This window comes from Triticum dicoccoides, chromosome 3A (genome assembly GCF_002162155.2).
Source record: "Triticum dicoccoides isolate Atlit2015 ecotype Zavitan chromosome 3A, WEW_v2.0, whole genome shotgun sequence".
Taxonomy (NCBI): Eukaryota; Viridiplantae; Streptophyta; class Magnoliopsida; order Poales; family Poaceae; genus Triticum; species Triticum dicoccoides.
The window spans coordinates 623,355,613-623,427,701 of record NC_041384.1 but is presented as its reverse complement, the minus strand read 5'-3'; the positions used below and the strand labels follow the sequence as shown (position 1 = coordinate 623,427,701).

The 72,089-nt window shown below is 45.5% G+C and overlaps 4 protein-coding genes and 1 non-coding gene across 5 annotated transcripts; all 5 read right to left on the bottom strand.

Annotated features, from left to right (window-relative positions):
• Window positions 1-30,191: 30,191 nt before the first annotated feature.
• On the bottom strand, window positions 30,192-31,085 carry LOC119272344 (acidic endochitinase SE2-like). Its single transcript, XM_037553852.1, has one exon. The coding sequence runs from the start codon at window positions 31,083-31,085 to the stop codon at window positions 30,192-30,194; it is 894 nt and encodes a 297-aa protein (XP_037409749.1).
• A 4,207-nt stretch (window positions 31,086-35,292) lies between these two features.
• LOC119272342 (acidic endochitinase-like) lies at window positions 35,293-36,186 on the bottom strand. The gene has a single exon (XM_037553849.1). It carries the CDS (start codon window positions 36,184-36,186, stop codon window positions 35,293-35,295), a length of 894 nt encoding a protein of 297 aa, XP_037409746.1.
• Window positions 36,187-41,528: 5,342 nt separating this feature from the next.
• LOC119272341 (acidic endochitinase-like) lies at window positions 41,529-42,586 on the bottom strand. Its single transcript, XM_037553848.1, has one exon. It carries the CDS (start codon window positions 42,572-42,574, stop codon window positions 41,693-41,695), a length of 882 nt encoding a protein of 293 aa, XP_037409745.1. The 5' UTR covers window positions 42,575-42,586; the 3' UTR covers window positions 41,529-41,692.
• Window positions 42,587-42,995: 409 nt separating this feature from the next.
• Window positions 42,996-46,179, bottom strand: LOC119269663 (60S ribosomal protein L10a-like). Its single transcript, XM_037551558.1, has 6 exons — window positions 46,105-46,179; window positions 45,969-45,998; window positions 44,897-45,116; window positions 44,400-44,565; window positions 43,333-43,538; window positions 42,996-43,218 (listed from the first exon to the last, which is right to left on the bottom strand). Exons 2-6 carry the CDS (start codon window positions 45,971-45,973, stop codon window positions 43,165-43,167), a joined length of 651 nt encoding a protein of 216 aa, XP_037407455.1. The 5' UTR covers window positions 45,974-45,998; window positions 46,105-46,179; the 3' UTR covers window positions 42,996-43,164.
• Window positions 43,924-44,019, bottom strand: LOC119273911. Its single transcript, XR_005135041.1, has one exon. It is a non-coding gene; the product is annotated as a small nucleolar RNA snoR26 (small nucleolar RNA).
• Window positions 46,180-72,089: the final 25,910 nt, after the last annotated feature.

The window sequence follows — 72,089 nt, the reverse complement described above, 5'->3', positions numbered from 1 at the left end:
GGCATGCTACCTCTACATCTACCTTCGGGATTCGTTTTAGACCTAAATAATTGTTATTTGGTGCCAGCGTTGAGCATGAACATTATATCTGGATCTTGTCTGATACGAGACGGTTATTCATTTAAATCAGAGAATAATGGTTGTTCTATTTATATGAGTAATATCTTTTATGGTCATGCACCCTTGATGAGTGGTCTATTTTTACTAAATCTTGATAGTAGTGATACACATGTTCATAGTATTGAAGCCAAAAGATGCAGAGTTGATAATGATAGTGCAACTTATTTGTGGCACTGCCATTTAGGTCATATTGGTATAAAGCGCATGAAGAAACTACATTCTGATGGACTTCTGGAATCACTTGACTATGAATCACTTGGTACTTGCGAACCATGCCTCATGGGCAAGATGACTAAAACTCCGTTCTCCTAAACAATGGAACGAGCAACAGAGTTATTGGAAATCATACATACTGATGTATATGGTCCAATGAACATTGAAGCTCGTGGCGGATATCGTTATTTTCTCACCTTCACAAATGATTTAAGCAGATATGGGCATATCTACTTAATGAAACATAAGTCTGAAACATTTGAAAAGTTCAAAGAATTTCAGAGTAAAGTGGAAAAGCATCATAACAAGAAAATAAAGTTTCTACGACCTGATCATGGAGGAGAATATTTGAGTTACGAGTTTGGTCTTCATCTGAAACAATGCAGAATAGTTTCGCAACTCACGCCACCTAGAACAGCACAACACAATGGTGTGTATGAACGTCGTAACCGCACTTTATTAGATATGGTGCGATCTATGATGTCTCTCACTGATTTACGGCTATTGTTTTGGGGTTATGCTTTAGAGACGACTACATTCACATTAAATAGGGCACCATCTAAATCCGTTGAGACGACACCTTATGAACTATGGTTTGGCAAGAAACCCAAGTTGTCGTTTCTTAAAGTTTGGGGCTGCGATGCTTATGTGAAAAAGCTTCAACCTGATAAGCTCGAACCCAAATCGGAGAAATGTGTCTTCATAAGATACCCAAAGGAGACTGTTGGGTACACCTTCTATCACAGATCCGAAGGCAAGATATTCGTTGCTAAGAATGGATCCTTTCTGGAGAAGGAGTTTCTCTCGAAAGAAGTGAGTGGGAAGAAAGGGGAACTTGACGAGGTAATTGTACCTTCTCCCTTATTGGAAAGTAGTTCATCACTAAAATCAGTTCCAGTGATTACTACACCAGTAAGTGAGGAAGTTTTTGATGATGATCATGAAACTTCTGATCAAGTTACTACCGAACCTCGTAGGTCAACCAGAGTAAGATCCGCAAAAGAGTGGTAAGGTAATCCTGTTCTGGAAGTCATGTTACTTGACCATGACGAACCTACGAACTATGAGGAAGCGATGATCAGCCTAGATTCCGCAAAATGGCTTGAGGGCATGAAATCTGAGATGGGATCCATGTATGAGAACAAAGTGTGGACTTTGGTTGACTTGCCCGATGATCGGCAGGCCATAGAGAATAAATGGATCTTCAATAAGAAGACTGACACTGATGGTAATATTACTGTCTACAAAGCTCGACTTGTTGCAAAAGGTTTTTGACAAGTTTGAGGAGTTGGCTGCGATGAGACCTTCTCACCCGTAGCGATGCTTAAGTCCGTCCGAATCATGTTAGCAATTGCTGCATTTTATGATTATGAAATTTGGCAAATTGATGTCAAAATGCATTCCTTAATGGATATCTAAAAGAAGAGTTGTATATGACGCAACCAGAAGGTTTTGTCGATCCAAAAGGTGCTAACAAAGTGTGTAAGCTCTAGTGATTCATTTATGGACTGATGCAAGCCTCTCAGAGTTGGAATATACGCTTTGATAGTGTGATCAAAGCATATGGTTTTATACAGACTTTTGGAGAAGCCTGTATTTACAAAAAAGTGAGTGGGAGCTCCGTAGCATTTCTGATATTATATGTAGATGACATATTGTTGATCGAAAACGATACTGAATTTCTGAATAGCATAAAAGGATACTTGAATAAGAATTTTTCAATGAAAGACCTCGGTGAAGCTGCTTATATATTGGGTGTCAAAATCTATAGAGATAGATCAAGACGCTTAATTGGACTTTCACAAAGCACATACCTTGATAAAGTTTTGAAGAAGTTCAAAATGGATCAGGCAAAGAAAGGGTTCTTGCCTGTATTACAAGGTGTGAAGTTGAGTCAGACTCAATGCCCGACCACCGCAGAAGATAGAGAGAAAATGAAAGGTGTTCCCTATGCTTCAGCCATAGGCTCTATCATGTATGCAATGCTGTGTACCAGACCTGATGTGTGCCTTGCTATCAGTTTAGCAGGGAGGTACCAAAGTAATCCAGGAGTGGATCACTCAACAGCGGTCAAGAATATCCTGAAATACCTGAAAAGGACTATGATATGTTTCTCGTATATGGAGGTGACAAAGAGCTCGTCGTAAACGGTTACGTCGATGCAAGCTTTGACACTGATCCGGATGACTCTAAGTCACAAACCAGATACGTATTTTTATTAAATAGTGGAGCTGTCAGTTGGTGCAGTTCCAAGTAGAGCGTCGTGGCGGGATCTACGTGTGAAGCGGAATACATAGTTGCTTCGGAAGCAGCAAATGAAGGAGTCTGGATGAAGGAGTTCATATCCGATCTAGATGTCATACCTAGTGCATCGGGTCTAATGAAAATCTTTTGTGACAATACTGGTGCAATTGCCTTGGCAAAGGAATCCAGATTTCACAAGAGAACCAAGCACATCAAGAGACGCTTCAATTCCATCCGCGATCAATTCAAGGAGGGAGACATAGAGATTTGCAAGATACATACGGATCTGAATATTGCAGACCCGTTGACTAAGCCTCTCTCACGAGCAAAACATGATCAGCACCAAGATTCCATGGGTGTTAGAATCATTACAATGTAATCTAGATTATTGACTCTAGTGCAAGTGGGAGACTGAAGGAAATATGCCCTAGAGGCAATAATAAAGTTGTTATTTATATTTCCTTATATCATGATAAATGTTTATTATTTATGCTAGAATTGTATTAACCGGAAACTTATTACATGTGTGAATATGTAGACAAATAGAGTGTCACTAGTTTGCCTCTACTTGACTAGCTCGTTGAATCAATGATGGTTATGTTTCCTAACCATAGAAATGAGTTGTCATTTGATTAACAGGATCACATCATTAGAGAATGATGTGATTGACTTGACCCATCCATTAGCTTAGCACGATGATCGTTTAGTTTGTTGATATTGCTTTCTCCATAACTTATACATGTTCCTATGACTATGAGATCATGCAACTCCCGAATACCGGAGGAACACTTTGTGTACTACCAAACGTCACAACGTAACTGGGTGATTATAAAGGTCCTCTACACGTGTCTCCGATGGTGTTTGTTGAGTTGGCATAGATCAAGATTAGGATTTGTCACTCCGATTGCCGGAGAGGTATCTCTGGGCACTCTCGGTAATGCACATCAATATAAGCCTTGCAAGCAATGTAGCTAATGAGTTAGTTACGGGATGTAGCATTATAGAACGAGTAAAGAGACTTGCCGGTAACGAGATTGAACTAGGTATTAAGATACCTACGAGCGAATATCGGGCAAGTAACATACCGATGACAAAGGGAACAATGTATGTTGTTATGCAGTTTGACCGATAAAGATCTTCATAGAATATGTAGGAACCAATAGGAGCATCCAGGTTTCGCTATTGGTTATTGACCAGAGACATGTCTCTGTCATGTATACATAGTTCTCGAACCCGTAGGGTCCGCACGCTTAACGTTCGGTGATGATCGGTATTATGAGTATATGTGTTTTGATGTACTGAAGGTAGTTCGGAGTCCAGAATATGATCACGTACATGACGAGGAGTCTCGAAATGGTCGAGACATAAAGATCGATATATTGGATAACTATATTCGGACATCGGAATGGTTCCGGGTGATTTCAGGCATATCCTGGAGCACCGGGAGGTTACCGGAACCCCCGGGAGGTATTGTTGGAAATATGCCCTAGAGGCAATAATAAAATGATTATTATTATATTTCCTTGTTCATGATAATTGTCTATTATTCATGCTATAATTTTATTATCCGGAAATCGTAATACATGTGTGAATACATAGACCACAATGTGTCCCTAGTGAGCCTCTAGTTGACTAGCTCGTTGATCAACAGATAGTCATGGTTTCCTGGCTATGGACATGGGGATGTCATTCATAACGGGATCACATCATTAGGAGAATGATGTGATGGACAAGACCCAATCCTAAACATAGCACAAGATCGTATAGTTCGTTTGCTAGAGTTTTTCCAATGTCAAGTATCTTTTCCTTAGACCATGAGATCGTGTAACTCCCGGATACCGTAGGAGTGCTTTGGGTGTACCAAACGTCACAACGTAACTGGGTGACTATAAAGGTATACTGCGGGTATCTCCGAAAGTGTCTTTTGGGTTGACACGGATCAAGACTGGGATTTGTCACTCCGTATGACGGAGAGGTATCTCTGGGCCCACTCGTTAATGCATCATCACAATGAGCTCAAAGTGACCAAGTGTCTGGTCACGGGATCATGCATTACGGTACGAGTAAAGTGACTTGCCGGTAACGAGATTGAACGAGGTATTGGGATACCGACGATCGAATCCCGGGCAAGTAACGTACCGATTGACAGAGGGAATTGTATACAGGTTTGCTTGAATCCTTGACATCGTGGTTCATCCGATGAGATCATCGAGGAGCATGTGGGAGCCAACATGGGTATCCAGATCCCGCTGTTGGTTATTGACCGGAGAGCCATCTCGGTCATGTCTACATGTCTCCCGAACCCGTAGGGTCTACACACTTAAGGTTCGGTGACACTAGGGTTGTAGAGATATGAATATGGAGTAACCCGAAAGTTGTTCGGAGTCCCGGATGAGATCCTGGACGTCACGAGGAGTTCCAAAATGGTCCGGAGGTGAAGAATTATATATAGGAAGTGCAGTTTCGGCCATCGGGAGAGTTTCGGGGGTCATCGGTATTGTACCGGGACCACCGGAAGGGTCCCAGGGGTCCACCGGGTGGGGCCACCCATCCCGGAGGGCCCCATGGGCCAAAGTGGGGAGGGGAACCAGCCCATAGTGGGCTGGTGCGCCCCCCTTGGCCCACCCCATGCGCCTAGGGTTGGGAACCCTAGGGTGGGGGGCGCCCCACCTGGCTTGGGGGGCACTCCACCCCTTGGCCTCCGCCCCCCTTAGGAGATCCCATCTCCTAGGGCCGGCGCACCCCCTAGGGGGGCTATATAAAGGGGGGGAGGAAGGGGGCATCCGCACCCTTGAGTCTTGGCGCCTCCCTCTCCCCTGCAACACCTCTCCCTCTCGTAGTAGAACGGCGAAGCCCTGCTGCGGTGACCCCTGCATCCACCACCACGCCGTCGTGCTGATGGATCTTCATCGACCTCTCCTTCCCCCTTGCTGGATCAAGAAGGAGGAGACGTCACGCTGACCGTATGTGTGTTGAACGCGGAGGTGCCGTCCGTTTGGCGCTAGGATCTCCAGTGATTTGTATCACGTCGAGTACGACTTCCTCATCCCCGTTCTTTGAACGCTTCCGCGCGTGATCTACAAAGGTATGTAGATGCAATCCGATCACTCGTTGCTAGATGAACTCATAGATGGATCTTGGTGAAACCGTAGAATTTTTTTTGTTTTCTGCAACGTTCCCCAACAGTGGTATCAGAGCTAGGTCTATGCGTAGTTCTCTTTGCACGAGTAAAACACAATTTGTTGTGGGCGTAGATGTTGTCAACTTTCTTGCCGCTACTAGTCTTATTTTGCTTCAGCAGTATTGTGGGATGAAGTGGCCCGGACCGACCTTACACGTACGCTTACGTGAGACTGGTTCCACCGACTGACATGCACTAGTTGCATAAGGTGGCTAGCGGGTGTCTGTCTCTCCCACTTTAGTTGGAGCGGATTCGATGAAAAGGGTCCTTATGAAGGGTAAATAGAAGTTGACAAATCACGTTGTGGCTTTCACGTAGGTAAGAAAACGTTCTTGCTAGAACCCTTTTGCAGCCACGTAAAACTTGCAACAACAATTAGAGGACGTCTAACTTGTTTTTGCAGCAAGTGCTTTGTGACGTGATATGGCCAAAGTTGTGATGAATGATGAATGATATATATGTGATGTATGAGATCATGTTCTTGTAATAGGAATCACGACTTGCATGTCGATGAGTATGACAACCGGCAGGAGCCATAGGAGTTGTCTTTATTTTTTGTATGACCTGCGTGTCATTGAGAAACGCCATGTAAATTACTTTACTTTATTGCTAAACGTGTTAGCCATAGTAGTAGAAGTAATAGTTGGCGAGCAACTTCATGGAGACACGATGATGGAGATCATGATGATGGAGATCATGGTGTCATGCCGGTGACAAGATGATCATGGAGCCCCAAGATGGAGATCAAAGGAGCTATGTGATATTGGCCATATCATGTCACTATTATTATTTGATTGCATGTGATGTTTATCATGTTTTTGCATCTTGTTTACTTAGAATGACGGTAGTAAATAAGATGATCCCTCATAATAATTTCAAGAAAGTGTTTCCCCTAACTGTGCACCGTTGCGACAGTTCGTTGTTTCGAAGCACCACGTGATGATCGGGTGTGATAGATTCCAACGTTCACATACAACGGGTGTAAGACAGATTTACACATGCAAACATTTAGGTTGACTTGGCGAGCCTAGCATGTACAGACATGGCCTCGGAACACAAAAGACCGAAAGGTCGAGCATGAGTCGTATAGAAGATACGATCAACATGAAGATGTTCACCGATGTTGACTAGTCCGTCTCACGTGATGATCGGACACGGCCTAGTTAACTCGGATCATGTTATACTTAGATGACGGGAGGGATGTCTATCTGAGTGGGAGTTCATTATATAATTTGATTAGATGAACTTAATTATCATGAACTTAGTCTAAAATCTTTACAATATGTCTTGTAGATCAAATGGCCCACGTTGTCCTCAACTTCAACGCGTTCCTAGAGAAAACCAAGCTGAAAGACGATGGCAGCAATTATACGGACTGGGTCCGGAACCTGAGGACCATCCTCATAGCTGCCAAGAAAGATTATGTCCTAGAAGCACCGCTAGGTGACGCACCCATCCCACAGAACCGAGATGTTATGAACGCTTGGCAGACACGTGCTGATGACTACTCCCTCGTTCAGTGCGGCATGCTTTACAGCTTAGAACCGGGGCTCCAAAAGTGTTTTGAGAGACACGGAGCATATGAGATGTTCGAAGAGCTGAAAATGGTTTTTCAAGCTCATGCCCGGGTCGAGAGATATGAAGTCTCCGACAAGTTCTTCAGCTGTAAGATGGAGGAAAATAGTTCTGTCAGTGAGCACATACTCACTATGTCTGGATTACATAACCGCTTAACTCAGCTGGGAGTTAATCTCCCGGATGACGCGGTCATTGATAGAATCCTTCAGTCGCTTCCACCGAGCTACAAGAGCTTTGTGATGAACTTCAATATGCAGGGGATGGAAAAGACCATTCCTGAGGTATTTTCAATGCTGAAATCAGCAGAGGTAGAAGACAAAAAGGAACATCAAGTGTTGATGGTCAATAAAACCACCAAGTTCAAGAAAGGCAAGGGTAAAAAGAACTTCAAGAAGGACGGCAAGGGAGTTGCCGTGCCCGGTAAGGAAGCTGCCGGGAAGAAGCCAAAGAATGGACCCAAGCCCGAGACTGAGTGCTTTTATTGCAAGGGAAGTGGTCACTGGAAGCGGAACTGCCCCAAATACTTAGCGGACAAGAAGGCCGGCAACACAAAAGGTATATGTGATATACATGTAATTGATGTGTACCTTACCAGTATTCGTAGTAGCTCCTGGGTATTTGATACCGGTGCGGTTGCTCACATTTGTAACTCAAAGCAGGAGCTGCGGAATAAACGGAGACTGGCGAAGAACAAGGTGACGATGCGCGTCATGAATGGTTCCAAGGTCGATGTGATCGCCGTTGGCATGCTACCTCTACATTTACCCACGGGATTAGTTTTAAACCTCAATAATTGTTATTTAGTACCAGCTTTGAGAATGAACATTGTATCAGGATCTTGTTTAATTCGAGATGGCTACTCATTTAAATCCGAGAATAATGGTTGTTCTATTTATATGAGAGATATGTTTTATGGTCACGCTCCTATGGTGAATGGTTTATTCTTAATGAATCTCGAGCGTAATGCTACACATATTCATAGTGTGAATACCAAAAGATGTAAGGTTGATAATGATAGTCCCACATACTTGTGGCACTACCGCCTTGGTCACATAGGTGTCAAACGCATGAAGAAGCTCCATGCAGATGGACTTTTAGAGTCTCTTGATTACGAATCATTTGATACGTGCGAACCATGCCTCATGGGTAAGATGACCAAGACTCCGTTCTCTGGAACAATGGAGCGAGCAACCAACCTATTGGAAATCATACATACTGATGTGTGCGGTCCAATGAGTGTTGAGGCTCGTGGTGGCTATCGTTATGTTCTCACCCTCACTGATGACTTGAGTAGATATGGGTATGTCTACTTAATGAAACACAAGTCTGAAACCTTTGAAAAGTTCAAGGAATTTCAGAGTGAGGTTGAAAATCAACGTGACAGAAAAATCAACTTTTTGCGATCAGATCATGGAGGAGAATACTTGAGTCACGAATTTGGCACACACTTAAGAAGATGTGGAATAGTTTCACAACTCACGCCGCCTGGAACACCTCAGCGTAATGGTGTGTCCGAACATCGTAATCGCACTCTATTGGATATGGTGCGATCTATGATGTCTCTTACCGATTTACCGCTGTCATTTTGTGGCTATGCTTTAGAGACTGCCGCATTCACTTTAAATAGGGCTCCGTCGAAATCTGTTGAGACGACATCATATGAATTATGGTTTGGGAACAAGCCTAAGCTGTTGTTTCTAAAAGTTTGGGGATGCGATGCTTATGTCAAGAAACTTCAACCTGAAAAGCTCGAACCCAAGTTGGAAAAATGCGTCTTCATAGGATACCTTAAAGAAACTATCGGGTATACCTTCTACCTCAGATCCGAAGGCAAGATCTTTGTTGCCAAGAATGGATCCTTTCTAGAGAAAGAGTTTCTCTCGAAAGAAGTAAGTGGGAGGAAAGTAGAGCTTGATGAAATACTGCCTCTTGAAGTAGAGAGTAGCGCAGCTCAGGAAAATGTTCCTGTGGTGCCTGCACCAATTAGAAAGGAAGTTAATGATGATGATCAAGATATTTCTGATCAAGCTCCTACTGAACTTCGAAGGTCCACAAGGACACGTTCCGCACCAGAGTGGTACAACAACCCTGTCTTGGAAATCATGTTGTTAGACAACGGTGAACCTTCGAACTATGAAGAAGCAATGGCGGGCCCGGATTCCGACAAATGGATGGAAGCCATGAAATCCGAGATAGGATCTATGTATGAAAACGAAGTATGGACTTTGACTGACTTGCCCGATGATCGGCGAGCCATAGAAAATAAATGGATCTTTAAGAAGAAGACAGACGCGGATGGTAATGTGACCATCTATAAAGCTAGGCTTGTCGCTAAGGGTTATCGACAAGTTCAAGGGGTTGACTACGATGAGACATTCTCTCCCGTGGCAAAGCTGAAGTCCGTCCGAATCATGTTAGCAATTGCCGCATACTATGATTATGAGATATGGCAAATGGACGTCAAAACGGCATTCCTTAACAGTTATCTTAAGGAAGAACTGTATATGATGCAGCCGGAAGGTTTTGTCGATCCTAAGAATGCTGACAAGGTGTGCAAGCTCCAACGCTCGATTTATGGGCTGGTGCAAGCATCTCGGAGTTGGAACATTCGCTTTGATGAGATGATCAAAGCGTTTGGGTTTATGCAGACTTATGGAGAAGCCTGCGTTTACAAGAAAGTGAGTGGGAGCTCTGTAGCATTTCTCATATTATATGTAGATGACATACTGTTGATGGGAAATGATATAGAACTTTTGGACAGCATTAAGCCTACTTGAATAAGAGTTTTTCAATGAAGGACCTTGGAGAAGCTGCTTATATATTAGGCATCAAGATCTATAGAGATAGATCAAGACGCCTCATAGGTCTTTCACAAAGCACATACCTTGATAAGATATTGAAGAAGTTCAATATGGATCAGTCTAAGAAGGGGTTCTTGCCTGTGTTGCAAGGTGTGAAATTGAGCTCAGCTCAATGTCCGACCACGGCAGAAGATATAGAAGAGATGAGTGTCATCCCCTATGCCTCAGCCATAGGTTCTATTATGTATGCCATGCTGTGTACCAGACCTGATGTAAACCTTGCCGTAAGTTTGGTAGGTAGGTACCAAAGTAATCCCGGCAAGGAACACTGGACAACGGTCAAGAATATCCTGAAGTACCTGAAAAGGACTAAGGAAATGTTTCTCGTTTATGGAGGTGATGAAGAGCTCGTTGTAAAGGGTTACGTCGACGCTAGCTTCGACACAGATCTGGATGACTCTAAGTCACAAACCGGATACGTGTATATTTTGAATGGTGGGGCAGTAAGCTGGTGCAGTTGCAAGCAAAGCGTTGTGGCGGGATCTACATGTGAAGCGGAGTACATGGCAGCCTTGGAGGCAGCACACGAAGCATTATGGGTGAAGGAGTTCATTACCGACCTAGGAGTCATACCCAATGCGTCGGGCCCGATGACTCTCTTCTGTGACAACACTGGAGCTATTGCCCTTGCCAAGGAGCCCAGGTTTCACAGGAAGATCAGGCATATCAAGCGTCGCTTCAACTCCATTCGTGAAAGTGTTCAAAATGGAGACATAGAGATTTGTAAAGTACATACGGACCTGAATGTAGCAGATCCGTTGACTAAACCTCTCCCTAGAGCAAAACATGATCAACACCAGAATTCCATGGGTGTTCAATTCATCACAGTGTAACTAGATTATTGACTCTAGTGCAAGTAGGAGACTGTTGGAAATATGCCCTAGAGGCAATAATAAAAGGATTATTATTATATTTCCTTGTTCATGATAATTGTCTATCATTCATGCTATAATTTTATTATCCGGAAATCGTAATACATGTGTGAATACATAGACCACAATGTGTCCCTAGTGAGCCTCTAGTTGACTAGCTCGTTGATCAACAGATAGTCATGGTTTCCTGGCTATGGACATGGGGATGTCATTCATAACGGGATCACATCATTAGGAGAATGATGTGATGGACAAGACCCAATCCTAAACATAGCACAAGATCGTATAGTTCGTTTGCTAGAGTTTTTCCAATGTCAAGTATCTTTTCCTTAGACCATGAGATCGTGTAACTCCCGGTTACCGTAGGAGTGCTTTGGGTGTACCAAACGTCACAACGTAACTGGGTGACTATAAAGGTATACTGCGGGTATCTCCGAAAGTGTCTATTGGGTTGACACGGATCAAGACTGGGATTTGTCACTCCGTATGACGGAGAGGTATCTCTGGGCCCACTCGGTAATGCATCATCACAATGAGCTCAAAGTGACCAAGTGTCTGGTCACGGGATCATGCATTACGGTACGAGTAAAGTGACTTGTCGGTAACGAGATTGAACGAGGTATTGGGATACCGACGATCGAATCTCGGGCAAGTAACGTACCGATTGACAAAGGGAATTGTATACGGGGTTGCTTGAATCCTCGACATCGTGGTTCATCCGATGAGATCATCGAGGAGCATGTGGGAGCCAACATGGGTATCCAGATCCCGCTGTTGGTTATTGACCGGAGAGCCATCTCGGTCATGTCTACATGTCTCCCAAACCCGTAGGGTCTACACACTTAAGGTTCGGTGACGCTAGGGTTGTAGAGATATGAATATGCAGTAACCCGAAAGTTGTTCGGAGTCCCGGATGAGATCCTGGACGTCACGAGGAGTTCCGGAATGGTCCGGAGGTGAAGAATTATATATAGGAAGTGCAGTTTCGGCCATCGGGAGAGTTTCGGGGGTCACCGGTATTGTACCGGGACCACCGAAAGGGTCCCGGGGGTCCACTGGGTGGGGCCACCCATCCCGGAGGGCCCCATGGGCCAAAGTGGGGAGGGGAACCAGCCCATAGTGGGCTGGTGCGCCCCCCTTGGCCCACCCCATGCGCCTAGGGTTGGGAACCCTAGGGTGGGGGGGGCACCCCACCTGGCTTGGGGGGCACTCCACCCCTTGGCCGCCGCCCCCCTTAGGAGATCCCATCTCCTAGGGCTGGCGCACCCCCTAGGGGGCCTATATAAAGGGGGGAGGGAGGGGGCAGCCGCACCCTTGAGTCTTGGCGCCTCCCTCTCCCCTGCAACACCTCTCCCTCTCGTAGTAGAACGGCGAAGCCCTGCTGCGGTGACCCCTGCATCCACCACCACGCCGTCGTGCTGCTGGATCTTCATCAACCTCTCCTTCCCCCTTGCTGGATCAAGAAGGAGGAGACGTCACGCTGACCGTACGTGTGTTGAACGTGGAGGTGCCATCTGTTCGGCTCTAGGATCTCCGGTGATTTGGATCACGTCGAGTACGACTTCCTCATCCCCGTTCTTTGAACGCTTCCGCGCGTGATCTACAAAGGTATGTAGATGCAATCCGATAACTCGTTGCTAGATGAACTCATAGATGGATCTTGGTGAAACCGTAGATTTTTTTTTGTTTTCTGCAACGTTCCCCAACAGGTATATGGGCCTTATTGGGCCATAGTGGGAGAGAAGAGAGGGAGGCCTAGGAGGGGGCACGCCCCCCTCAAGCGCAATCCGAATTGGGTGGGGGGCCGACCCCCCTTTCCTTCCCCCTCTCCCCCATCCTTCCACTCCTAGTCCAAATAGGGAAGGGGGAATCCTACTCCCGGTGGGAGTAGGACTCCCCATGGGGCGCGCCATAGGAGGGCCGGGCCATCCCCTACTCCACTCCTTTATATACCGGTGAGGGGGGGCCATCCCCTTAGCCGTGTGCGGTGCCCCCCTCCACCATAATCCACCTTGGTCATATCGTAGCGGTGCTTAGGCGAAGCCCTGTTCCGGTAGCATCATCATCACTGTCATCACGCCATCGTGCCGACGAATCTCTCCCTCGACACTCTACTGGATCATGAGTTCGTGGGACGTCACCGAGCTGAACATGTGCAGATCGCGGATGTGTCATACGTTCGGTACTAGGATCGGTCGATCATGAAGACGTACGACTATATCAACCGCGTTGTCATAACGCTTCCGCTTACGGTCTACGAGGGTACGTAGACAATACTCTCCCCTCTCACTACTATGCATCACCATGATCTTGCGTGTGCGTAGGAATTTTTTTGAAATTACTTCGTTCCCCAACAGTTTTGCAGACCGACCAATCCATTTGCCTACTTTCTGCTTCGCCCCCATCCACAACCACCGCCAAGTCAGGGAGATGCGCCCCACGGTGGCCAATCTCCGGCGACCACCGGCGAGGTCGCCCGGCCCCACCACGCACCTCTCTCCTCCTTATCAGCTTCGCTGGAGCCGTCCCTTCCTCGACCCTTCAGTCAAGCCTCGCCTGTAGGTCGTCTTCGCTTGAGCGCCTCCATCTCGAATCTCCGCTACCAAACGCCTCCCCGCCACTGGATCGACTGATCCGGCGAGATTCGACACACCGCCGCAGAGCGCCGCCAACCTTGTCATGGTCATATCACGCCGGCAAGAGCCATAACCACCGCGTCGTTCATCTGCGCTTTCCCTTCTCGGCCCGGTCGTGGACGGTCTCCAGCCCGCCACGGGAAAAAGGTTAGGGAAGGTGACGTTTCTACAACATGAGTTATGTTGCAAATTTTTTTGCAACAAGGCTATTGTTGCAGGAATATAGAGAAGAAGCCGAAAATGCTATTGCAATTTTTTGCAACAAGGGTCTTGTTGCAAGAATATTTTGCAACAAAGGCCTTGTTGTAGGAAAGTAGATAAGCGGAACGATCAGGAAAATAGATAAAAAGAAACGATTGGATGCCTCGTGATCCGACCGATATTTTAAAAAGATCAGCTGGCTAGCACGGCCCTAACCCAACATGACTTCATTCTCTTATCTACTCAGATCGAATCAGAGTGGGGGTTCCCCCCTTAAGTGTGTGAAGTGTGAACCCATATGTTCTTGATCAGTTACACATGTCATGAGCAGCCTACGTAAACTCAATCGACCCTCGAGTACCTAGTCAGGCTCGAGTACACTACTCGAACTCTGACTTACTCTAACATGGACCATAATTGGTACTGGCCCCTAGAAGGATGTGCCAACTAACGTGCTCACAAATTCATGTAGAAGAACCTCACAATGTGGCATATGCTGCCGCAGGATATATGTTGCCCAACCCACTGTGAGTATTTAGAATCCTTGTCGAGCGGCTCAACATCTACTGGACTCATGATATAGATTCCTCGATAAGGTTAGCACTTAAAGTTGGCTACACAGCCATGCATCATTTAGTCTAGCCAATTGAGAGGCCCAAGAGTCATCTCTCCAAGTCTGGGAAAAATCCTATCTTGGTCGGCCATGCCTCGCGAAATGCTTGGCAGCAAGCTCTAAAATCATCTTTATGACTATTCAGTTACGAACAAGTGTTGATAGACCCTAAGGAGGCCTATTAAGTATTCACATCCCGAGAATGTATGGTGACCTCAGGTGTAGACCATGGCATATACACTATACTTTAGACCAACAAATGACAATTCACACTACATCTTAAAATAGGTATGTCACGTATACTCAAGACCTACAAAACAAGTTCATCGACAAATGATATGCTAATCTTCGAATATGTGAGCTCATATCCTCAATGGATAGCAATTGTTATCACAACATCATACAACAAAGAGTTTCACAAAAGCTAAAGTATTCACCAACCTATGTCACGATGATGTTGAAGGACAATATTAGTAACTCATGGATACATGGGAGCATAATCATCATTATAATTGCCTCTAGATCATATTCCCAATCCAACATGTGACGTAAGGCCAAGGTTTGATAAATGAAGATGAGGCAACCTATTTTGTCTATGCTATGCAAATAACTTTCACATATGGTAAAACAACCACTCATCGTCCCACAAAATATTAGAATATCATTTGTAAATTGCTGGACCTGAGTAATTTATCTATTAATCATCTGCAAAAATAATTAACTAAATAGCACTCTTCAAATAAAAATGGCAGCAATTCTCGTGAGTGCTAAAGTTTCTGTTTTTACAGCATGATCTTAAAGACTTTCCCCGAGTCTTCCCAACGGTTCTACTTGGCACAAACACTAATTAAAAGCATAAAGCCACATCTAAACAGAGGCTAGATGAATTATTTATTACTAAACAAGAACAAAAAGCAAGGAACAAGAATAAAATTAGGTTGCCTCCCAACAAGCGCTATCGTTTAACGCCTCTAGCTAGGCATGATGATTTCAATGATGCTCACATAAAGGATAAGAATTGAAACATAAAGAGAGCATCATAAAGAATATTACTAGCACATTTAAGTCTAACATACTTCCTATGCATAGGGATTTTGTGAGCAAATAACTTATGAGAACAAGAATCAACTTGCATAGGAAGGTAAAACAAGCATAACTTCAAAATTTTAAGCACATAGAGAGGAAACTTGATATTATTGCAATTCCTACAAGCATATATTCCTCCCTCATAATAATTTTCAGTAGCATCATGAATGAATTCAACAATATAACCAACACCTAAAGCATTCCTTTCATGATCTACAAGCATAGAAATTTTATTACTCTCCACATAAGCAAAATTCTTTTCATGAATAATAGTGGGAGCAAACTCAACAAAATAACTATCATGTGATTAAAAATTAAGATCAAGATGACAAGTTTCATGGTTATCGTTATTCTCTAAAGCATACGTGTCATCACAATAATCATCATAGATAGGAGGCATGCTTTCATCATAATAAATTTGCCATCAAAACTTGGGGGACAAAAAATATCATCTTCATCAAACATAGCTTCCCCAAGCTTGTGGCTTTGCATATCATTAGCATCATGGATATTCAAGGAATTCATACTAACAACATTGCAATCATGCTCATCATTCAAATATTTAGTGCCAAACATTTTATAGATTTCTTCTTCTAGCACTTGAGCACAATTATCCTTTCCATCATACTCACGAAAGATATTAAAAAGGTGAAGCATATGAGACAAACTCAATTCTATTTTTTTGTAATTTTCTTTTATAAACTAAACTAGTGATAAAACAAGAAACTAAAAGACTCGATTGCAAGATCTAAAGATATACCTTCAAGCACTCACCTACCCGGCAACGACGCCAGAAAAGAGCTTGATGTCTACTACACAACCTTCTTCTTGTAGACGTTTTTGGGCCTCCAAGTGCAGAGGTTTGTAGGACAGTAGCAAATTTCCCTCAAGTGGATGACCTAAGGTTTATCAATCCGTAGGAGGCGTAGGATGAAGATGATCTCTCTCAAGCAACCCTGCAACCAAATAACAAAGAGTCTCTTGTGTCCCCAACACACCCAATACAATGGTAAATTGTATAGGTGCACTAGTTCGGCGAAGAGATGGTGATACAAGTGCAAAATAGATAGTAGATATAGGTTTTTGTAAACTGAAAATATAAAAACAGCAAGGTAGCGAGTGGTAAAAGTGAGCGTAAACGGTATTGCAATGATAGGAAACAAGGCCTAGGGTTCATACTTTCACTAGTGCAAGTTCTCTCAACAATAATAACATAGATAGATCATATAACGAGCCCTCAACATGCAACAAAGAGTCACTCCGAAGCCACTAATAGCGGAGAACAAACATAGAGATTATGGTAGGGTACGAAACCACCTCAAAGTTATTCTTTCAAATCAATCCGTTGGGCTATTCCTATAAGTGTCACAAACAACCCTGGAGTTTTTACTAGAATAACACCTTAAGATACAAGTCAACCAAAACCCTAATGTCACCTAGATACTCCATTGTCACCTCAAGTATCCGTGGGCATGATTATACGATATGCATCACACAATCTCAGATTTATCCAACCAACATAAAAGTACTTCAAATAGTGCCCCAAAGTTTCTACCGGAGAATCAAGAACGTGTGCCAACCCCTATGCATAGGTTCATGGGCGGAACCCGCAAGTTGGTCACTAAAACATACATCAAGTGGCACGTGATATCCCATTGTCACCACAGATAAGCACGGCAAGACATACATCAAGTGTTCATAAAAGACTCAATCCGATAAGATAACTTCAAAGGGGAAACTCAATTCATCACAAGAGAGTAGAGGGGGAGAAGAAACATAAGATCCAACTACAATAGCAAAGCTCGGGATACATCAAGATCGTGCCATAGATGGAACACGAGAGAGAACACGAGAGAGAGAGAGAGATCAAACACATAGCTACTGGTACATATCCTCAGCCCCGAGGGTGAACTACTCCCTCCTCGTCATGGATAGCGCCGGGATGATGAAGATGGCCACCGGAGATGGATCCCTCCTCCGGCAGGGTACCGGAAAGGGGTCCTGATTGGTTTTTCGTGGTTCTGGAGGCTTGCGGCGGCGGAACTCCCGATCTATCTTATGTTTTGGAAGTTTTAGGGTACGACGGTATATATGGGTGAAAGGAGTACGTCGGTGGAGCTACGGGGGCCCCACGAGGCAGGCGGGCGCGCCCCCACCCTCGTGAGCACCTCCCGTATCTTCTGACGTGGGGTCCAAGTCCATTAGGTGGGTTTCCTTCCAAAAATAACTTCTCCAGTTGATTTCGTTCCGTTTTGACTCCGTCTGATATTCCTTTTCCTCGAAACACTGAAATAGGCATAAAACAGCAAATCTGGGCTGGGTCTCCGGTTAATAGGTTAGTCCCAAAAATAATATAAAAGTGGAAAATAAAGCCCAATATTGCCTAAAATAGTAGATAATATAGCATGGAGCAATCAAAAATTATAGATACGTTGGAGACGTATCAGTCACCCATCATGTTGCGGTGGTGGAGAAACAATGCGGCGATTCTCCCTCTATCTTGAGGACTAACTATGTCCGAATTCCTGAGCTCTCTGAGCCGGATACCCGTTTACGGGTGGACATCACCCAAACCCTGAACCTAGAGTCAGGCAGCGGGCCAGACTCATCAGGCAACATACCGGAATCTGAACTTCCAAGATCGGAAACCCCTCGGCCCCTGGGTCTTAGATCGGGTAGGGGTCCGGACTCAAATCGACCCACCCACCCAGACATAAACGATCTTTCCCACATCAGGCAAGAGCCCTATGAAACAGTACATCATTATTGGGCCAGATTCCTCCTTGTGATGAACAAGGTTAAGGACTGCCGCGAAGAAGACGCAGTCTCACTTTTCTGCAATAACTGCACGGACAAGGGAATCCTTAACGCCATAAGTCGCCGTGACATATCATGCTTCGCCGACTTGGCGTCCATAGTATGGAAGTACTGTGCGATGGAAAGTGCCTGGAAAACCGAAACGAAATTTTGGGATAATCCGGCTCTGTATATGCACCCAGTCCGACGTAAAAGGGTGCACTATCATAAGACACCCGAGTTCATTACAAAGAAGCAAAAACCCTCTACAGGGCACGGAACCGTATTGGAGGGATGGCTTAACGGACCCTGCAAAATTCATAGCACAGTGGATACAATACCAACGCACGGCCATAGAGCATGTTGGATACTCCGATAGGTGGCCAAAACTGGTGAGGATCTTCTTATCCCAAATGCCACAGAGCACCACCCCGTGGATAACAATACGGTATTAACAGTCTTTGAGACCTTCGCATCAAATAATAGGCGCAAGCGAATACTCCGCAGCATTGCCAAAATTTGCCACGTAGCAGCAATAAATCCATGGAGTGACACGGCTATTACCTTCAATGCCAGTGACGAACCTAAATTCCGAAAAGCCCGAGCACCAGCCACACTGGTCCTCAGTCCAATCATGGACGGCTTTCGACTCACCAAAGTACTCATGGACGGCGGCGGCGGATTAAACCTCATCTATGAGGAAACTCTTCAAAAAATGGAAATAGACTGGAACCGCATTGAGCAAAGTAGCACAACCTTGAGAGGAATCATACCCAGTCGGGAAGCATGATGCGCTAGGAAAATCACACTAGATGTGGTATTCGGTACGCCAGAGAACAATAGGTCCGAAGAAATTACATTTTAAGTGGCCCCGTTCAGCAGTGGATACCACGCCCTTTTAGGACGTGAGGTGTTCACGATCTTCCAAGCCGTACCCCATTATTGGTACATGAAGCTCAAAATGCCCGGGCCCAACGGAATCATCACTCTCGCCAGTGATCCGGACACAGCACTCCGCGCCGAAAATAAAACAGCCGCACTGGCCCTCGAGGCATTATCCAAAGCCCTCTCGACCGAGGAATTAACCACGCTACGCTCCACAGTGGACAGGGACGACGTGCTACTCGACAAGAGATCCAAGTCCGCCTCTTTTAAACCAGCGGATGAAATAGTCAAATTCCAAGTCCACCCAATGGACCCTACAAAAACAGCCTCCATCGGGGCACAGTTAAACCCCGCTGTGGACGCCGCACTACGAGAGTTCCTGCGCGATAATTGGGACATATTCGCTTGTCATCCCTCAGACATGCCAGGAATCCCACACAGGCTGGCCGAGCATAGCCTCAATATCCTAAAGGAATTCAAGCCGGTCAAGCAAACTCTTCGGTGTTTCTCCGAACCTAAGAGACAGGCCATGGGAGAGGAACTAGCCAAGTTATTGGAGGCCGGATTCATCAGAGAAATAAAACACTCGGACTGGCTAGCAAACCTGGTGATGGTACCAAAGAAGGATAAATCCTGGCGCCTTTATGTCGATTTCAAGGACCTCAATAAAGCTTGCCGAAAGGATCCCTTCCCCCTCCCCCGCATCGATCAAATTATCGATGCTACCATAGGACACGAGTCAATGTGTTTCCTCGACGCATACTCCGGTTACCACCAAATCAAGATGGCGGAGTCCGACCAAGCCGCAACAGCATTCATCACACCATACGGTCCCTTCTGTTTCAACACAATGCCTTTTGGGCTCAAAAACGCCGGCGCAACATATCAGCGCATGATTCAGACATGTCTGGAGAAACAAATCGGCAAAACAGTAGAGGCATACGTAGATGATGTGGTCGTCAAAACCAAACACGTCGACTCTCTGATAGACGACTTGAGGCTCACATTCAACAACCTCCGAACATACGACATCAAGCTCAATCCGGAAAAATGCGTTTTCGGCGTACCAGCCGGAAAGCTCCTGGGTTTCATTGTCTCCAGTGGAGGTATTGAAGCTAATCCGGCCAAAATCCGAGCTTTGTCACAGTTGTCTACCCCAACAGTCCTCAAACAAATCCAGAAGTTAACTGGATGTGTGGCGGCTCTAAGCCGCTTTATCTCCCGCTTAGGAGAAAAGGCATTATCCCTTTATCGCCTCCTTCGACGCACCGAACACTTCGAGTGGACGGACGCTGCCACAGCCGGATTGGAAGAAATAAAAACCATACTGGCAACCAACCCAATCCTAGCCGCGCCAAACATCGGCGAACCAATGCTATTATACATTGCGGCAACTCATCAAGTTGTAAGCGCAGTGCTCGTCGTCGAACGAGAAGCGGACGGACATAAATTCCATCTTCAAAAGCCGGTATATTATGTATCCACTATCCTCACTCCATGCAAATCACGGTACCCACATTATCAAAAGATAGCCTATGCGGTATTCATGGCATCCCAGAAACTGCGACACTACTTTCAAGAGTGTTCGGTTACAGTAGCCTCGGAGGTGCCACTCAATGATATTATAAACAACCGCAATGCCACGGGCCGGATTGCCAAATGGGCCATTGAGCTCCTCCCGTTCGACATAACATACAAACCTCGGCGAGCCATTAAATCGCAAGTATTGGCCGACTTTGTCGCCGAATGGATGGAAGCCGAACTCCCTAAAGAGTGTGCATACTTCAATTGGATTATGCACTTCGACGGCTCCAAAATGCTGGCTGGACTGGGGGCTGGCATCGTCCTGACGTCCCCAACCGGAGATACAGTTCAATACGTACCGCAGATACTGTATACAGACTCCAATAATGCAGCCGAATACGAAGCCCTGTTACATGGTCTTCGGATGTCAGTTTCCATGGGCATTCAGCGTCTGGAGGTGCGTGGGGATTCGAACCTCGCAATATCCCAAATAAATGGAGACTTTGATGCCAAGGATCCGAAGATGGCGGCCTATCGTAACGCCGTCCTAAAGATGTCAGCTCGGTTTGAGGGGCTCGAATTTCACCATGTGGCTTGGGAAAACAATCAGGCGGCGGATATCCTCGCCCGCATCGGCGCAAAACGTGATGCGGTCCCCCCAACATCTTTTTAGAGAGGTTGTTTAAGCCATCCGTCGTATGGGAGGGGGACACCGGCAATATTAGTCTGGACCGGGCCACAACACTCGATACCGAACACTCTGACATAATCGGAGGCTTTGCCACCGAAACAACACCTTCAGCCCATGTAATAATGGCCATCATAGCCCCGTGGATAGAACCATTCCTGGCCTACCTAACTAGGCAGGAACTTCTAGAGGACCAAAATGAGGCACGCTGCATAGCGCGGCGATCTAAGGCCTACAGGGTCCATGAGGGAGAACTGTATAAAAAAAGCACTACCGGAGTCCTTCAAAGGTGCATCTCTGAAGAGGAAGGGCGGAACCTTTTGGCAGAAATTCACGCCAGACTCGGCGGTCACCACGCCGCAGCCCGGGCTCTTGTAAGCAAGGCCTTCCGTACAGGATTCTATTGGCCGACGGCCCGGGCAGACACACAGGACTTGGTCCAACGCTGCGCCGATTGCCAGCTTTTTGCAAATCAAAGCCACATGCCACCCACCACCCTCCAAACAATCCCCATTACGTGGCCCTTCGTGGTCTGGGGGCTTGACATGGTTGGACCCCTTAAAGGGGGAACCCACAAGAAAAAATACTTACTGGTCATGGTGGATAAATTCACCAAATGGATAGAAGCCAAACCTATTAAAACAGCCGGATTCGGACCGGTGATAGACTTCATATCCGGGGTCGTACACCGTTATGGCGTCCCCCACAGCATCATCACTAACAATGGCATGAACTTCACGGCTGATGAGGTAAAACTCTGGTGCAACAAAATGGGCATCAAGCTCGATTATGCTTTAGTCTATCACCCACAAACCAATGGCCAAGTTGAGTGAGCAAACAGTCTTATAATGAGCGGCATTAAACCCAGGTTAGTGCGGTCCTTAACGGAGTCTAACACGCACTGGGTAGAGGAGCTCGACTCCGTACTCTGGGGGCTGCAGACCATGCCGAATCGTAGTACCGGATATACACCCTTCTTTATGGTGTATGGCGCAGAGGCAGTCTTGCCCTGTGACATAATTCATGACTCACCTCGAATGTGCATGTACGAAGAAAGAGAAGCCGAGCTCGATCGGCATGACAGTCTGGACACCCTGGAGGAGGAGCGTGACGTGGCAAAAGCCCGTTCCGCATTTTATCAGCAACAGGCTCGCAGAAACCAAAGCAGAGAAGTACGGGCCAAAACTTATAACGTTGGTGAATTAGTTCTACGCCTGCCGGATAAGAAAAAGAACAAGCTCGAGCCCAAATGGGAAGGTCCCTTCATTATTGACCAAGTTCTGACCAGTGGAGGGTACCGTCTGCGGGATGCATCGAATAATCGACTCGAGCCGAACCCATGGAACGCGGCCAGGCTCCGAAGATTCTACGCCTAGCGCCGGACTCTATGTTCGTCTCCTTCCTCTGTCATTTTTTGCATATATATTATTTGTTTTATTTTTCTTTCTTTCTTTTATTCCTTCTCTAGGCCTTCAAAGGCCAACTTGTGCCTCGCTTGCACATTATAGATGCGCTAGCCGCGCTCATCATACCTGGGGCTTCTTTCACAAAAGCTTAATTATTTATCTGGGCCTCATGCCCCGCACATGTCTTATACTTTCGCATGTACCTTTTTTCGCCATTATATGCATCGATATGACTTAAGTTTTGGCCAAGCTGGGTTGCCTGGCTCTTGTATTTATGCCCTACATTCCCGTTAATTCGGCTAGGGCATAAGGGGAGCACCTCTGCGATTGTTACTGCCGGGTCAGTCGGATGTGTACCTCAGACTGGGTGAAGCCGAAAGCTAGTGTTCTTAAGGGAATATTTGGTCGGTGAACAAAAGATGATTTTTATTTATTTTCCATATGTGCCCTCAGATGTTTTTTCCTGCGTTTCCTATCGCAGTCCGGACATGCACTTTAGGGCATGTGTACCCAGGGAAAGGAACCCTTAACGGAACTATTCTCCCTGGAAGATGTTTCTTACTATCCATGTAATATAACATAACTAGTTGGGAACTTGTCTGTTCAAGCACTAATGACCCCTACGCCTGGTCTCCACGCATACCCCGGTTCTTACATAACTGAGCGGGTATTCGGATACACTCCGGACTATCGGGTCCCGAGGTTGAAGCGAAAAAGTCCGCCATGACAAATAATCTACAATCCGGCTAGAAGGCATTATACATGTCACTTTAATTACATAGTCATGCAGACTGACTAAATTCCTCTTCTATACCATCCAACAGGCGGTCTAGCCTACAATCCTGTTGGGAGTACTTTGCGGCTAATTCTACTTGCCCATAAACTAAGCTAATGGGGATCTCTTTTCCGTCGGGCCCCACAGGTCCGACCTCGGCCATGTGATTTGGGTCAACCTTGGTATACCGCGTCTTCACCATGGCCCAGGCTTCCCTGGCACCTTGACGGCAGGCCGATATCTTCCATAATCGGAAGCGCCGCCGTGCTCCCTTGAGCTTCTCCGTAAGCTCTGCAACGCCTTCTGGCAGGGAGACGGATGGCCACAAGGCCTGGGCAACACCTTGCATCACCTGCCGAACTTGTTCGTGCAATTGTGAGAGCTCGGATAGAAGATCACACGCAGACCCGGGCATTTCCTCCGCGGGACGACCCGTCAGCATACCTACAGACATAATGCTGTTAGTCGGCTTCTTCGCTGAACTCCTTCAAAAGGATTCGTTCAAGCACTTACTGAAAATGCCGCGCTGAAGCCGCTTATTCTCCTTCTCAGAGTCTGCAAGCTGGGCTCGAACGTCTTCCAGTTCCATGCTCAGCTTGGTATTGGCGTCTTGGAGATTGTTTTTCTCTCGCCTGACCTCAGTCAGCATGCGTTCGCCAGCCTTTAGCTGTCGCACGACATGCTGGTCCTCTGGATTTTCTCCGGATTCATCTGCAACATCTATTGTTAGATCTGCAGCCACGCCACACACTATATGGTAACCATCATTCTTCAAAGTAAATGTTACCAGCGGGGGACTTTTTCGGTTCCTTCAATGCGGCAACAGCGGCCCGCAGTTGGGTCTTGCATTCCTCCAGCTCCTGTGACAGCCAAGTATTCTTCTCTGTAAGAACCTGCACAATAAAGATGATCCTTAAATCAGTTCTGTTAATTGTTTCAAGTCTCAGGGGCTACTGATACATATAATCATCAGATTTACTTACCCGTACATCCTTTACATACTGATCCGTGGCTCTGGCTAGACCATCTTGAGCAGCACGGAGGTACGCCTCTCCAGAATTGAAGGCATCAAATGCCTCTGGTGAGAAACAAGCGTCGCGGAGTACGGCCCGGTGGCGCCTATGATTCATAGCGCTTTCCACTCCTGAATTTGTGGCGGATAATCTATCTGCATCCTCTGTAAGGGGGTTATCCGGCGCCCGCACCATATCGGCTTCTGCCTCTATGTCCGGTCCTGGCGCCCGACTGGTGGAAGCGTGATTAACAAAATCGTCGGACATATTCCGGCGAGCGTTTTTTCTGTTAAAGAAACACGGGCGTCATTACATTTGAAGAAAGACGACAACCACGGAGCGGGGTTTCTGCTGTACCTTTGCGCCAGCGTCTCCGTCCTAACCGCCTTCCTTTTTGGCCTGCCCGGCCTCGGTGCCTCTTGTTGGCAAGTTGCTGCGGGTTCGGCAGGGCGTCCCGAATGCCTTCCCTGTAAAAACGCCATATGTATATGGTAGGTGAAGTGTCTAAAAGGGGATCCTAGTTTTTGGAGTTGGGGTTTTTTGATTTTTCTTATGTGCGATGCAGAAAGCAGTCCGGGATAGTCGGCCATAATGGCCACCATGGCATTATCATAGCTTAACTGATAGAACTGCCGGTCTATCAGCTCCACGAATATAACCGGATCTTCTTCGAGTCCGGAGTCGAGGGCCCGGTCAGGGTCCTCTGGTTGTGGAGAGGGGCTGCTGATCTCCTTTATTGCTTTTCACAGTTCCTGCAGCAAAATGGCAAGGTGAATACTTACGACAAAGAATGCGGGAAGAATGGGAGTAAGGAGATATAACTTACCCAGCTTGGAGGATTGTACATGGAGAATCCATCCCGTGGCTTGATGCGGATGAACTCCTCTTCCTCTCCCTTGAACAATTCGGACAGAATTTTTGCTAAAGCGACAGCATTGTCCGGACCGTTACGCCCGCAGCGGGTGGCATCATCCGCCCCGTTAAAACACCACAAGGGGTGCCCACGATATTGAAGTGGTTGCACTCCCCACATTATGCAAATCGACATAACTTCGATTACTGTCAATCCTGATTGAGCCAGTGCTTTAATCTGGTTCATCAGGTAAAGGACTTCTCCATTGTCTTCCTCCTGGGGGCTTCGTGGGCGCCAACTTCGGCGTTTCTTCAGAGGAGCATTGCTGAATTCAGGAAGACCCCGCCGAACAGGGTCCGAAAGGGGAACGTCCTCCATATAAAACCATTCCGAAGGCCAGTCTTCGGACAACTTCTTCGGGGTACCGGATAGGTATCCGGTTCCGGCGATGCGCCATATTTCGGCTCCGCCCACTTGATAAAGTTACCCCCTCTGTGTGCGAGGGACGAGGCAAAATAGCCTTTTCCATAGCTCGAAGTGAGCCTCGCAACCCAGGAACAACTCGCGGAGAGCAACATAGCCGGCGATGTGTAGAATGGAGGCAGGGGTGAAATTGTGTAATTGGAGGCCGTAGAACTCCAGGAGCCCGTGGAGCAACAGATGAATTGGAAATCTGAGTCCCCTTAATAAATAAGGAATAATGCAGACCCGCTCCCCCGTAGAGGGACTGGGAAAGCTCTCCGCTTGCTCCCCGCCATTGTAGGTGGCAAGCCCGGCTCAAACGGGCACCATGTATGCTGGAGGGAGAAATCTCTTAGTCTGCAGTTCGATTAATCGACTGTGTGGGACTGAACATCTCTCCCAATCACCGGGCTTAGGGCTACGGGGGCGGAGGAGGAGTTGCGGAGGTCGGCCATGCTGGAATGGATCTTTCTGAAGCACACTCTGACGGATTCTCGCTGGGGAAGGATGGTATGGATCGGATCTGAGAATCCCCATCCTTTTAATAGACAATTTATTTATCTGGCTAGGGGGGCGAATGTAAAAACGCCCTGGCGCCTCGTATTCATTCGACGCGTGGGAGATAGCCCTTATTGGGCAAAGAAGCCAAGAGGTCCAAACATTTATGGGACCGGACACTGCTTTACAAATGTTTGAAATATGGAGAAGAACCCGCCTTGCAATGCCGAAGACAACACTGCGCACCGGACTCATCATCATTGAAGCCTGGTTCGTGGGCTACTGAGGGAGTCCTGGATTAGGGGGTATCCGGACAGCCGGATTATATCCTTTGGCTGGACTATTGGACTATGAAGATACAAGATTGAAGACTTCGTCTCGTGTCCGGATGGGACTCTACTTGGCTTGGAAGGCAAGCTAGGCAATACGGATATGTATATCTCCTCCTTTGCAACCGACCTTATGTAACCCTAGCCTCCTCCGTGTCTATATAAACCGGAGGGTTTAGGTCCGTAGGACAACATACAATCATAGCATAGGCTAGCTTCTAGGGTTTAGCCTCTCCGATCTCGTGGTAGATCAACTCTTGTAATACTCATATCATCAAGAATAAATCAAGCAGGATGTAGGGTTTTACCTCCATCAAGAGGGCCCGAACCTGGGTAAAACATCGTGTCTCCTGCCTTCTGTTACCATCCGCCTTAGACGCACAGTTTGGGACCCCCTACCCGAGATCCGCCGGTTTAGACACCGACACCAAGGATACCAGTCAAACACCCGACCGTGTGTTTCTTTTGAATGGTTGTTCTGAGAGGCCTCTTGTCAGATTATAATGGTCAAAAATTATCAGAAGTCATCTACACACCCTATATACGGGTCAACGGTCGTCTGGACGAATCAGGTGCTATTTATTTTATTTATTTTTAAACACATATTATTTCATCCAAACAAAATTACTTTGCCATGCTGTATTTTATATGCAGGAGAATTATCCATTACAAAGTGGTATTATGCCACGGAGATGGAGGCGTGCCAACATCATTCGGCACAGGTGGGCGTCCTTACTCAACAGACTCCCGCACCGGCTTACAACGTCGTGGCCGACTCACCCGTCCGCCGCCTTACAACGCCACGAACGACTCGCCCATCTGACCTCGTGGCGGTTCACACGTCCGCATCGGTTTACAATGCGGAGGACAACTTGCTTGTCTGCACCGGCTTACAACGCCGCAGCTGACTCATCTGTCTGCTCCCGCGATCGACTTGCCCGTGATTAACTTCAGCTTCACCATAGTGATCACCAACTTCGCAGCGGATAACTTCCGGCCTAACATATCACGTGAAATCCATCTAGTATATTTTTATATTACATATTGCTTTCTTTAAAAAGAGCAATTACTCTGTCTTGTGAAGTTCTCCAATGCAGGACAAAATGTCTACTGCAAAAGGGACTATTATATAACTGAGGTGTTAAATAACTCATACCGGTTTATATCACAGTCAAATATGGAGAATCTCAAGACAACTCCTCGAGTCGCCTTGAGACTTGGGGGCTACGATGACATGACTCGGTAAATGACTGACAGCTTAAAGCAAGTCAAGAACTCCGGGTCAGTGGAGGGAAAAATAACCCGGCCCCAAAGGCTACTGCCTTATTGGCGAATATTTAGAGGCCGTCAGAAAATTTCCGGTTTAAAAAGAAGGATTCCGGTTCAAAATCCGGCTCAAGGTAAACATGTCTCCCACAAAGCTTTAAAACTCTCAATATCCGGTTCAAAATCCCGGTTCAAGAAGAATTTATCTCTTGCAAAAAGTTAAAGGTTGCCGAAGAGGACCTGTTGCCATGATGCGCAGTTCAAACATGGGTATCCGATCCGGCTTATACGCCTTGTTACAAAATACATGGGGGCTTCCTGCTCACTGAGCATAGCTATGACTACCCTTTGATCCGGCTTATAGGCTGGGCTGTAAAGGTCATTTGGGGGCTTCCTGTTCAAACATAGGTCGTATTCGAACCAAAGAGAACATAGTTGTCGGTACCGTCTTGACCGGCACAATGCCAAACTCACTAGGGGGCTTCTTGATCGTATTCGAATCATAGCTTAACCCCTTTTGGGTCCGACTTTGATCGTATTCGGATCATAGCTTAACCCCTTTACAAACCGGATATTTTTGGCAATGATAAACCGGCAAGTTCTACAAGCCGGCTGAAAATCAGATGAGTATTTCAAGACCAATATTTTTGTTAAGCATTGGGAGCTGAATCAAATATTCTTCACAATATATTTGTGTGAGAAGCCCATGTCAGCAAATTGATTATGAAGCTGGTCTATTGACCCGGACTGTCCAGAAAAAGGAAATGACAAGGACTTAAGGATGATCAAGTGCCGGCTTACAAGAATTTTTAACCCGGAGCACAATCTGTCAAATTTATTCTTGTGTTTATTTTGCAGGATCAGTTTAACGTGGATAAATCCAAATTAAACTGGGGGCTAATGTCGGGGATATACCCCCACGGTGTAACCCGGCTGGATGTATGACCCGGATGGATCTTGGCGACTCACTGGTGACCCGCCCGGAGCTTGGTGACTCACAAGTAACCCACCCGATCTTGGCGACTCATTAATAAACCGGCGGGCGGGTCAGACGAATAACAAGGCCCAAGGCCCAGTATGTCAGTTCGTATGATGGTGGGCCGGTTTAAGAGGAAAGCATAAGGAATATTCCCTTACAAAGAAAGCAAGACTAGGACTCCACTTGTAATAGAGTAATCTTAATCCTAATAGGACTAGTCATGTAAGCCGCCCCTTCAACATATATAAGGAGGGGCAGGGCTCCCCAAGAGTGACAGGTTCCACAAGTTTCACAAGTTAGGTTTAGATAGACAAGTCAATAGCTCTCGAGAAAGAGCACCCTTGTAATCGTGATTATCATCATCAATATCAATGAAGCAGGATGTAGACTTTTACCTCCACCGTGAGGGGCCGAACCTGGGTAAAAGCCTCGCGTCTCTCGTCTCGTTCAACCCCTCTCAAGCTACCACATAGATGCATTGGCCTCACGACTAAGTCCTCACACTAGGACATCTGCCGTGACAATTCCACGACACTATATGAATTGACAGTCCTGAGCACTCACAAGAATAGCAAATATTCATTGCATAATGGGTGTCATTCGATATAGAGGAAGAGTATGGGTTGGTGCAAACTTCTAAATTAAAAAAACATCTTGCAATCACTTCATGCCAGTGGTATTGGGGCCCGCTCTGGCATCACTGATACTTATCGGCGCATCAAGGCACTATTTGCTTGGATAGCATTTCTCTTCTGCATGTCTATGGAGTTTTGCAAAACCCAAACACCTCAGAGATAGATATAGAGGTTGGAATTTGTCGAATGAACCACACTCCTTCGTAGACGTCAGGAGTCCATTGATGAAAAGGGGCTGGGGAAAGCTTAAACCCAAGTCCTACGGTGATGGATATAAGCGCAATTGAAATTCCTGGGGAGTTATGGGACTTAGCTTAGAAATAAATAAATTCTTCATAAATATTTACAATGGATGCATATCTCCTCATGTACACCGGTATGCTAGCTACCAATATGATGACATCTCAAACCACTAACACAAGATACTATGATACAGGACAAGGGACACAAATACTAGGCCAAGCACACCAAGGAGAATCACACATGGCTCTTGATGGCGGAGCTGTATCCAGTGCGATCATCATAGAATTTTGACCAAAGCATGACGCCGCCGTACTTGGGCGAGCCCTTGATGAGTGGAAGCACGCGTGATGTGAGCTCAGCGGCAGGCACGAACCCGGTGCCCGCGGCGTCCTTGGAGGCCGGCAGTCCTAGGAAGATCTTCCCTGCCGGCACCGACTCCCATCTTTTCCATGCGTCCATGAACGCTCCACGCCCCGCACTGAACTGGCACTCTGGGTTGTTGTAGAACTGTACCCAAACGAAATCGAACAGACCCGTGTTGATCGCATTGCTGTCCCACTCGTCCGGGAATGGGCACTGCGGTGCCGCGCTCAGTAGCACGGCCTTGCCTCCGTTTTTTCCCAATTTCTTCAGGTCTGTGGCGAGATCATTCCAAAATTTGGCACCACCGAGCTCGATGTCGAAGTCAATGCCGTCGAGTACCGCCTCGCCGAGAGGGCGGAATGATGACGTGCCGCCCAAATAGTTGTTCCAGAGGTACATGGCAACTTGTCGTGCATCACCAGGTGATGAGAGGCCGTAGCTGCCATCTCCACCACCGATGGAGAGTAGGACCTTGACACCGCCGCGCTGGCAAGAGTGGATGTCCGTGCTCTGGCTTTTGCAGCCGCCCGACGAGGCGTCGCAATGGCTGCCAAGGTCCAGCTGTGGCGTCTGGCCCTTACCGAACTTTGGGAGGAAAGCCAGGATGACGAACTCGTAGTTTCCAGACGCGCACGTCTCAGCCAGCGACGCCTCACCGTCGTTCTGGCCCCAGTACACGGCGATGCTGCCGGCATGGCAAGTCGCGAGTAGCGCCACGAGGAGGGTGGCAGTGAGCTGGAGGAGAGTGAGAGCTCGGCTTGCCATGGCTGGGATCAAGCGGAGCGTACCTGGCTAGCTGGTATAGTAGCGCTCTGTGTTTTTAGCTGTGATGGATATTGGGTATGTCTGAATTTTTATAGTGTCTTGAGGGAGCATCATGAACGATTTTTAGTGACGTTCCTGCCGTCGCTTGTCCGCTCCTGCATCTAAATTTACCGGCAATGTTTCACGTTCCGTTTGAAGTTAGTATTTTCCTTGCTTAATTTACTCAGACTGATCAGCAGTTGATAAACGATTAGTGAAGAGAGTGCGTTAAGATCACAAACGCCCTGCCGTGTTCAACCAAAATATCAACAATACGTGCCATAAAAACTGGGCCTTCTCCTCTGTTTTCTACTGCAGAAGAGTACCAGGCAGAGCACATATGCAAAGTCTTATACTCGTACTAATAGTTTATTGTGACACGGTAATTTGCGGCTCGAAGCTACCTCAACGATGGTTAAAATTATACTTGGCATATTACACGCAATTCTTTAGTTAAATTGGAGCCCTAACAACCCAGGCTCGCCTTAGAGATCTACTCCCTCAGTTTCAAAATAGATGACTCAACTTTGTACTAACAAAGTTGAGTCATCTATTTTAGAACGGAGAGAGTATATGCTAGCAAGGTAGGAACGAGTCCTCCCTTTTTTGAGGTCGGTTCTCATAGTTTTCTTGAAGAAGAAGAATAAAAGCGGGCAAAAATTAGCCTTCATTCATTTAATAAGAAAGAGTATATTACAACATGAAACAATAGAGGTGTACTCTCCCTCCAAATATGACCCCAAGTATCTAGCGGCCGAGAAAACCAGATTTGTTGTGTCAATTTTATTACATGCTAAAACAAGGTGTGGAGCGTAGGGATGTTGCGGAAGACACTCACGGTAATTTCTTCCAAATTTCTCAAGAGTAAAGCATGGTCAATGACATCATGATTTTTCCCATTCTTCTTTGATGGACGATGTGTGTCGAGCATTCTTTACTGCAATCCATCTATACTACTTATAAAAGAGCAAACATAATTTTCTTTAAATGCACCCCACAAAACGTATACGGATACATTACCACCGCATGATTATCCCACTAAACTCAATCTAACGGCTAGCCTTAACCTAATCTATTCTCTGTGTGCACTTAGCAATTTACATTGACTGACCGTACTCCACCGTGGAGGAAAATATGAAGTCCACGCCTGGTCAATTAGGAAACTATAATCACGGACACATCCTATTAAGAAACTAATCACGGACGCATCTAATTATTAGGAAACTAATCACAAACGCATCCTATTATTAGGAAACTAATCACGGGTGCATTCTATTATTAGGAAAATAATCACGAGCGCATCCTATTAGGAAGTTAATCATGAACACATCTAATTATTAGGAAACTAATCACGGACGCATCCTATTAGATAACTAATCACGAACGCATCTAATTATTAGGAAACTAATCGCGAGTGCATCCTATCGTCTCCTATGAGGGAATCGCGATCGCGAGTCGCCTGTCGTCACCAGCCCACCACCCACGCGAGTCACAATGGGAGACATGCGAAGAGGAGCTGCGACTTCCTCCGAACACGCACACATGCCGTCGCCGCCTTCGTCTTCTGCCTGGAGGGCAGGTCACTCTTCTACTGACTGCAACGACTTCGCATCATACAGAGAGACCAACCATGTTTCTCCGAATATCTTGAACCATGATCCTTATGACTTCATCTCTACTACTTATAAGAAGTACATTTTTTCATTTGACTGTTTTCCCGACTTGGGAGGTAAGGTATGTTTTATCCACTAGAGTTGCTAAAATTGGAAGCATATCTGCAGTTTTTTCTTTCTAAACCGGCATTTGTTGGCCCTTTTTTGCCACTGTTATTCTTACAAGTGGTAGCCTACGTATCATTATTACTACAAACTGAGAGGATATTTGTTATATTGTCAAAATTTTAGAATGTTGAGCCCTTAAAGAAATGTGTAGTACTCAAGTAACTGTTCCAAGTTGTCATATTAATGCTTTTGTCCCGTGATTAACAAGTATAATTACGCAATTTATCAATGTAATTTTTATTTGGTTTACATGTTTTATTTTCATAATAAAGTAAGCCACTTTTCTTGCTTCCAGACATTACAACACTTGTGGTGTAATAGTAGAATCGGATGGTCCAACTAGCATTTTTTTGTCTTGTTTCACAGCTGATTCTATGCAGTCAAGACATCTCTACACTTCTCTATGTGACAATGACTTCCTCTTTTCAACAAATCATAGAGGTCTCTTCCCGCTATTGTGTGGTTGACACTCAATTGTAATAATAATTCTTAACTGGAGTTTGTTAGCACTGAAACGGTTCCTTAGCTTGTCCTAAGTGACTTTTTCATGTGTGATTATACTTGCATAAATGTGTGCATATGGAGAATCATGATGAATCTTCTAAATAATTTTGAGTTTTAGACATTGGGAAAAGTGGGTGGTCTTTTAATACAGGAGACATGTTGATTAAGGAGAAACGAAATTTCAAATTATTTGTATGAGTTGAGAATAAGAGATTGTGTACTTTATAGGGAAATTTCAAATTTATGAATAAATTGTCTTGTATTAAGTATAGTATAATGTGTTAATCCAAATAGACGCGTGTTGCACGTGCACACTTATTAGTCCAAATAGACGTGCGTTGCACGTGCATATTTACTAGTGAGTGGAAAATGCCTTCCATCTAGTCAATTTGACGGACACGTGCATTTCACTAAGGAGCATCATGAAGACACTATTTTTCCCTATTAGAGATTGGTAGAGCCATGTTGCCAAGTCGTTGCACATTCCCATGCCGCATCCCAAAAGCATCCTCCCCCCTTCTTATTGTGACGGTTGTTGAGGTGTAGAACAGATCCCTGTCATTGTCATCACAAGGTTTTCCCTTTTCAATTGTGAAGGTACTTTTGTTATTTGAACAGGGGCTAACGGACATTGCAACTTGTGGAAGTGGCATACACGTGAATGTTTTCATAAATGAAGATGAGCCATGGACGCCCCCTCTAAAAATGCAAAATAGTTTACAGTATATGACTAACACTAATTATCTAGCACTTTAATGTTGTTTTAAGACTATTTCTCATAATTCTAATGTTGTTTACAAGAAATTATACTATTTGTAGTGTCATTTTACAAATTTTGAACTTATTTATTATAGCTACCTTTTATATACATTATATATGTGAATTACGGCAATCCCCATGCTAAATTCCTAGGTCTATTTCAGCTTCCCGTACTATGTAAATGAATAGCTCATTTCGTCAAATAGCTGCTCAAAATCACCACTTGGTGGATTGGGAATGCCAAACTTATCAATTTGTCTTGTGTGCCTGCTCCTTCATCAGTTTCATCAGTTAAATTGTTAGTGAGATTAGCTCGAGGTTAAACCACAAGGAGCAAGTCTGGCGCCCTACCAATCTACTCGTGGGATGGCACGAGCTCCACGGTCGTAATGGCGCAAAGCTAGGGGCCTTGACCCCGTTCTTTTCATTGTTGCTCGAATAAATACAGTGAAGGAGAAATTGAAAAGTTGTGGAAGTTTGAGCAGGCAAACATCGGCTTCCACTTCAGTTCAGCGCCAGAATTTCGCCATTAGAACCAACACATACATGTAACCGAGCCGCCATGGAAAGCTGTAACTAAGCCACCATGGGAGGATGTAGCTATCTCTCAAGATCTTAGTAGTGGGTAGACAAGCAACCATTATATGTTGGTCTAACTACCTGACCACTAGCAATAGTTCACCATTTTGCCATGCCCAATTAATTCCAGGTGAGGCACTCAAGGTAACCAACAAAAAAACTGAGAATGTTATGTTTTTGGTCCATCGATAATGTTCCAAAAAATAACAAGTTCTTCAAGTTGAATAGAAAAATATGACCACTCGAGAGTCATTTTGTAGGATAATGGTATTCAAATGTTGAACCCAAGCTTTAGCTGATTGACTAAAAATTGTACTCTCTGCAGAAACATCGACAGTGTAGTACATGATGTATATGGGACTTATCTTAATTAAAGAAAGTATATTAAAATTCTTAATAAATATTTACAATAATGGATGCATATCTTCTCATGTACACCAGTATACTAGCTACCAATATGATGACATCTCAAACAATAAACGCATGATACTATGATACAGGACAAGGGACAGTGGGGCACACAAATACTAGCACACCCAGGCGAATCACACATAGCTCTTGATGGCGGAGCTATATCCAGTGCGATCATCATAGAACTTTGACCACAGCATGACGCCGCCGTACTTGGGTGAGCCCTTGATGAGCGGAAGCACGCGTGAAGTGAGCTCCCCGGCGGGCACGAACCCGGTGCCTGCAGCGTCCTTGGAGGCTGGCAGTCCTAGGAAGATCTTTCCTGCCGGCACCGACTCCCATCTTTTCCACGCGTCCATGAACGCTCCACGCCCCGCACTAAACTGGCACTCTGGATTGTTGTAGAACTGCACCCAAACGAAGTCGAACAGCCCCGTGTTGATCGCGTTGCCGTCCCATTCATCCGGGAAGGGGCACTGCGGTGCGGCGCTTAGCAACACGGTCTTGCCACCCTTCTTTCCTAAGTTCTTCAGGTCCGTGGCGAGATCATTCCAGAATTTGGCACCGCCGAGCTCGATGTCGAAGTCGATGCCGTCGAGTATGGCGTCGCCGAGAGGGCGGAATGATGACGTGCCGCCCAGGTAGTTGTTCCAGAGGTACATGGCAACTTGTCGTGCATCACCGGGTGATGAGAGACCGTAGCTGCCGTCTCCGCCGCCGATGGAGAGGAGGACCTTGACACCGCCGCGCTGGCATGACTGGATTTCTTTGCTCTGGCTTTTGCAGCCGCCCGACGAGGCGTCGCAGTGGCTGCCGAGGTCCAGTTGTGGCGTCTGGCCCTTGCCAAACTTTGGGAGGAAAGCCAGGATGACAAACTCGTAGTTTCCAGACGCGCACGTCTCGGCCAGTGATGCCTCGCCGTCGTTCTGGCCCCAGTACACGGCGATGCTGCCGGCATGGCACGTTGCCAGTAGCGCCACGAGGAGGGTGGCCGTGAGCTGGAAGGTGGTGAGAGCTCGGCTTGCCATGGCTGGGGTCAAGCGGAGCGTACCTGGCTAGCTACCTGGTACAGGAAGAAGTAGAGAGTAGAGACTAGAGACTGGTGACGAGGTGCGCTGTGTATTTTGAGTTGTGATGGACGTCGGGTATGTTTTGATTTTTATAGTGTCTTGATTAGCGTCATGGAGGCTTTTTTAGTGACTTTCCTGCCGTTGCTTGTCCGCTCCTGCGTCTAAATTTACCGATTTATCGGCAATGTTTTGTGTTCCGTTTGCGGTTGGTAATCTCTTTGCGTAATTTACTCGGGCTGATCAATGGTTGATAAACTATTAGTAAAAGAGAGTGCGTTACAAAATTACACAGAAAGTTTTTCGACCCCCGCGTCCCTCTCCGAGGCGGCACGGGGGGAACCCCAGACCCCGCCGCCAGCCACCCCCCTCCCTCCCCTTCCCCTCGTGGCGCCATGGGCCGCTGCCGGGCGAAGCCCGTGCACTGCCGGTGGCGGCGGGGTCTCTCCCGGGCGCGGCCCCCTCCCCTCTAGCGGCGGCGTGGAGCTCCACCGACGGGGCTCTTGGCGGCTTGGTGCGGTGAACCTCTGGCGGCGGCTCGGCGCGTTGGCTGCGGTGGTGGGGCGTGCTTCGTCCGGTGGTGTGACCTGCGGTAGCGGCGGCCCGGGGTCCCTGCCCTGTTCCGGTCCAGTCCGATCTGGATCTGGTTCTGGCCGGCAGGGTCTCGGCCACGGCTGCCGGCAGGCGTGGTGGCGCCGGTCCTCGGCGGCTGCTGAGCACCGTGGTGGTGCTGGCGGTTGTGCTGGTGGCTCGGTGTGGTGGATGGGGCTCCGAGGCGGCGGCCTCGGACCGAGCTCCCGGCGTGGCCTGGGAGTGGACGACGGGTGTGGACGGCGTACGTGCGCGCGGAGGCTCTTGATGTGTGCGTGGGGCGCGGATCGACTGCCGGGCGCGGCGGCGGCCGGCGCACGTCGGGCGCAGCGACTGACTGAACGGGCGCGGCGACTGGTTGGTTTCTCCGGGGCGCGAGGTGTGCTGCGGGTGGACGGCCTGCTCCTGCTCAGCTGCTTCACTCGAGCGGCTCTGATCTGGGTGCTGCTCCTGGCGATGCGGCGTTGGTTGCTGCGGTGGTGGTGGCTACGGTGGTGCTGCGGTGGTGGACGGCGGCTTCGGCCAGGGGGTGGTGCGTGTCTGGTCATGGTGGATCGTGGGATCCCGTGGCCAGAATGAGGTCGGCCTCAGCAGGTGGTGGCCGGTGGGCGGCGGTCGGTGGTGGAAGGTGGTTGGCGCATCTTCGAGAGAAATCTTTGCTCCGACCTTCTTCGGAGCCGGCAACGGCGGCACCCGCGGGTGCCGTGATCTTTCTTGAAAGCGTCGCCGTGGAGGTGTGCTCCTCCTCCCCACGGCTTTAGCTCCGGAGGGAAACCTCAGATCCGTTGGGTCGGACGATGGAGGCGTCTTCGCGTCATTCTCCTTCTTGGGGGCATCGTCTCGGAGCAGGCTATGACCGAAAGACTGGTGGATTGCGGCATCTTCGCCGTGGATGGCGGCATCTTCGCCGCATGGTTTGCTGAGGCAGGGCGCTGGTTTCTGTTTGGCAATGATGATGTCGTCGAGAGGAGCTCGGGTCGCGGCGTGGACTTCGGTAGCCGGTTCTTCCCGACGTGTCCGAGGTGCTCTTCTGTGGGCACGGTCGGCGCAAGTCCTGCATATTTTCTTGGTGAGGCTCGTTGTCAAAGTCGAAGCTGTCGGTTGCTTGCGCGTATGGCCTTCTGGTGGTATGTGCCGTCGTGGCTTCTATGCAGCTGTTTGCGGGTCGGCTTGGTTGGAGCTCTATGGTGAAGTCGGAGTCGCCCGTTCGAGGCAGCCGGTGATGACGATGACGCTTGCGACTTCTCGGCGAATGCCTTTCTTCTTTGCAGCTTTGTGTCCCATGTCGGTGATCAGGTTGGCCGGTGGTGCCCATATCATGTAGGTTGAGTTGTATCGGTTTTAGCTCGGTTTTCCGCCAATTAACCAGGTAATTTTCTTCTTCTTAATCAATAAAAATGGCAAATCTTTTGCCTCGTTTCAAAAAAAAAAAGAGTGCGTTCAAAGCACAAACGCCCTACCCTGGTGGACCAAAACATCAACAAGACGTGGAATAAAAATTGAGCGCTCTCCTCTGTTTTCTACACCAGGAGTACCAGGCAGAGCATAATATGCTTGAGAGTGGATTTTTAAAACCCGGGTGTATTGAAGGACCTTATTTTAAATACTTTAAAAATCACATTTAAATTTGCAAAAAATTCTGAAATAACTCTACGTGATCATATGGATGTATATTACATATGCGTAAAAGTTTGGTGATGAAATAAGTAAACATGTGAGCTGTACAAAAATGACAAAATGATGATTTCCAAATAGTCAATAATACATGCACTATTCATCTTTCCAAAATCATGATTTTGTCTTTTTTGTATGACTCACATGGTTACTTATTTCAGCGTCAAAATTTGCACATATGTAATATACATCCATAAAAACATGTTGATTTATTTAATGATTTTTTGAAACTTTAAAATAGCATTTTGACACTATTCAAAATACAGGGCTCCAATGCACCCGTCCTCCAAAGTGACTTTTTGGTCTTAGAGCATCTACAACCACAACTCGCAAAAATAGTCTCCCAAACACCCGCGGTCGTGTTCGGACATGCCCGCTGGCAGTGACCGGGCAGTGTCCATTTTTCGATATCCACAACTGTAGTAGCCATTGCCCGCGCCAAATCATGCAATGCATGCAGCAACGTAAACAAAATTAATGTAGATCAACATCGAACGATAAATTTCTCCACATAGTTAATAGGACATACTATGGGTTTTTCCTTGTATATTATAGGGAACACAAGCAAGGTTAGACTCTTGCGATCGTGTCGCCCCCGCGGGCGACCGGCCGCGCCCCCAGCGCCTCCTCCCCGAGCCCTCCCCCTTCCCTCCCTCCCTGCCGCCGTCGCTCGCGTCCGGCGCCGGGCATGGACCGGGCGGTGCTGGTGGCGGCGGCAGCTGGCCACTCCCCTCTCGGGTCGCGCCGACGCGGGGTGGGGCGGCGTCGCGGAGTACTCCTAGGCAGCGGCGGTCCAGTGTGGCGGGGAGGGGGGTTCTCTGTCATGGTCGCAGGCGATCTGCTGGGCGGTGGGGTGGCGCGGCGGCGCGACCTAGCGGTGCCCACTTGGCCCAGATCTGTTGAGTCCTTCGGGCCCCATCTGGGTCTGGGCGGGCCGGCAGCGGGGAGGGTCATCGGGGTGGCTCCCGGGAGGCAGGGAGCGGCGATGGGCGGGGTGGATGCTAGTGCCACCCTGCTGCAGTGGGGCTTTGCGGGCCTGATTTGGGCCTGGCCGGGCTAGGGGTGGCCTGGTATGCCCTGCTGCCACGTCCAGACGGCGACCATGATGGTGCCGGAGGCACGGGCCTCCTGCGCGACGGCGGTGGAGGTAGTTCCCTCCCGCGCGGCTCTGGTGCTGCTGCTCCCATCGCCTGGTGCGTCTCTCTTCGTCCTCTTGGCCTCGTGATGATGATCTCGGTGAGGCGGCGTGGGTGGCGTCAAGACCGCGGTGGCGCATGCTGGTGGGTGGCGAGGTGGTTGGATTGGCTCAGGCCCGGTTGGGCAGTGGGGTTTGGAGTGCGGGAGAAATCCTTGCCGGTTCTTCCAGCTCCGATGCGGGGACACCTACGGGTGCCGCATTCCTTCCTGGAGGGTGTCGGAGGTATCCATGCCCCACCCCCTTCCGCGTGTCGGGGGAAACCCTAGGACATGTCCGAGCAGCAGCATCGTCGGTTTCGCATCCTTTCTTGGAGGTGCTGCTTGGTACGCGGCGGATCGGATCCTTGATTTGTGGTGGGTCGATTCTGGAGGGCACAGTGGTGGTGGGTCATCCGTGATTTGTCGAGGTACCATTGTTGGCATTTGTTCCTTCTTCTTTATTCTTTCTCTATTTTTTTGGGCTTGTTGTGCTACTCGCCCGAGCAATTGCTATGTGATTGGTGTTGGTTGCTTCGTAATACAAAGTGGAGGGCACCATTTTTGGATAATAGGACATACTGCATCTAACCCAAAAGACATAGTTCATCCGAACTATAATACAAAAGAAAATATAACTAGATAAAATGTGGAGGCTGTGTCGGCCGGAGTTCACCGCTTCCTCGGGCCATTGCCCTTAATGCAATTCATCTCAATCATTCCTTAATGCAATCCATCTCAATCCATGAGCGGAAAATGCCTTTCACCTAGTCGATTTGATGGAAACGTGCATTTCGTTTTGGTTCATTGGTTATGATCCAAAAACACATGTTCCGCAACTTGAATGCCAAAATACATGACATCTCCACCTTTTAAACCGGAAAGCTTTGGGCCCTCTTATGGATGATATTGAAGTGATTTCGTAAACGTAGTAGTAAAGTCAACAATATTTTTGAATGAAATTAAAAAAAATACTCCTTCCATATTACAGATAAGTACCATTTTGGGCAATGCCTTCACGCAAAAAAAATATACTTTGTCCATGAATATCATTTTAAATTTTCCAAGTTGCAAATACAATAGTATAGATTTTTGTCTCAAAAATATTTCTAAAATCTTATATTTTTATGTTGTTTATACATATGTTACATTCAAAGTTAGTAGTCAAACCCAAAATATCACTTATTATGATATGGAGGGAGTAGAAAATATAAGTAAAATTATAATACGAATGAAAAAAAATAGGAACACCATATGTGGTATACAACAAGGAAATTTTAAAAAGAAAAGAAGTCATAAGTATAACGGAAAACCCAGAGAAAATAGAGAGTGATCACAAATAATTCCTAAGGTTTCGTGAATGCTCCTAAACTTGTTTCCTCGCTCTGCTTATTTTTTTATTTACAGACTATCTTTCCAATTCTAAAATGTCATTATTATTTTTATTCCTTTATTCAGTTTTCCTTATTTAACCATTGTTGTGATGTATTGAGAAAATGTTTAGTTTGTGCCACCTATGTGAAACCACTGCCACGTCACCCATCAAACTGCTTCTAGGTAGGAGAGGCCCAAAGTTGTCCTGTCTAAAATATTGAGATGTTATACTGTTAACAACAGCAACAACAATAACAACAAAGTCTTTAGTCCCAAACAAGTTAAGATAGGCTAGAGGTGAAACCCATAAAATCTTGTGACCAACTCATGGCTCTGGCATATGGATAGCATACTGTCAAGTAGTGGTATTCAAATTTAGCATTGATGCTGAACTCGAGCTATAGTTCATTGACCAATAGTTATACTTTCATTTTATATAGATATACTAACGATGTAGTGCATAATGTAATATGTAGAGTTCCAAATTTGAAGTGATTAGGACATGGCGGCTTCAAAGAAACTACACCGTGATCCTTACATATTGGGACATAGTCGCTACCAATATGATGTTATTTCAAGCAATTAACACCTGATACTATCGTACAGGAGCGGCACACACGACAGCGCCAATCAAGCGAAGAAACACCAGGGAGAATCACACGTGGCCCTTGATGGCGGAGCTATATCCAGTGTGATCGTCATAGAACTTAGCCCACAGCATGACGCCGCCGTACTTGGGCGTGCCCTTGATGAGCGGCAGTACCGACTTGAGCTTGCCGGCGGGCACGAACCCGGTGCCCGCCGCGTCCTTGGAAGCCGGCAGCCCCAGGAAGAGCTTCCCTATCGGCAATGACTCCCACCTCTTCCACGCGGCCAAGAATGCTCCAGGGCCTGCGCTGATCTGGCACTCCGGGTTGTTGTAGAACTGCACCCACACGAAGTCGAACAGCCCTGTCCTGATCGCGCCATCGTCCCACTGGTCAGGGAAAGGGCACTGTGGCGCCGCGCTCAGCAGCACGCCCTTGTCCAAGTTCTTGAGGTCCCTGGCAAGGTCACCCCAGAACTTGGAGCCGCCTTTCTCGATGTCGAAGTCGATGCCGTCGAGCACAGCGTCCCCGAGGGGGCGAGACGACGACCTCGTGCCGCCCAGGAAGGTGTTCCAGAGATACATGGCAACCTGCCGTGCATCGCCGCGGGACGAGAGGCCGTAGCTGCCGTCCGCGCCCCCGAGGGAGAGGAGGACCTTGACGCCGCGGCGCTGGCACGAGTGGATGTCCTTGCTCAGGATTTTGCAGCCGCCAGATGAAGGGTCACAGTGGCCGGCGAGGTTCAGCTCCGGCTTCTGGCCCTTGCCAAACTTTGGGAGGAAAGCAACGACGACGAACTTGTAGTTACCTGACGCGCATGTCTTAGCCAGCGACACCTCGCCGTCGTTCTGGCCCCAGTACACAGCGATGCCGCCGGCATGGCACGTGGCGAAGAGCGCGACCAGGAGGATGGCAGCGAGCTGGAAGGGGGCGAGAGCTCGGCTTGCCATGGCTGGGATCAGTAGCTAGTGACAATGGAATACGTTGTGTTTTTTGAGTCGGGGTGGCTGTTGTTTTTATAGCGGTTTGGGGAAACAGAAACCAAACTTATGCCAGAGAATATAAAATTCGTACACGCATGATCAGGAACCAGATGGGCAACGTCGATACGTTCCAGAGAATTGGGTGTGAAAGCATAAAAGAATTGGGTGTGAAAGCATAAAAGAATTGGGTGTGATCTGAAGAAAAAACTCGTCCGTGCAGACTCCAAAGAGATTACTGGGATGCTCCAAGGATGTCAGCGGGGCAGCACGGATACACCGAGATTCCACCGTCCGACACACTCGGTAAAATAAGATTCTGACGGTCGTAAATACCGAAGGAGTAATGCTGAATCTAGTGTTAAGCTGATGACAGCAGGCAGAGCAGTAGTAAGGCACAGGGACAACGGATAAAATGTCATCAAGTTCCAGACAATAGAACAAAGCATCTCAGTACAAGACAATAATTGTCACTCCTCAGCGCACGAAAATTTGATAATTGAGAAAGCAACAAAAGTTCCCAAGTTGTCAATCTCCTGGAAATCCTAGAAGACTAGAGCCTAGAACAACCGGTACACCTTCCCCATCGTGCTCTTCAGGTACAAGCATCTCACCTGCAAGAAATTACAGATCAATCAGTAATCTATTTTTAACATATAACCACCAATCAATAGCCAAATGTTGATGAAAATATTGTGTGCAGGTATGGCAGGGGGCACATAACATACGTTTTGCCAGTTCTTCTTCAACAGAGAGACGAGGAAGTTGACGCTCATCTGCACGTTCTGGAAGATCTGCTTCTCCTCCATACCCAGGTGGCCAACGGCAACACCCATGCAAAGCACCTTTTTCAACTGGAACTTGACTGTGGCCTTGGTCTCATTAACCTTGGACTCAAGGGATTCCTGGTGAGACACCAAAGTTGGAAACTTTCCTGCAGTTGATTATCACGTAAGAACAAGAGTAGTAACAAGGTAGAAAACAACACTTCAGTTACTAAGTATAGTCCAGAAGATAGCAACGTATGCCTAATTGCGTCATACACTACGAAGTACATAATCTAAACAAAATACATTGACATGCCGAAGTGTATGTCTCCTAAATTTCAATAAAAATCCACTAGAAGGTATGATTTTAACATAGATTTCAGCATTCATCAATGGACTACTAAAGACCAGTAAACCCTAGGCCTTGCCACAAACCCAGTTCCCATATTTCTTACCTAAGAAAAACAGAAATATTATAAAGGCACAGTTTTATATACTTGTGGAATTTACATTTAGGGAACAAGGATTTGCAGTAATATATGAAACAAAAAGGAGCATCTCAGAATATTTTCCCCAATGCTTTCTTCATAGGTAAGCATACCTCAAAGTGCAAGGATGAATATAGAGGAAGCAGATCACAGATGCTCTCAAAAATAAAATAAAGACAGAGACGTTATGCCAGCAAGAGATAGCGATGCTATAGTGTGCCAGTGAGCTACTAAGGTTAAACAACACAAGCAGACAGCAAAGATGCTACTCCCTCCATCCCAAAATAAGTGACTCCACTTTGTAGTACCTTTAGTACAAAGTTGAGTCACTTATTTTGGGACAGAGGGAGTATGATTTACTGTATTTCATAGCATGGCCCACTTTTAATAACCTATGACTAAATGCAATATCCATGCAAAAGCGATGAGATGTTTATTTGGCAATAAAAATAACTGCCAATAGTCAAAGTTAATCAAACATGAACTGATCACACCAGCAAACAATCTTCTAATGCAGAACATGGAACAAGAAATACTTGCCTGCCTTGTTAAGACCAGGTCCAAGAAGTCGGGGAATCTGCTTAATAATAGCCTCAGATGCAAGGAAAGCATGATACTTCTTTGCAAGCTTCTTGACCAGCTTCTTGTTTTTGTTCATCTTCTTAAGGGATTCCACATCCATGCAGTCTAGGCCCATTTTCCCTGCCTGCATCCAGCATTGATAACAAGAGTACAACAGAAATATCAGGAAACGTAAAGCAAAGAATTGCTGAATAGCATACAATCTAAAACAAATGATAAAACTAAGTGTTGCTAGTGAAACATTATAAAAATGAACTTATGGCTCAAGAAAAATACTTTGCATGTATGAAAAGTTCTGACTGAAGGTAGAAAATCACTGGACTTATACTGGGTTTTGAATGATCAAGGTAAACAACTCATTTCACTAAACACAAGTGAAAACCATATTGAAGAACAATAAACTTAATTATGTTTTCAGCACAGGTGAAATAAAAATTGATAGAAGCATATGGTACCTCTTCAACGTGCTGGGCATCACCAAGCATGCAAACCCTCATCTTTGGGCGAGGGATGTGAGGAAGCTTGACAGAACCACTGAAACGCTTGTCCTTTTGCGGGTCATAGTTCTTCAGACCAATCTGCAGCTCAATGGTTTCAACGAACTTGCGGTTCTTCTCACGGCAGTCATTGATAATGTTTGTGATTGCCTCCCTCAGGGCGTCGCTCTGCAACTTACTGAAATATGGAGGAATCAGCAGTTAGTTGAATGGTACGGCACGACAATGGAGGTTAAGTTCTATGCTTCTATAACTGGCAAGGTGCCAATAAAACATGACCTACGTTTGCAAGAAACACATACAGCTCTAATAAGCTTGTGAGGACTTCATGCAGCAGCATCAGTAACTAAGCTTGTAAAAAGTTCAGCTAAACATAAAGCATGTTGCTAATTCACAGAACAGGTTCAACAAAAACTGATGTTCACAGCAATTAAACATATAAATCACAGCATTGTGCAGCAGACACAAAGGGGCGCCTACAAACAGAAAGACTAGATTCGATACAGACTTATTCCCTCACTTATGGAAATTTTGCAGGAATGCTCCCATCCCAGAGCAAGCTAGCTGCCGCTGAACAAATATATTTAGCATCTAATGCCGCTACAGCTTTCTAGGGACAGCGTGGCATGCAACAAATTCATGGGTCTGATTCTATGAACTCTTTCGGAAATGTATCTAGCAACTGACAAGATAGATGATACAGTATATAGCATCTAATGTAGATCTACAGGACGCATCAGTGCTTGCTCCAACAAACAAAAGGGAAAACAAGCATGCTTTCTGATTAAAAAGCAACCACACCAAGGATGCGAGGCATGTAACACGGTACGAAAGATAAATTTGCTCGCCGCTAACAACCGCTCGGTAAATCCTAAGCACCACGGAACAGACCAGTCGCCACAGCAGCAAACAAACTGACTAGCGACCAATGCTGGATCACATAGTTAACAGACTGTAAACATCTCACGGATCCCGCACCCCAAAGCAAACCAAAACTACTGTCGGGGCCAAAGGAGAAGCGTGTCCGTACCTCATGGCGCCGGCGGTGGGAGCACTGTTCCTGCGCAGCGACAGAGAGGGAGAAGAATGGCGGGTCAGACGGAAGGAACAGACGAGTTAAATGGAAGCACCAAGAGAGGAGAAAGGGAGAGGCGGAGGTGGCTTACCGCGACGAGGCAGGGTGGGAGGAGGGGGCGGCGCGGCGGAGTGGAAACCCTAGAGCCTGGTTTTATATCTATGCCGGGAAGCCTAAACCCTAAAACGCTCGTTTACCTTGGTGGGCCGGGCTGTGGGCTTGAACTTGACTTCGGCCCATAGATTGTTGGTGGGCCGGAAGTTTTCTTTTCCCTTCTTTCGTGTCGTTTTTTTTTCTCAAAAAAAAGTGTCTTTTTTGTGGTTTTTTTTTAGTTTTTCTCTAGGTGGCTGGTTCAATTTGCCTCAAAAAATAAAGGTGGCTGGTTCAATATATTCTCCTTCTTTAAAAAAATTAAGCTCTCATACAAAAGGTGGCTGGTTCAATTGATTTGGTTAAATTTTTGTGAAGAGTACGAGTAGTTTGCATGGGAAAAAATCTTATGCGACTCGGGTCGCATGCTCCCAATGGTTGGACCCTCTCCATCAGTTGACACGTAGTCAAACGAATCTCAAAGCCATCAGCCAGTTGTCCCCTTCCCAGAAGTAAATCGTGAATGTCATGTTTCTCTCTCCAGTGCCCCACTCTCCTGCCTCCGGTGCTAGATTTTTGTTGTCGTCGTCGTCGTCGTCGCCGTAACTTGCCTTGTCGCACTATCGCGGAGGTGTCGGCGATCCTAAAGGAAATATGCCCTAGAGGCAATAATAAAGTTGTTATTTATATTTTCTTATATCATGATGAATGTTTATTATTCATGCTAGAATTGTATTAATCAAAAACTTAGTACATGTGTGAATACATAAGACAAACAGAGTGTCCCTAGTGTGCCGCTACTTGACTAGCTCGTTAATCAAAGATGGTTAAGTTTTCTAGCCATAGACATGTGTTGTCATTTGATGAACGAGATCACATCATTAGAGAATGATGTGATGGACAAGACTCATCTGTTGGCTTAGCACTATGATTGTTTAGTTTATTGCTATTGCTTTCTTCATGACTTATACATGTTCCTATGACTATGAGATTATGCAACTCCCGAATACCGGAGGAACACTTAGTGTGCTATCAAACGTCACAACGTAACTGGGTAATTATAAAGATACTCTACAGGTGTCTCCAATGGTGTTTCTTGACTTGGCATAGATCGAGATTAAGATTTGTCACTCCGAATGTCGGAGAGGTATCTCTGGGCCCTCTCAGTAATGCTCATCACTATAAGCCTTGCAAGCAATGTGACTAATGAGTTAGTTACAGAACGATGCATTACGGGGCGAGTAAAGAGACTTGTCGGTAACGAGATTGAACTAGGTATGATGATACCGACGATCGAATCTCGGGTAAGTAACATATCGATGACAAAGGAAACAACGTGTGTTGTTATACGGTTTGACCGATAAAGATCTTCGTAGAATATGTAGGAGCCAATATGAGCATCCAGGTTCCGTTATTGGTTATTGACCGGAGATGTGTCTCAGTCATGTCTACATAGTTCTCGAACCCGTAGGGTCCGCACACTTAACGTTCGACGATGATTTTTATTAGGAGTTTATGTGATTTGATGACCGAAGGTTGTTCGAAGTCCCGGATGAGATCACGAACATGACGAGGAGTCTTGAAATGGTCGAGACATAAAGATTGATATATTGGACCATGTTATTCGGGCACTGGAAGTGTTTCAGATAGTTTCGGGTAAAAACGGAGTGCGGGAGGGGTTACCGGAACCCCCCGGGGGGAACTAATGGGCCACCATAGGCCTTGTTGGAGAGAGAGGAGGGCAGCCAGGGCAGCCCCCCCTGCAGTCCGACCCCTGCAGTCTGAATTGGACAAGGGAAGGGAGGGCGGCGCCCCCCTTTCCTACTCCCTCTCCCTCTCCTTCCTTCCCCCTCTCTTCCTTATGGAGGAATCCTACTAGGATTGGTAATCCTAGTAGGACTCCTTATCCTTGGGTGCGCCCCTAGGGCCGGCCGGCCTCCCCCTCCCTCCTTTATATATGGGGCAGGGGGGCACCCTAGAACACACAAGTTGATCTTTTAGCCATGTGTGGTGCCCCCCTCCACAGTTACACACCTCGGTCATATCGTCGTAGTGCTTAGGCGAAGCCCTGCGCCGGTAACTTCATCATCATCGTTGATAACCCACAAGTATAGGGGATCAATTGTAGCCTCTTTCATAAGTAAGAGTGTCGAACCCAACGAGGAGCTAAAGGTAGAACAAATATTCCCTCAAGTTCTATCGACCACCGATACAACTCTACGCACGCTTGACGTTCGCTTTACCTAGAACAAGTATGAAACTAGAAGTACTTTGTAGGTGTTGTTGGATAGGTTTGCAAGATAATAAAGATTACGTAAATAAAAAGTAGGGGCTGTTTAGATAAAGACACAACTAAGTTACTTTTAGTAAAGAGCTTTTTGTTACGAGAAAGTTATTTGTCCCTAGACAATCGATAACTAGACCGGTAATCACTATTGCAATTTTATATGAGAGAGAGGCATAAGCTAACATACTTTCTCTACTTGGATCATATGCACTTATGATTGGAACTCTAGCAAGCATCTGCAACTACTAAAGATCATTAAGGTAAAACCCAACCATAGTATTAAAGCATCAAGTCCTCTTTATCCCATACGCAACAACCCCCTTACTCGGGTTTGTGTTTCAGTCACTCACGCAACCCACTATAAGCGAATCATGAACGTATTGCAACACCCTACAGCGGGGATCCCTCACGCTTACGCGGCACGGAGAGCACCATAGGACATCACCAATAATAAAACATGCAACTCAAACCAATCTTGATCATCAAATAACCCATAGGACAAAATGGATCTACTCAAACATCATAGGATAGCCATACATCATTGGGAAATAATATATAGCGTTGAGCACCATGTTTAAGTAGAGATTACAACCGGTAAGAGAGAGGTTACACCGCTGCATAGAGGGGGGAAGAGTTGGTGATGATGGCTGTGAAGTTGTTGGTGAAGATTGCGGTGATGATGATGGCCCCCGGTGGCACTCCGGTGCCACCGGAAGCGAGGGGGGAGAGCCCTCCTCCTTCTTCTTCTTCCTCGACCTCCTCCCTAGATGGGAGAAGGGTTTCCCCTCTGGTCCTTGGCCTCCATGGCGTGGGAGGGGCGAGAGCCCCTCTGAGATTGGATCTGTCTCTCTGTCTCTCTCTTTCTGCGTTCTCAGATTCTACCCTTTCACCGTTTCTTATATTCCCGGAGATCCGTAACTCCGATTGAGCTGAAATTTCAACATGATCTCTATCCGGATATTAGCTTTCTTGCGGCGAAAGAAGGGCACCAACCGCCTTACGGGGTGGTCACGAGGGTCAGGGGCGCGCCCCCTGCCTCGTGCCCCCCTCGGGCATCGTCTCGCGTGGATTTTTCTTCCCAAAAATCATATATATTCCAAAAAAATTCTCTGTCAGTTTTTATCCCGTTTGGACTCCATTTGATATGGATATTCTGCGAAACAAAAAACATGCAACAAACAGGAACTGGCACTGGGCACTAGATCAATATGTTAGTCCCAAAATAGTATAAAAAGTTGCCAGAAGTATATGAAAGTTGTAGAATATTGGCATGGAACAATCAAAAATTATAGATACGACAGAGACGTATCAACATCCCCAAGCTTAATTCATGCTCGTCCTCGAGTAGGTAAATGATAAAAAAGATAATTTTTGATGTGGAATGCTACCTAGCATAATCTTGATCACATATCTAATCATGGCACGAATATTAAGATACGAGTTATTCAAAGCAATAGTCTATCATTTCACATAAAAACAATAATAATTCAAGCCTACTATTAAAGCAATCATGTCTTTTCAAAATAACATGGCTAAAGAAAGTTATCCCTACAAAATCATATACTCTGGCTATGCTCCATCTTCACCACACAAAATATTCACATCATGTACAACCCCGATGACAAGCCAAGCAATTGTTTCATACTTTTGACGTTCTCAAACCTTTTCAACTTTCACGCAATACATGAGCGTGAGCCATGGACATAGCACTATAGGTGGAATAGAATGGTGGTTGTGGAGGAGACAAAAGGAGAAGATAGTCTCATATCAACTAGGCGTATCAACGGGCTATGGAGATGCCCATCAATAAATATCAATGTGACTGAGTAGGGATTGCCATGCAACGGATGCACTAGAGCTATAAGTGTATGAAAGCTCAAACTGAAACTAAGTGGGTGTGCATCCAACTTACTTGCTCATGAAGACCTCGGGCGTTTGAGGAAGCCCATCATCGGAATATACAAGCCAAGTTCTATAATGAAAATTTCCACTAGTATATGAAAGTGATAACTCAAGAGACTCCCTATATGAACAACATGGTGCTACTCTGAAGCACAAGTGTGGTAAAAGGATAGTAACATTGCCCCTTCTCTCTTTTTCTCTCATTTTTTATTATTTTTATTTTTTTTACTTTTTTGGGCCTTCTCTTTTTTTGCCTTTCTCTTTTTTCCTTTTTTTTACTTTGTTCGTCTGGAGTCTCATCCCGACTTGTGGGGGAATCATAGTCTCCATCATCCTTTCCTCACTGGGGCAATGCTCTAATAATGATGGTCATCACACTTTTATTTACTTACAACTCAATATTACAACTCGATACTAGAACAAAGATATGACTCTATATGAATGCCTCCAGCGGTGTACCGGGATGTGCAATGACTCTATATGAATCCGGCATTGACCGTCGTACCATCAGTGTTGTCATTGTTGTTTTGACGATTGTATCTGTTGAGTCGGGACTTGTTGTTGCTATTTTTGGTTTCAGGGGTGCCGACGTCGCTTGCATTGTTTTTTCTACGGGCCAGCGAACTATCCTCGCCCGCACAAAAGTGGGTCACGAGTGCTGTGAGGGCTGCCATGGACTTTGGCTTCTCTTGGCCGAGATGGCGGGCGAGCCATTTGTCGCGGATGCTGTGTTTAAAGGCTGTTAGGGCTTCGGCATCCGGACAGTCGACGATCTGGTTCTTTTTAGTTAAGAACCTAGTCCAGAATTTCCTTGCAGACTCTCCGGGCTGTTGAACTATATGGCTTAAGTCATCAGCGTCCGGAGGTCGAACATATGTACCTTGGAAGTTGTCAAGGAAGGCTTCTTCCAAGTCCTCCCAGCTGCCGATGGAATTTTTGGGCAGGTGATGTCTACTACACAACCTTCTTCTTGTAGACGTTGTTGGGCCTACAAGTGCAGAGGTTTGTAGGACAGTAGCAAATTTCCCTCAAGTGGATGACCTAAGGTTTATCAATCCGTGGGAGGCGTAGGATGAAGATGGTCTCTCTCAAGCAACCCTGCAACCAAATAACAAAGAGTCTCTTGTGTCCCCAACACACCCAATACAATGGTAAATTGTATAGGTGCACTAGTTCGGCGAAGAGATGGTGATACAAGCGGTATATGGATGGTAGATAAAGGTATTTGTAATCTGAAATTATAAAAACAACAAGGTAACTAATGGTAAAAGTGAGCGTAAATGGTATTGCAATGTGTTGAAACAAGGCCTAGGGTTCATACTTTCGCTAGTGTAAGTTCCCTCAACAATACTAACATAATTGGATCATAAAACTATCCCTCAACATGCAACAAAGAGTCACTCCAAAGTCACTAATAGCGGAGAATGAATGAAGAGATTATGGTAGGGTACAAAACCACCTCAAAGTTGTTCTTTCCAATCAATCCGTTGGGCTATTCCTATAAGTGTCACAAATAGCCCTAGAGTTCGTACTAGAATAACACCTTAAGACACAAATCAACCAAAACCCTAATGTTACCTAGATACTCCAATGTCACCTCAAGTATCCGTGGGTATGATTATACGATATGCATCACACAATCTCAGATTCATCTATTCAACCAACACAAAGGACCTCAAAGAGTGCCCCAAAGTTCTACCGGAGAATCACGACGAAAACGTGTGCCAACCCCTATGCATAGGTTCATGGGCGGAACCCGCAAGTTGATCACCAAAACATACATCAAGTGAATCACGTGGTATCCCATTGTCACCACAAATACGCACGAAAAGACATACATCAAGTGTTCTCAAATCTTTAAAGACTCAATCCGATAAGATTACTTCAAGGGGAAAACTCAATTCATTACAAGAGAGTAGAGGGGGAGGAGAAACATAAGATCCAACTATAATAGCAAAGCTCGCGATACATCAAGATCGTGCCAAATCAAGAATCACGAGAGAGAGAGAGAGAGAGAGATCAAACACATAGCTACTGGTACATACCCTTAGACCCGAGGGAGAACCACTCCCTCCTCGTCATGGAGAGCACCGGGATGATGAAGATGGCCACCGGAGAGGGATTACCCCCTACGGCAGGGTGCCGGAACGGGTCTAGATTGGTTTTCGGTGGCTACGGAGGCTTCTGGCGGCGGAACTCCCGATCTAATCTCAGTTCTGGAAGTTTTAGGGTACGTAGGTATATATGGGTGCAGGAGGTACGTCGGAGGAGCTACGGGGGCCCCACGAGGCAGGGGGCGCGCCCTAGGGGGGCTCCCCCCACCCTCGTGAGCACCTACCGTATCTCCTGACGTGGAGTCCAAGTCTATCCGGTGGCTTTCGTTCCAAAAATAACTTCTCCAGTTGATTTCATTCCGTTTCGGCTCTGTTTGATATTCCTTTTCTTCGAAACACTGAAATAGGCATAAAACAGCAAATCTGGGCTGGGCCTCCGGTTAATAGGTTAGTCCCAAAAGTAATATAAAAGTGGATAATAAAGCCCAATATTGCCTAAAACAGTAGATAATATAGCATGGAGCAATCAAAAATTATAGATACGTTGGAGACGTATCAAGCATCCCCAAGCTTAATTCCTGCTCGTCCTCGAGTAGGTAAATGATAAAAAAGATAATTTTTGATGTGGAATGCTAGTTGGCATAATTTCAATGTAATTCTTCTTACTTGTGATATGAATATTCCGATCCGAAAGATTCAAGACAAAAGTCCATACCGACATAAAAATAATAACACTTCAAGCATACTAACTAAGCAATCATGTCTTCTCAAAATAACATGGCTAAAGAAAGCTATCCCTACAAAATCATATAGTCTGGCTATGCTCCATCTTCACCACACAAAATATTTAAATCATGCACAACCCCGATGACAAGCCAAGCAATTGTTTCATACTTTTAATGTTCTCAAACTTTTTCAATCTTCACGCAATACATGAGCGTGAGCCATGGACATAGCACAATAGGTGGAATAGAATGGTGGTTGTGGAGAGGAAAAAAGGGAGAAGGTAGTCTCACATCGACTAGTCTTATCAACGGGCTATGGAGATTCCCATTAATAGATATCAATGTGAGTGAGTAGGGATTGCCATGCAACGGATGCACTAGAGCTATAAGTGTATGAAAGCTCAACAAAAGAAACTAGTGGGTGTGCATCCAACTCGCTTGCTCATGAAGACATAGGGCATTTTGAGGAAGCCCATCATTGGAATATACAAGCCAAGTTCTATAATGAAAGATTCCCACTAGTATATGAAAGTGACAACATAGGAGACTCTCTATCATGAAGATCATGGTGCTACTTTGAAGCACAAGTGTGGTAAAAGGATAGTAGCATTGTCCCTTTTATTTTTTATTTTTATTTTTTTATTTTTTATTTGGCCTTTCTTTTTTTATTTGGCCTTTCCTTTTTTATTTGGCCTTTCTTTTTTCTTTTTTGGGACAATGCTCTATTGAATGATGATCATCACACTTCTATTTATTTACAACTCAATGATTACAACTCGATACTAGAACAAAGTATGACTCTATATGGATGCCTCCGGCGGTGTACCGGGATATGTGATGATGCATGAGTGACATGTATGAAAGAATTATGAATGGTGGCTTTGCCACAAATACAATGTCAACTACATGATCATGCTAAGCAATATGACAATGATGAAACGTGTCATAATAACGGAACGGTGGAAAGTTGCATGGCAATATATTTTGAAATGGCTATGGAAATGCCATAATAGGTAGGTATGGTGGATGTTTTTAGGAAGATATATGGTGGGTTTATGGTACCGGCGAAAGTTGTGTGGTACTAGAGAGGCTAGCAATGGTGGAAGGGTGAAGGTGCGTATAATCCATGGACTCAACATTAGTCATAAAGAACTCACATACTTATTGCAAAAATCTATTAGTTATCGAAACAAAGTACTACGTGCATGCTCCTAGGGGGATAGATTGGTAGGAAAAGACCATCGCTCGTCCCCGACCGCCACTCATAAGGAAGGCAATCAATAAATAAATCATGCTCCGACTTCATCACATAACGGTTCACCATACGTGCATGCTACGGGAATCACAAACTTCAACACAAGTATTTCTCAAATTCACAACTACTCAACTAGCATGACTCTAATATCACCATCCTCATATCTCAAAACAATCATCAAGTATCAAACTTCTCTTAGTATTCAACACACTCATAAGAGAATTTTATTATTCTTGAATACCTAGCATATTAGGATTTTAAGAAAATCACCATGCTATCAAGACTCTCAAAATAATCTAAGTGAAGCATGAGATATCAATAGTTTCTATAAAACAAATCCACCACCGTGCTCTAAAAGATATAAGTGAAGTACTAGAGCAAATGACAAACTACTCCGAAAGATATAAGTGAAGATCAATGAGTAGTTGAATAATTATGCAACTATGTGAAGACTCTCTAACATTTAAGAATTTCAGATCTTGGTATTTTATTCAAACAGCAAGCAAATCCTAACAAAATAAATTGATGCTCCAAGCAAAACACATATCATGTGGCGAATAAAAATATAGCTCCAAGTAAAGTTACCGATGAACGGAGACGAAAGAGGGGATGCCTTTTGGGGCATCCCCAAGCTTAGGCTCTTGGTTGTCCTTGAATATTACCTTGGGGTGCCTTGGGCATCCCCAAGCTTAGGCTCTTGCCACTCCTTATTCCGTAGTCCATCGAATCCTTACCCAAAACTTGAAAACTTCACAACACAAAACTTAAAGTAGAAAACTCGTAAGCTCCGTTAGTATAAGAAAGCAAATCACCATCATAAGGTACTGTAATGAACTCATTCTAAATTCATATTGGTGTAATATCTACTGTATTCCAACTTCTCTATGGTTCATACCCTCCGATACTACTCATAGATTCATCAAAATAAGCAAACAACACATCGAAAACAGAATCTATCAAAAACAGAACAGTCTGTAGTAATCTGGATCAAACGTATACTTATGGAACTCATAAAATTCTCAAATAAATTTCTGGACCTGAGGAATTTATCTATTAATCATCTTCAAAAAGAATTAACTAAATAGCACTCTCCAAATAAAAATGGCAGCAGTTCTCGTGAGCACTAAAGTTTCTGTTTTTTTACAGCATGATCGCAAAGACTTTCCCCAAGTCTTCCCAAAGGTTCTACTTGGCACGGACACTAATTAAAAGCATAAAACCACATCTAAACAGAGGCTAGATGAATTATTTATTACTAAACAGGAACAAAAAGCAAGGAACACAAATAAAGTTGGGTTGCCTCCCAACAAGCGCTATTGTTTAATGCCCCTAGCTAGGCGTGATGATTTCAACGATGCTCACATAAAGGATAAGAATTGTAACATAAAGAGAGCATCATGAAGAATATGACTAGCACATTTAAGTCTAACCCTCTTACTATGCATAGGGTTTTTGTGAGCAAACAACTTGTGGGAACATGAATCAACTTGCATAGGAAGGTAAAACAAGCATAACTTCGAAACTTTAAGCACATAGAGAGGAAACTTGATATTATTGCAATTCCTACAAGCATATATTCCTCCCTCATAATAATTTTCAGTATCATCATGAATGAATTCAACAATATAACCAGCACCTAAAGCATTCTTTTCATGATCTACAAGCATAGATAATTTACTACTCTCCACATAGGCAAAATTCTTCTCATTCGGAATAGTGGGAGTATCATAGGAAACTTGAATACTATAAATTGTTTCCATATTAAAAGAGTAATGTTCAGAGAAGGGGTAATCATAATCATGACAAGTTTTATAAATATAATCACTACTTTTTATAGCATAAGTATCATCACAATAATCATCATAAGTAGGAGGCATGCTATCATCATTATAAACTTGCATATCAAAAGTTGGGAGACTAAAAATATCATATTCATTAATCATAGCTTCCCCAAGCTTGGGACAAACATTAATTGCAGCAAATATATTCTCAAATATGTCATCCTCATCAAACATAGCTTCCCCAAGCTTGGGCCTTTTCATATCATAAGCATAATCACTCTCATCATTAATAGTATAGATAGCACCGATAGTATAGCAATTATCATATTCTTCCAAGCAAGTGCCAAAAAGATTTTCAAGATTATAAGAAGTATCATTATCTTCCACAAAAATTGAAATGTTTATAGGAGGCATTTCATCATAACTAGTGCAATCATCATTAGCATCATGGATATTCAAAGAATTCGTACTAACAACATTGCAATCATGCTCATCATTCAAACATTTAGTGCCAAACATTTTATAGATTTCTTCTTCTAGCACTTGAGCACAATTTTCCTTTCCATCATACTCACGAAAGATATTAAAAAGGTGAAGCGTATGAGACAAACTCAATTCCATTTTTTAGTTTTCTTTTATAAACTAAACTAGTGATAAAACAAGAAACTAAAAGACTCAATTGCAAGATCTAAAGATATACCTTCAAGCACTCACCTCCCCGGCAACGGCGCCAGAAAAGAGCTTGATGTCTACTACACAACCTTCTTCTTGTAGACGTTGTTGGGCCTCCAAGTGCAGAGATTTGTAGGACAGTAGCAATTTTCCCTCAAGTGTATGACATAAGGTTTATCAATCCGTGGGAGGCGTAGGACGAAGATGGTCTCTCTCAAGCAACCCTGCAACCAAATAACAAAGAGTCTCTTGTGTCCCCAACACACCCAATACAATGGTAAATTGTATAGGTGCACTAGTTCGGCGAAGAGATGGTGATACAAGCGGTATATGGATGGTAGATAAAGGTATTTGTAATCTGAAATTATAAAAACAGCAAGGTAACTAATGGTAAAAGTGAGCGTAAATGGTATTGCAGTGTGTTGAAACAAGGCCTAGGGTTCATACTTTTGCTAGTGTAAGTTCCCTCAACAATACTAACATAATTGGATCATAAAACTATCCTTCAACATGCAACAAAGAGTCACTCCAAAGTCACTAATAGCGGAGAACGAACGAAGAGATTATGGTAGGGTACGAAATCACCTCAAAGTTATTCTTTCCAATCAATCCGTTGGGCTATTCCTATAAGTGTCACAAACAACCCTAGAGTTCATACTAGAATAACACCTTAAGACACAAATCAACCAAAACCCTAATGTCACCTAGATACTCCAATGCCACCTCAAGTATCCATGGGTATGATTAATGCATCACACAATCTCAGATTCATCTATTCAACCAACACAAAGGACCTCAAAGAGTGCCCCAAAGTTCTACCGGAGAATCACGACGAAAACGTGTGCCAACCCCTATGCATAGGTTCATGGGCGGAACCTGCAAGTTGATCACCAAAACATACATCAAGTGAATCATGTGGTATCCCATTGTCACCACAGATACGCACGACAAGACATACATCAAGTGTTCTCAAATCTTTAAAGACTCAATCCGATAAGATTACTTCAAGGGGAAAACTCAATTCATTACAAGAGAGTAGAGGGGGAGGAGAAACATAAGATCCAACTATAATAGCAAAGCTCGCGATACATCAAGATCGTGCCAAATCAAGAATCACGAGAGAGAGAGAGAGAGAGAGAGAGATCAAACACATAGCTACTGGTACATACCCTCAGCCCCGAGGGAGAACTACTCGCTCCTCGTCATGGAGAGCACCGGGATGATGAAGATGGCCACCGGAGAGGAATTGCCCCCTCCGGCAGGGTGCCGAAACGGGTCTAGATTGGTTTTCGGTGGCTTCTGGCGACAGAACTCCCGATCTAATCTCCGTTCTGGAAGTTTTAGGGTATGAAGGTATATATGGGTGCAGGAGGTACGTCGGAGGAGCTACGGGGGCCCCACGAGGCAGGGGGCGTGCCCTAGGGGGGGCGCCCCCACCCTCGTGAGCACCTCCCGTATCTCCTGACGTGGAGTCCAAGTCTATCTGGTGGCTTTCGTTCCAAAAATAACTTCTCCAGTTGATTTTGTTCCGTTTCGACTCCGTTTGATATTCCTTTTCTTCGAAACACTGAAATAGGCATAAAACAACAAATCTGGGCTGGGCCTCCGGTTAATATGTTAGTCCCAAAAGTAATATAAAAGTGGATAATAAAGCCCAATATTGCCTAAAACAGTAGATAATATAGCATGGAGCAATCAAAAATTATAGATACGTTGGAGACGTATCAACGGACTGTTCATCCAGTGTCGGGGTGGTCCTTTGAGTTTTATGGGGAGGTATTTAATGGCATGAAGGTCATCACCGCGGGCCATATGAATATGGAGAATGAAGTATTCGATCCATACCGCGGGATCTATGGTTCCATCGTACGATTCGATATTCACGAGTTTGAACCCTTCTGGGAATTCATGTTCCATGACTTCGTCAGTGAAGCAAAGAGGGTGTGTGGCACCTCTATATCGGGTCGCATCGCGACGTAGCTCCGATGGAGTCTGTCTGCGGCTTTTGGCCCGTGCGTGACTAGGTTTGTCACGTCCGAATAGATAGCCGTCGTCATGGGTCGAGGCACGTCCTCGCGATCCGTAGATCGATCTGGTATGTCCTGCTCTGTTGTTCAGGTCCTGCCAAAGGTCATATGTATGACCATGAGCTGTTTTACCTCTGCATTTGCGATGAAGCGGGGCGGGCTGGTGTTTGGCTTGAGTTGTCGTTTCATCCCGACCATGTGGTGGTCGGTCAGCCGCATTGCGCGATGGGGGTATGTGCTCCGGTGCCTCGTCGTCAAACTGAGGTAGCAATTTGCGCTTCGGGTAGCTTTTGGCTAGGCTCTTAAGGTTGTATTCTTCGATTGCTGGGACATCGGTCCATTTATCGTTGAGCAGATCTTGGTCAACTCGAAGCTACCGTTGCTTCTTTTCCAGGCTCCTTGTAGTGGCTATTAGCTGGCGCTTGAAGCGCTCCTGCTCCAGAGGTTCCTCAGGCACGATGAAATCCTCAGTGCCGAGGCTCGCCTCATACCCAGAGAGCAGAAGATAATTACTGTCCTCTGAGTCTTCATGCATGGCCTGTTTACCAGGGCTAACTTGCACATCTTCCCGTTCATCCTGTTCAGTAGTTGCATCAACGGGGTCTTCGTTGTCTTCGGCACCTTCTGGAGTGTTATCTTCTACCGTGCCGGTGTTGCTGTCTTTGCTGCGGTGTGACTTAGAGTGGCGCCGCTGACGCTGGCGCTTTGATTGTATCTCGGGAGGTTTATCCTCAACTGGATCCTCCTTGTCATCGCCGCTATTCTCTTTTGGTGCATCCACCATGTATACATCATACGAGGAAGTGGCCGTCCAGCGTCCGGTAAACGTCGGGTTTTGGGCCTCTTCTTCTCCGGCATCCTCGTCCATACCATCGATGTCGTCGGAGCCGTAATTGAGCATGTCAGTTAAGTCCTCGACAGTGGCTATGAAGTGGGCGGTGGGAAGCAAAATTCTCCGTCATTAGCCTCCGGTTCAAACTAGATACAATTCGGCTGTGGGCCCCCCGCTAAGGATAGTGCTCTTAACGAATTTAACACGTCGCCCAAGGGCGAGTGCCAGAAGATGTCCGCGGAGCTGAATTCGACGATCGATGACCGATCAGGCTCGACGTATGCAGACGCACAAGGTTCGAAACCTGTAGCCGGGGACGAGCCCGTGGTTCATGTGACATAGATGTCACTTGAAGTTAAGTCTGTGTGCGGCTCCAACGCTGCTAAGTCTGCGACTTCTGCGGTGGGGTTGAGCTTCCCGTCTTCGGATGGCGCGATCTGCTCCGGATCTATGGCCAGAGCAGCTACAGGTACTATCTCCTGCGTATGGACCGATGACAGATTTACATCATGTTCATCGTGGTGACAGGGAGCGGCTGCCATGGTCTCGAATCCGTCGAAGATCAAGTCTCCACGGATATCCGCGACATAGCTCAAGCTTCCAAATCTGACCTAATGGCCAGGGGTGTAGCTTTCGATCTGCTCAGATGGCCAAGCGAGTTGGCCCGCAGTGCGAAGCCGCCGAACATGAAAATCTATCCGGGGAGGAAGACTTCCCCTTGGACAACGTTGTTGTAGATGATTGAAGGAGCCATCAAACCTCTTGACGACGACACAGTGGAATTCTCAATGAAAGCACCAATGTCGGTGTCAAAACCAGCGGATCTCGGGTAGGGGGTCCCGAACTGTGCGTCTAAGGTCGATGGTAACAGGAGACGGGGGACACAATGTTTTCCCAGGTTCGGGCCCTCTCTATGGAGGTAATACCCTACTTCCTGCTTGATTGATCTTGATGAATATGAGTATTACAAGAGTTGATCTACCACGAGATTGTAATGGCTAAACCCTAAGAGCCTAGCCTGTCTAACTATGATTATCTATCTATCCTCCGATCCGGACTAAGCCCTCCGGTTTATATAGACACCGGAGGGGACTAGGGTTGTACAAGGTCGGTTACAGAGAAAGGAATCTTCATATTTGATCGCCAGGCTTGCCTTCCACGTCAAGGAGAGTCCCATCCGGACACAGGAGAGAGTCTTCGATCTTGTACCTTCTCAGCCCATTAGTCCAGCCCATGTCCAACAGGCCGGATGCCCGAGGACCCCTTAGTCCAGGACTCCCTCAGAGAGACAACATAGATCTCATCAAAATATCGAACGAATACCAAATTCACATGACTACTTATAGCAAGACTTCTCCCATGTACTCAGGAATAAACGTAACTACTCACAAATCATATTCATGTTCATAATCAGAGGGGTATTAATATGCATAAAGGATCTGAACATATAATCTTCCACCGAATAAACCAACTAGCATCAACTACAAGGAGTAATCAACACTACTAGCAACCCACAGGTACCAATCTAAGGTTTTGAGACAAAGATCAAATACAAGAGATGAACTAGGGTTTGAGATAAGATGGTGCTGGTGAAGATGTTGATGGAGATTAACCCCCTCTCGATGAGAGGATCGATGGTGATGACGATGGTGACGATTTCCCCCTCCCGGAGGGTGATACGTCTCCAACATATCTATAATTTTTGATTGCTCCATGCTATATTATCTACTGTTTTGGACATTATTGGGCTTTATTATCCACTTTTATATTGTTTTTGAGACTAACCTATTAACCGGAGGCCCAGCTAGAATTGCTGCTTTTTGCCTATTTTAGGGTTTCGAAGAAAAGGAATATCAAACGGAGTCCAAACGGAATGAAAGCTTCGGGAACGTGATTTTCTCATCGAATACAACTTAGGAGACTTGGACCCTACGTCAAGCCACGTAACAGGAGCCCACGAGGTAGGGGGCGCGCCTACCCCCCCAGGCGCACCCTCCACCCTCGTGGGCCCCTTGTTGCTCCACCGACGTACTTCTTCCTCCTATATATATCCACGTACCCCAAACGATCATAACGGGAGCCAAAACCCTAATTCCACCGCCGTAACTTTCTGTATCCACGAGATCCCATCTTGGGGCCTGTTCCAGAGCTCCGCCGGAGGGGGCATCGATCACGAAGGGCTTCTACATCAACACCATAGCCTCTCCGATGAAGTGTGAGTAGTTTACTTCAGACCTACGGGTCCATAGTTAGTAGCTAGATGGCTTCTTCTCTCTTTTTGGATCTCAATACAATGTTCTCCCCCTCTCTTGTGGAGATCTATTCGATGTAATCTTCTTTTTGCGGTGTGTTTGTTGAGATTGATGAATTGTGGGTTTATGATCAAGTCTATCTATGAATAATATTTGAATCTTCTCTGAATTCTTTTATGTATGATTGGTTATCTTTGCAAGTCTCTTCGAATTATCAGTTTGGTTTGGCCTACTAGATTGATCTTTCTTGCAATGGGAGAAGTGCTTAGCTTTGGGTTCAATCTTGCGGTGTCATTTCCCGGTGACAGTAAGGGCAGCAAGGCACGTATTGTATTGTTGCCATCGAGGATAACAAGATGGGGTTTTCTTCATATTGCATGAGTCTATCCCTCTACATCATGTCATCTTGCTTAAGGCGTTACTCTATTTTTAACTTAATACCCTAGATGCATGCTGGATAGCGGTCGATGAGTGGAGTAATAGTAGTAGATGCAGACAGGAGTCGGTCTACTTGTCTCGGACGTGATGCCTATATACATGATCATACCTAGATATTCTCATAACTATGCTCAATTCTGTCAATTGCTCAACAGTAATTTGTTCACCCACCGTAGAATACTTATGCTCTCGAGAGAAGCCACTAGTGCAACCTATGGCCCCCGGGTCTATCTCTATCATATTAATCTCCTACTACTTAGTTATTTACTTTGCTATTTACTTTACTTTTATTTTACTTTGCATCTTTATCATAAAAATACCAAAAATATTATCTTATCATATCTATCAGATCTCACTCTCGTAAGTGGCCCTATAGGGATTGACAACCCCTATTTGCGTTGGTTGCGAGGATTTATTTGTTTTGTGCAGGTACGAGGGACTCGTGCGTAGCCTCCTACTGGATTGATACCTTGGTTCTAAAAAACTGAGGGAAATACTTACACTACTTTGCTGCATCATCCCTTCCTCTTCGGGGAAAACCAACGCAGTGCTAAAAGAGGTAGCAAGAAGGATTTCTGGCGCCGTTGCCGGGGAGGCTCACGCGAAGTCAAGTTAACATTTTATCTCCCATCAACGAGCCATTTCTGGTGCCGTTGCCGGGGAGGTCTACGCAAAAGTCAACATACCAAGTACCCATCACATACCCTTATCTCCCGCATTACATTATTTGCCATTTGCCTCTCATTTTCCTCTCCCCCCAATTCACCCTTGCTGTTTTATTCACCCTCTCTCTCTCTCTATCCCCCCTCTCTTTCTCTATTTGCCCCTTTTTGTCCGCTTGCTTTTTGTTTGCTTGTGTGTTAGTTTGCTTGTTTGTCGCGATGGCTCAAGATAAAACTAAATTGTGTGACTTCACCAATACCAACAACAATGATTTTATTAGCACTCCGATTGCTCCTCTTACCGATGCCGAATCTTGTGAAATTAATACTGCTTTGCTGAATCTTGTCATGAAAGATCCGTTCTCCGGCCTTCCTAGTGAAGATGTCGCTACCCATCTTAATAGCTTCGTTGATTTGTGTGACATGCAAAAGAAGAAATATGTGGATAATGATATTGTTAAATTGAAGCTATTTCCTTTTTCACTTAGAGATCGTGCTAAAGCTTGGTTTTCGTCTTTGCCTAAAAATAGTATTGATTCATGGAACAATTTCAAAGATGCTTTTATCTCTAAGTATTTTCCTCCTACTAAGATCATCTCTCTTAGAAACGATATTATGAACTTTAAGCAACTTGATCATGAACATGTTGCACAAGCTTGGGAGAGAATGAAATTAATGATACATAATTGCCCTACTCATGGTTTAAACTTGTGGATGATTATACAATTTTTTATGCCGGATTGAATTTTGCTTCTAGAAATCTTTTAGTTTCGGCCACGGGAGGCACTTTTATGGAAATCACCTTAGGAGAAGCTACTAAACTCCTAGATAATATTATGGTTAATTATTCTCAATGGCATACTGAAAGATCTACTAAAAAGGTGCATGCGATAGAAGAAATTAATGTTTTGAGTGGAAAGATGGATGAACTTATGAAATTATTTGCTAATAAGAGTGTTTATTCTGATCCTAATGATATGCCCTTGTCTACTTTGATTGAGAATAATAATGAATCTATGGATGTGAATTTTGTTGGTAGGAACAATTTTGGTAATAATGCGTATAGAGGAAATTTCAATCCTAGGCCTTATCCTAGTAATCCCTCTAATAATTATGGTAATTCCTACAACAATTCTTATGGAAATTGTAATAAGATGCCCTCTGATTTTTATTCTAATATTAAAGAATTTATTACTTCGCAAAAGAATTTTAATGCTATGATTGAAGAAAAATTGTTTAAGATTGATGATTTGGCTAGGAACGTTGATACAATTGCTCTTGATGTTGATTCTTTGAAACTTAGATCTATTCCTCCTAAGCATGATATCAATGAGTCTCTCAAAGCCATGAGAATTTCCATTGACGAGTGCAAAGAAAGAACCACTATGATGCGTGCTAAGAAAGATGCCTTTATAAAAGCGTGTTCTTCTAGTTCCTATGAAAATAATAATGAAGATCTAAAAGTTATTGATGTGTCCCCTATTAAATCTTTGTTTTGCAATATGAATCTTGATAATGATGGGACTGAACATGATCCACCTTTACCTAGAAGGCATTCCAAGAATTCTGAATCTTTTGACCTTGATGCTAAATTTGATAAAAGTGGGATTGAAGAAATTAAAACCCTAGATGTTGCTAAACCCACTATTATGGATTTCAAGGAATTTAACTATGAGAATTGCTCTTTGATTTATTGTATTTCCTTGGTGCAATCCGTGCTAAATTCTCCTCATGCTTATAGTCAAAATAAAGCGTTTACTAAACATATCGTTGATGCCTTGATGCAATCTTATGAAAAAAAACTTGAATTAGAAGTTTCTATCCCTAGAAAACTTTATGATGAGTGGGAACCAACTATTAAAATTAAAATGAAAGATCATGAATGCTATGCTTTATGTGATTTGGGTGCTAGTGTTTCCACGATTCCAAAGACTTTGTGTGATTTGTTAGGTTTCCGTGATTTTGATGATTGCTCTCTAAACTTGCACCTTGCGGATTCCACTATTAAGAAACCTATGGGAAGAATTAATGATGTTCTTATTGTTGCAAATAGGAATTATGTGCCCGTAGACTTTGTTGTTCTTGACATAGATTGCAATCCTTCATGTCCTATTATTCTTGGTAGACCTTTCCTTAGAACGATTGGTGCAATTATTGATATGAAGGAAGGAAATATTAGATTCCAATTTCCGCTAAGGAAAGGCATGTAACACTTTCCTAGAAAGAAAATTAAATTACCTTATGAATCTATTATGAGAGCCACTTATGGAATGCCTACCAAAGATGGCATTACCTAGATCTATTCGTGCTTGTTATGCCTAGCTAGGGGCGTTAAACGATAGCGCTTGTTGGGAGGCAACCCAATTTTATTTTTATTCCTTGCCTTTTGCCCCTGCTTAGTAATAAATAAATTATTTAGCCTCTGTTTTGTTTGTGTTTTTTGTGTTTAATTAGTGTTTGTGCCAAGTAGAACCGTTGGGAAGACTTGGGGAAAGTCTTGTTGAACTTGCTGTAAAAAACAGAAACTTTAGCGCTCACGAGAACTGCTGCCATTTTTATTTGGAGAGTGCTATTTATTTAATTCTTTTTGAAGATGATTAATAGATAAATTCCTCACGTCCAGCAATTTATTTTAGAATTTTTTGGGTCCCAGATCTTGCGCTAGCTACAGATTACTACAGACTGTTCTGCTTTTGACAGATTCTGTTTTGCGTGTGTTGTTTACTTATTTTGATGAATCTGTGGCTAGTAAAATAGTTTATGAACCATAGAGAAGTTGGAATACAGTAGGTATAACACCCATATAAATAAATAATGAGTTAATTACAGTACCTTGAAGTGGTCTTTTGTTTTCTTTCGCTAACGGAGCTCACGAGTTTTCTACTTTAAGTTTTGTGTTGTGAAGTTTTCAAGTTTTGGGTAAAGATTTGATGGATTATGGAACAAGGAGTGGCAAGAGCCTAAGCTTGGGGATGCCCATGGCACCCCCAAGATAATCTAAGGACACCTAAAATCCAAAGCTTGGGGATGCCCCGGAAGGCATCCCCTCTTTCGTCTACTTCTATCGGTAACTTTACTTGGAGCTATATTTTTATTTACCACATGATATGTGTTTTACTTGGAGCGTCTTGTATGATTTGAGTCTTTGCTTGTTAGTTTACCACAATCATCCTTGCTGTACACACCTTTTTAGAGAGCCATACATGATTTGGAATTTTTTAGAATACTCTATGTGCTTCGCTTATATCTTTTGAGTTATATAATTTTGCTCTAGTGCTTCACTTATATCTTTTAGAGCACGGTGGTGGATTTGTTTTATAGAAACTATTGATCTCTCATGCTTCACTTAGATTATTTTGAGAGTCTTAATAGTATGGTAATTTGCTTAAAATCCTAATATGCTTGGTATGCAAGATTAATAATAAAACTTTCTTATGAGTGTGTTGAATACTAAGAGAAGTTTGATGTTTGATGATTGTTTTGAGACATGGAGGTAATAATATCAAAGTCGTGCTAGTTGAGTAGTTGTGAAATTGAGAAATACTTGTGTTGAAGTTTGCAAGTCCCATAGCATGCACGTATGGTAAACGTTATGCAACAAATTTGAAACATGAGGTGTTATTTGATTGTCTTCCTTATGAGTGGCGGTCGGGGACGAGCGATGGCCTTTTCCTACCAATCTATCCCCCTAGGAGCATGCGCGTAGTACTGAGGTTTTTGATGACTTGTAGATTTTTGCAATAAGTATGTGAGTTCTTTATGACTAATGTTGAGTCCATGGATTATACGCACTCTCACCCTTCCATCCTTGCTATCCCCTTCGGTACCGTGCATTGCTCTTTCTCACATTGAGAGTTGGCACAAACTTCGCAGGTGCATCAAAACCCGTGATATGATACGCTCTTTCACACATAAACCTCCTTATATGTTCCTCAAAACAACCACCATACCTACCTATTATGGCATTTCCATGGCCATTCCGAGATATATTGCCATGCAACTTTCCATCATCCCGTTCATCATGACACATTCATCATTGTCATATTGCTTATCATGATCATGTAGTTGACATAGTATTTGTGGAAAAACCATCGTTCATAATTCTTTCATACATGTCACTCTTGGTTCACTGCATATCCCGGTACACCGTCGGAGGCATTCATATAGAGTCATATTTTGTTCTAGTATTGAGCTGTAATCATTGAGTTGTAAATAAATAGAAGTGTGATGATCATCATTTTCTAGAACATTGTCCCAAGTGAGGAATAAAAAAAAAGAGAAAGTGTAAGGGCATATTTATCCCTAAGGTGTTTTGGTGATTTATGACAATGCGTTTGCGGACTAATCGTGTGCCTTGAGTATCCCAGATGTTTCATCGCTAGGCACAAGACGGTTGGGTGCCCCTCGAAGACTGTTGAAGACGACATCTTTTCTATGTTTCTTTTTGGTGGATTTGAGTCGTAGGAAAGCCGTACTATTAAGAGGGGGTCCGCGTCAGAAAGGTTTGGGTGGAATCATCACGTACACGTTTCTTCATAGTCCCCTCCTTTCCCCTGCACCTTGGAGCTTCCTTCGTTGTTATCTCGTCACCTTGTTTCTGGCTGCTGTGTTGGCTCGCGGTAGTACTGCTCCCAGGTGAGCGGTAGTACCGTAGGCACCAGCGGTAGTACCATGCTGCGGCGCGGTAGTACCGCAGGTGCCCACGGTAGTACCGCTCCTCTGGAGCTGCACTACCGTGGCCCACCAGGCTAGTACCGCTCCCTCGCGGTAGTAGGGGCGGATGTAATTTTTTACATCCGCGCCTACCACGGTAGTACCGCATCCCTTCCGCGGTAGTACTGTGCTCAGCTGTCAAGCGGTAGTACCGCCCCTCTGCGGTAGTACTGTGTTGGGTTTTTGCTTCTTCTGTTTTTCAGCGGAAGTAGGCACGGATGTTTCCTTATCCGCACTCTTCCCAGGCTGGGGGTTCTTGCCTTGCGGTAGTATCGCAAGGGGGAGCGATAGTACCGCGCCCGCGGAAGTACCGCCCTCAGCACTTGTGCTACAGGTCTGCCCTAGCTGTTGCTGGTGCAGCGGTAGTACTGCAGGCCTGCACGGTTGTACCGCGTGACCTTGCGGTAGTACCGCTTGGCAGCAAGCGGAAGTACCGTGTGGCCCTGCGGTAGTACCCCTGGCCTGGTGCAGTAGTACCGCTGGCCGCGGGCTGGTAGGTGGATAACGGTTGGATCTTTGTCCCTCACTATAAAAGGGGTCCCCTTCTTCCCCGTTGACTTATCTCTTCCAACCCTAAGCTCCACTGTTGCTCTAAGCTCCATTTTCGCCCGATCTCACTCTCTAGCCAATCAAACTTGTTGATTTGCTCGGGAGTGGTTGAGAAGGCCTCGATCCACACCTCCACCAAGAGAAATTTGATTCCCCCCACTAATCCCTTGCGGATCTTGTTACTCTTGGGTGTTTGAGCATCCTATACGGTTAAGGTCACCGCGGAGCCATAGTCCATTGTGGTGAAGCTTCATGGTGTCGTTGGGAGCCTCCAATTGAGTTGTGGAGATTGCCCCAACCTTGTTTGTAAAGGTTCGGTCGCCGCCTCCAAGGGCACCAATAGTGGAATCACGGCATCTCGCATTGTGTGAGGGCATGAGGAGAATACGGTGGCCCTAGTGGCTTCTTGGGGAGCATTGTGCCTCCACACCGCTCCAACGGAGACGTACTTCCCCTCAAAGGGAAGGAACTTCGGTAACACATCCTCATCTCCACCGGATCCACTCTTGGTTATCTCGTGCCTTTACTTGTGCAAGCTTATTTGTGTTATATCTCTTGCTTGCTTGTGTTCCTATCCTTGTTGCATCATATAGGTTGCTCACCCAGTTGCATATCTAGACAACCTACTTTGATGCAAAGTTTAAATTGTTAAAGAAAAGCTAAAAATTGTTAGTTGCCTATTCACCCCCCTCCAGTCAACCATATCGATCCTTTCAATTGGTATCAGAGCCTCGTCTCTTTATTAAGGACTTTACCGTCCGAAGAGTATGGTTGATACCGTAGACGGTGTGGAGGAACACTTCAGTGTGAATCCGATCTCATCTACGGGCGATGGGGGAACCTCGGTCTCTCGTGAGGAGTTCAATGTGGCCTTGGAGACATTGAAAACCTCCATGACGACCGAGGTTGAAAGCATGTTTACTAAATTCCTTGAAGGGCTTAAACTATCCACCGCTCCGTTGAAAGTGGGTAATCCCACCGACAAGGTGACGGATGCTACCTCCGATAAGGGGGAAGCTAGTAGTGAAAAGGATCCTTCTTCTAGTGGTAAGAATGGCACTGGCATCTTTGCTCATGTGGAACCACCACTTGTTTATGGTGGACCGGTTCCTTTCACTCATTTGAATCATGCCGGTCCTCCACCTAAGATTGTGAAAAATGAGGACTTTCATTCTTGGGTTTACCGCTTTAAACGTCATTTAAATCATGTGAACACTAATCTTTGGAGAATCATTGAAGAAGGTTTCTATCCGCATGATCCAAGCAACTTCACTCCTCGAGAAGCCACAGACAATCAATTCAATGAAAATGCTCTCTTCATCATTCAAGATGCAATTCCACCCTAAGATCTACCTCATCTTCGGCCCTTCGCCTTGGCCAAAGACGCATGGCTTTGTGTTGTCTCTCTCTACCGGGAAGCGCAAGCATTCAACACTCCAACTATGAAGTGGTGCAAGATGAGGCCGATGAGTTTGCAATGAAAGAAGATGAAGAACCTCATGAGCTTTATCGGAGAGTAACCAAACTCGCGGTCTCACTCTGAGATCACGGGAGCAAGGACACGGATGACAATTGGATCAAGCGCAAATTCCTCAAGGCAATGATGCCCTACCACAAGGCCATGTCCTCCATCATTCGTCAAAGGCCGGACTTCCACACTTTGACCTCAAGCGAAGCGTTGGATGAGTTTGTGGCCATGAAAATTTTGGACAAGACCGCCGACAATGTGGTGCTTCGTTCTCAAAGGGCAAAGAAGCCCAACCTTGCATTGAAGGCCAAGCTCTGCGTTGAAGAAGAAGAAGAGGAATAAGAGGAGAGCAACCCCGAAGATACAAAGTATGCATATCATGAACACATGGCACTCGCTTCAAGGCAATTTTGGAGCAAGAAAAACTCAAGGCCAAACTTTAACAAAAACAACTCAAGTGGCATGAAGAGCAAGCAACGTGTAAGGACTTGCTACAATTGTGGCAATGTGAGTCATTTTGTTGCGGAGTTCCCGTATGAGAAGAGGGAAGACAATGGTGGCAAGCTCATCCGAAAGGACAAGGTCAAGTCGTTCCCCAACAAGAGCAACTTCACCAAGAAGACTCCTCCCAAGGCATTGGTGGTACAAGAAGAGTACAATGACGATGATGACGATGATGAAGATGGTGAGTCGGCTGCCATGGCCTCAGTTGCCATTGCGACGACTCCACGGGTGTCTCTCTTCGACTCACCCAATGAGAGCATCACCGCCAAGTGCCTCATGACTAAAGCCACCAACAAGGTAACCCCCAACATCAAAACTGCCATCATTAATCATCCTTCTTCGACGGATAGCATTGATGAACATGAGGGAGCTAATGTGGAGGCGAATGAGTTTGAGGCCTTTATGGGAAAACTTAAGGGTAAATCCAAGAAGCACTTTGTTTCTCTCTTGGAATAACTTGGTGAAGCCAATGACATGATCGAGGCTCATGAAGATACCATCACTAAGATGGAAGGGCATAGTCGTGACTATGCCGATGAGATTTCGGATCTTTCCAATGCTCTTGAGGAAGAGCGTGGTCTTCGTTTGGCTCTTGAGGAGTCACACAACGTTGATCATGCTAAGTTAAAGAAAGATTGCGATCATGCTCTCATTGTTTCTCATGTGCTAATCTCTGAGAAGGCCGAACTTGAGGTTGATCTTGCTAGACTCAAAGAGGAGTTTGATCTACTTGACAAGGCTCACAAGGTCTTGAAGGGTGCTCATGCTAGCCTCAAAGAGTCTCATGATCAACTTCAAGTAAAGCTAACCAAGGAAAAAGCCACTTTTCCTTGTATGATGTTAATTGATAATGCAAATGCTACTAACCCGTGTTGTGAGAATGTGCATCTTGTTGAGGAGAACGCTAAGCTAAAGGTGCAACTTGAGAGAGTGTAACACCCCGAATGTAACTTTTCCTTTTTGTACTCCAACTCTTGCCGTTTCCGGCGTTAAGTTATTTTATTTTCTCGGGTTCGGGTTTTTGTCTCTGTGTGTTGTTGTCGTTGTCATGCATCTCATATCATGTCATCATGTGCATTGCATTTGCATATGTGTTTGTCTCATGCATTCGAGCATTTTCCCCGTTGTCCGTTTTGTATTCCGGCGCTTCGTTCTCCTCCGGTGGTCATTCCTAGCTTTCTTTTGTGTGTGGGGATTAAACATTTCCTGATTGGACCGAGACTTGCCAAGCGGCCTTGATTTACTACCGGTAGACCGCCTGTCAAGTTTCGTACCATTTGGACTTCGTTTGGTACTCCAGCGGTTAACCGAGGGACCGAAAAGGCCTCGTGTGTGTTGCAGCCCAACACCCCTCCAATTTGGCCCAAAACCCACCAAACTCTGCCCCATGTCCTAGAGCGTTCGATCATGATCGCGTGGCCAAAAACCGCACCTCATTTGGACTCTCCTAGCTCCCTCTATGCCTATAAATAGACCCCCCATTCCAAATCCCGGGTCTCCTCCCCCGAAACCCTAAAATCTCAGATCCGCCGCCGCCGGACACGTCCGGACGGCGCCGGACACGTCCGCCGCGCCCGTCCGCCGCCATGTGGCGCTCCACCATTGGCTCGCGCCGCCGCCCCACATCCCCGCCGCCGAAGCCCACTGCGGCCCGTGGCCGGCCCGCCCTCGCCCGCGCACGGGCCAGAGCGCCGCGCCGCCGCCCGCCTCGTCCTCCTCCCGCACGCCGCCTCGCTCCGCCACCGCCGCCTCGCTCCGCCGTCGTCGGAGTTCGCCCGGCCGCCGCAGACGCTCGCCGCCTCGCCGCGGTGCTCGCCGCCCCACCACGGTGCTCGCCGCCCCGCCGCCCGGTGGTCGCCGCCCCG

What these genes read in the sequence shown, in the direction of transcription:
- LOC119272344 (XM_037553852.1), bottom strand. Translation starts at nt 31,085, where the DNA reads ATGGCAAGCCGAGCTCTCACTCTCCTCCAGCTCACTGCCACCCTCCTC.
- LOC119272342 (XM_037553849.1), bottom strand. Translation starts at nt 36,186, where the DNA reads ATGGCAAGCCGAGCTCTCACCACCTTCCAGCTCACGGCCACCCTCCTC.
- LOC119272341 (XM_037553848.1), bottom strand. Translation starts at nt 42,574, where the DNA reads ATGGCAAGCCGAGCTCTCGCCCCCTTCCAGCTCGCTGCCATCCTCCTG.
- LOC119269663 (XM_037551558.1), bottom strand. An exon ending in ATGCCCAGCACGTTGAAGAG is followed by an intron (nt 44,566 to 44,896) that starts GTACCATATGCT and finishes TGCTGGATGCAG; the next exon opens with GCAGGGAAAATGGGCCTAGA. An exon ending in ACCTGGTCTTAACAAGGCAG is followed by an intron (nt 43,539 to 44,399) that starts GCAAGTATTTCT and finishes AATCAACTGCAG; the next exon opens with GAAAGTTTCCAACTTTGGTG.